Source organism: Triticum urartu, chromosome 3A (genome assembly GCF_056163025.1).
Source record: "Triticum urartu cultivar PI428250 chromosome 3A, HENAU_Tu73, whole genome shotgun sequence".
Classification (NCBI taxonomy): Eukaryota; Viridiplantae; Streptophyta; class Magnoliopsida; order Poales; family Poaceae; genus Triticum; species Triticum urartu.
The window spans coordinates 76,541,351-76,613,439 of NC_141875.1; the positions used below are offsets into that span (position 1 = coordinate 76,541,351).

At 44.1% G+C, this 72,089-nt stretch overlaps 3 protein-coding genes across 3 annotated transcripts; 1 reads left to right on the forward strand and 2 right to left on the reverse strand.

Moving 5' to 3' along the window:
• The first annotated feature begins 13,263 nt into the window (after nt 1-13,263).
• On the forward strand, nt 13,264-14,318 carry LOC125548004 (uncharacterized). The gene has a single exon (XM_048711719.2). It carries the CDS (start codon nt 13,385-13,387, stop codon nt 14,057-14,059), a length of 675 nt encoding a protein of 224 aa, XP_048567676.1. The 5' UTR covers nt 13,264-13,384; the 3' UTR covers nt 14,060-14,318.
• A 6,241-nt stretch (nt 14,319-20,559) lies between these two features.
• Nucleotides 20,560-23,022, reverse strand: LOC125542942 (putative WRKY transcription factor 72). The gene is made up of 4 exons (XM_048706171.2): nt 22,734-23,022; nt 22,476-22,547; nt 21,700-22,281; nt 20,560-21,577 (listed from the first exon to the last, which is right to left on the reverse strand). Exons 1-4 carry the CDS (start codon nt 22,794-22,796, stop codon nt 20,822-20,824), a joined length of 1,473 nt encoding a protein of 490 aa, XP_048562128.2. The 5' UTR covers nt 22,797-23,022; the 3' UTR covers nt 20,560-20,821.
• Nucleotides 23,023-31,374: 8,352 nt separating this feature from the next.
• LOC125542943 (uncharacterized) lies at nt 31,375-38,549 on the reverse strand. The gene is made up of 8 exons (XM_048706172.2): nt 38,239-38,549; nt 36,690-36,876; nt 36,467-36,555; nt 35,009-35,114; nt 32,925-33,133; nt 32,686-32,728; nt 32,269-32,528; nt 31,375-32,172 (listed from the first exon to the last, which is right to left on the reverse strand). Exons 1-8 carry the CDS (start codon nt 38,400-38,402, stop codon nt 31,785-31,787), a joined length of 1,446 nt encoding a protein of 481 aa, XP_048562129.1. The 5' UTR covers nt 38,403-38,549; the 3' UTR covers nt 31,375-31,784.
• Between the last annotated feature and the right edge of the window lie 33,540 nt (nt 38,550-72,089).

Consider the following 72,089-nt stretch of genomic DNA (forward strand, 5'->3'; position numbering starts at 1 on the left):
GGTGGGACCGAATTAAGAAACTTGGTCGGACCGATTTAGCAAACCTAGTAACCGTTAGGATTTTCGGTGGGACTGAGATGCAACTCGGTAGGACCGATATGGTTAGGGTTAGGGCATAACATAATCTTGGTATGACCGATTACACAAACTCGGTGGGACCGATTTTGGTAATAAGCTAACCAGAGAGTTGGTCAGGTAAACTCAGTGGGATCGATCGCTCATTATGGTGGGACCGAAATGTTACAAAAGGGAAACAGAGAGTTTACATTGCAATCTCGGTGGGACCGATCGCTCATCTCGATAGGACCGAAACGTTACTAAGGGAAACAAAGAGATTACAACCCCATCTCGGTGTGACCGAGATCCCTATCGGTGAGATCAATTTGCCTAGGGTTTGTGCAGTGGCTATGAAATCTGAACTCGGTGGCGCCAGATAGAAAGAATCGGTGGGGCCGAGTTTGACTTTTGGTTTAGGTCATATGTGGATGTGGGAAGGTAGTTGAGGGTTTTGGAGCATATCACTAAGCACTATGAAGCAAGAACCTCATCAAGCAACACCTCATCCCTCCTTGATAGTATTGGCTTTTCCTATAGACTCAATGTGATCTTGGATCATTAAAATATAAAAATGTAGAGTCTTGAGCTTTGAGCTTGAGCCAATCTTTTTGTCCTTAATATTTTGAGGGGTCCACTTTCCTCATCCATGCCATGCCATTCATTGAGCTTTTCCTGAAATATTAATCTTGGGATAGCATTAGCTCAATGAGCTATATGTTGTTAGGAATTACCAAAACCACCTAGGGATAGTTGCACTTTCATGTGTGCATTGCCGTCCGGACTATTCATGTCTCCAGAGACAGGTTGATGAGTTTTACCCTCGGGGTCGCCGTGACCGGACAGTGGCTCCGTACTATGTTCGCCGTCCACTGGTTCGCCCTACTCCACCGCTGGGTTCATGTGGTCGTTGTCTCCTTTGGGGTCGACCGGGGTGTTACTCCTTCTTGCACTGTTATCGTTGTTTTTGCCGGGGCGGGATTTGGAGCGGCGCTTACGCCGTCGCTTTGGTTGCTTCTCGAGGGAATTGTCCTTCGTTGCTTCCTCCCGTTCCTCGTCATCATTTTCTTTGGGTGTATCGACCATGTATATATCATGTGATAAAGTGGCAGTCCAGCGCCCTGCGGGCGGTGGTTCCTGTTCGTCTCCTGCATCGTCGTCAATACCGTCGATGTCTTCGGAGCCGAAATCAAGCATGTCGGTTAAGTCGTCGACAGTGGCTAATAAGTGGGTGGTGGGTGGGGAACGAATTTCTTCGTCGTCCGCTTCCCACTCGAGCCGAACATAGTTCGGTCAAGGGCCTCCTGACAAGGAGAGAGACCTTAATGAATTTAGCACATCGCCCAAGGGCGAGTGCTGAAAGATATCCGCGGAGGAAAACTCCGTGATCGGCGCCCAATCAGATTTGATAGGTACGGACGCAGGCGGTTCGGAGACCGTGGCTGGGGACGAATGCAAAGGTCCAACAACACGGGTCCTGTAGGAGGTGAAGTCGGTATTCGGCTCTATCGCCGTTGAGTGTGCGGCCTCCGGGGCGGGGTCCATCCACCCGTCCTCGGACGGCGCGATCTGCTCCAGATCAAGGGTCGGAGTCGCCACAGGTGTGATCTCCCGAACACTCTCCGACGGTAGAGCTAAGTCATGCCCGTCGTGACTGTGCGGCACACCTGACGCGAGCTCGAATCCGTCGAAGATCAAGTCTCCGCGGATGTCGGCAGTATAGTTCAAACTTCCAAACCTGACCTGATGGCCAGGGGCGTAGCTCTCGATCTGCTCCAGATGGCCAAACGAGTTGGCCCGCAGTGAGAAGCCGCCGGATACGAAGATCTGTCCGGGGAGAAAAACCTCACCCTGGATCGCATTGTTGCCGATGATCGAAGGTGCCATCAGGCCTTATGGTGACGACACAGTGGAACTCTCAATGAAAGCACCAATGTCGGTGTCAAAACCGGCGGATCTCGGGTAGGGGGTCCCGAACTGTGCGTATAAGGCGGATGGTAACAGGAGGCGGGGGACACAATGTTTACCCAGGTTCGGGCCCTCTCGATGGAGGTAATACCCTATTTCCTGCTTGATTGATCTTGATGATATGAGTATTACAAGAGTTGATCTACCACGAGATCAGAGAGGCTAAACCCTAGAAGCTAGCCTATGGTATGATTGTTGTTGTCCTACGGACTAAACCCTCCGGTTTATATAGACACCGGAGGGGGCTAGGGTTACACAGATTCGGTTACAAGGGAGGAGATCTACATATCCGAATCGCCAAGCTTGCCTTCCACGCAAAGGAGAGTCCCATCCGGACACGGGACAAAGTCTTCAATCTTGTATCTTCATAGTCCAACAGTCCGGCCAAGAGATATAGTCCGGCTGTCCGAGGGACCCCTAATCCAGGACTCCCTCATACTTCATTCAAACAGCAAGCAAAACAAATAAAATTACATTGCAAGGATAGCACATATCATGTGAAGAAGCAAAAACTTAGGCTCAACCGAGGCTAACCGATAATTGTTGATGAAGAAAAGTGGGATGCCTATCGGGGCATCCCCAAGCTTAGATGCTTGAGACTTCTTGAAATATTAATTAGGGATGCCTTGGGAATCCCCAAGCTTGAGATTTTATGTCTCCTTAATTCCTCTCATATCATAGTTTCCTGGAATCATAAAAACTGCATGCACACAAAACTCAACAAGAACTCGTGAGATAAGTTAGTATAAATCAACGCAAAACCTTATCATTCTCTACTGTAGAAAATCACTAAAATTATAATTTGACATTGCATACTAAATGACTCTGCATATTTAATAGTCCTATCCTCAAATAGAATCATTAAACAAGCAAACATAACAGCAATCTGTCTAAACAGGATAGTCTGTAAAGAATGCAAGAGGAATCATACTTCCCTAACTCCAAAAATTCTAAAACATTACCAAACTTTAGATAATTTGTTGTTACTCATTGTGTAAAAATTTCAATATTTTATCATGTTCTGACTATTCACAAATATTCAAAACATAATAGCAAACTTTCTGTTTTTAAAACAGCAACATATGGACTTGAAAAAATAAGCATGGTAAAGACTATACTTGACCTTTTTATTGAAATAAAAGATGCAAAACATTACTATAAATTACAGCAAGCAAATATTAATAAAATAAAATGACGCTCCAAGCAAAACTCATATCATGTGGTGAGTAAAAATATAGCTCCAAGTAAAGTTACCGATGAACAAAGACGAAAGAGGGGATGCCATCCGGGGCACCCCCAAGCTTAGATGCTTGGTTGTCCTTAAATATTACCTTGGGGTGCCTTGGGAATCCCCAAGCTTAGGATCTTGCCACTCCTTATTCCGTAGTCCATCGAATCTTTACCCAAAACTTGAGAACTTCACAACACAAAACTTAACAGAAAACTCGTAAGCTCCGTTAGTATAAGAAAGCAAATCACCACTTAGGTACTGTCAAGACATGATTCATAATTTTTCTCACATGATGCCTACTGTGCCCTATCATTTTTACAATTTATATTAAGCAATATAAGCCATAGAAACTAGAAAACAAGTAAACTATGCATCGAAAACAGAATCTGTCAAAAACAGGACAGTCTGTAGTAATCTGTAGCTCTCGAATACTTATATAACTCCAAAAGTTATGAGAAATTAGGAAAACATGAGCAATTTATTCATTAATCTTCTGCAAAAAGAATCAGTATTTTATCACGATTCTGTTAAAATGGGAATTGTTTACCTGAGCGCAAAAGTTTTTGTTTTTCAGCAAGATCAAATCAACTATCACCGTAAGCCCTCCCAAATGTCTTCCTTGGCACTTTGTTTAAACAAAAGCTATAAAACATGATTACTATAGTATCTTAATCATATGAACACACAAAAACAGTAGGGGTAAATATTGGGTTGTCTCCCAACAAGCACTTTTCTTTAATGCCTTTTTAGCTAGGCATGACGATTTCAATGATGCTCACATAAAAGATAAGAATCGGAACATAAAGAGAGCATCATGAAGAATATTACTAGCACATTTAAATCTAACCCACTTCCTATGCATAGGGATTTTGTGAGCAAACAATTTATGGGAACAAGAATCAACTAGCATAGGAAAGCAAAACAAGCATAACTTCAAGATTTTAAGCACATAGAGAGGAAACTTGATATTATTGCAATTCCTACGAGCATATATTCCTCCCTCATAATAATTTTCAGTAGCATCATGAATGAATTCAACAATATAACCATCACATAAAGCATTCTTTTCATGATTCATAAGCATAGAAAATTTACTACTCTCCACATAAGCAAAATTCTTCTCATTCATAATAGTTGGAGCAAACTCAACAAAATAACTATCATGTGAGGCATAATCTAATTGAAAGTTAAAATCATGATGACAAGTTTCATGGATATCATTATTCTTTATAGCATACATGTCATCACAATAATCATCATAGATAGGAGGGATGCTTTCATCATGATAAATTTGCTCATCAAAACTTGGGCGACAAAAAATATCATCTTCATCAAACATAGAATCCCCAAGCTTGTGGCTTTGCATATCATTAGCATCATGGATATTCAAAGAATTCATACTAACAACATTGCAATCATGCTCATCATCCAAAGATTTAGTGCCAAACATTTTAATACATTCTTCTTCTAACACTTTGGCACAATTATCGGAATCCTTATTTTCATGAAAGACATTAAAAAGATGAAGCATATGAGGCAACCTTAATTCACTTTTTTGTAGTTTTCTTTTATAGACTAAACTAGTGATAAAACAAAAAATTAAAAGATTCGATTGCAAGATCTAAAGATATACCTTCAAGCGCTAACCTCCCCGGCAACTCCGCCAGAAAAGAGCTTGATCTCTACTACACAACCTTCTTCTTGTAGACGTTGTTGGGCCTCCAAGTGCAGAGGTATGTAGGACAGTAGCAGCTTTCCCTCAAGTGGATGACCTAAAGTTTATCAATCCGTGGTAGGCGTAGGATGAAGATTGTCTCTCTCCAACAACCAAGCAACCAAATAACAAAGAGTCTCTTGTGTCCCCAACACACCTAATACAATGGTAAATTGTATAGGTGCACTACTTCGGCGAAGAGATGGTGATACAAGTGCAATATGGATGGTATATATAGGTTTTTATAATCTGAAATTATAAAAACAGCAAGGTAACTAATGATAAAAGTGAGCGAAAACGGTATTGCTTGCAATGTTTCGAAACAAGGCCTAGGGTTCATACTTTCACTAGTGCAAGTTCTCTCAACAATAATAACATAATTAGATCATATAGCAATCCCTCAACATGCAAGAAAGAGTCCCTCCAAAGTCACTAATAGCGGAGAACAAACGAAGAGATTATTGTAGGGTACGAAACCACCTCAAAGTTATTCTTTCTGATCAATCCATTGGGCTATTCCTATAAGTGTCACAAACAGCCCTAGAGTTCGTAGTAAAATAGCACCTTAAGATACAAATCAACCAAAACCCTAATGTCACCTAGATACTCCAATGTCACCACAAGTATCCGCGGGTATGATTATACGATATGTATCACACAATCTTAGATTCATCTATTCAACCAACACAAAGAACTTCAAAGAGTGCCCCAAAGTTTCTATCGGAGAGTCAAGACGAAAACGTGTGCCAACCCCTATGCATAGATTCCCAAGGTCACGGAACCCACAAGTTGATCACCAAAACATACATCAAGTGGATCAATAGAATACCCCATTGTCACCACGGGTATCCCACGCAAGACATACATCGAGTGTTCTCAAATCCTTAAAGACTCAATCAGATAAGATAACTTCAAAGGGAAAACTCAATCCATTACAATAAGGTAGAGGGGGAGAAACATCATAAGATCCAACTATAGTAGCAAAGCTTGCGGTACATCAAGATCGTGCCAAATCAAGAACACGAGAGAGAGAGAGAGAGAGAGAGAGAGATCAAACACATGGCTACTAGTACATACTCTCAGCCCCGAGGGTGAACTACTCCCTCCTCGTCATGGAGAGCACCGGGATGATGAAGATGGCTACCGGTGATGGATCCCCCCTCCGACATGGTGCCGGGACAGGGTCCCGATTGCTTTTTGGTGGCCACAGAGGCTTGCGGCGGCGAAACTCCCGGTCTAGGTTTCTTTTCGGGGGTTTCTGTATTTATAGGAATTTTTGGCGTCGGTCCCATGTCAGGGGGGTCTCCGAGTCATCCACGAGGCAGGGGGCGCGCCCGGGGGGTAGGGCGCACCCTCCACCCTCGTAGATGGCTCGGGACTCTTCTGGCCCAACTATTTTACTCCAGGGGCTTCTTTTGGTCCATAAACAATTATCAAAAATTGGCACGTCAATTGGACTCCGTTTGGTATTCCTTTTATGTAAAACTCAAAAACAAGGAAAAAAACATAAACTAGCATTGGGCTCTAGGTTAATAGGTTAGTCCCAAAAATCATATAAAATAGCATATAAATGCATATAAAACATCCTAGATGGATAATATAATAGCATGGAACAATCAAAAATTATAGATACGTTGGAGACGTATCAATGACATCCATCGGTGGGACGATGGCTGCTAGGCACTGTCGTGGCATGCATGATGACCATCAGTGGGACGACGGTGGTCGGAAGCGACATGATGGTGTCTTCCCTTTCGGCGATTTCTCCTTTGGCTGCCTAGTTCTATATGAGTAGGTCGGTAGAGTGTTGTAGGGTGACTATAGTGGCACACATCATAGATGTATTCTTTCTAAGGTGAAAACCCATAATCTTGCCTTCTCACTTGATTAGGCAATATCGATGTCCATGTGTCATTACATTGTTGAAGGTGTTGGTTTCAAGATCTACTCCGGGACGATAACCCTTAGTCTAACATCTAGTTGGAGCATCTAACATCGACACACAAGCGGTTGTTTCTTCCTGGAGGCATTGTCTTGGAGCGTTGCACCTTTGTATGCTAATATGTCGCCGTAGATTTGAGGGTGCTATCATGAGGCATGTCCTATGTGGATGGCCTCAAGTTTGTCCTCTTTATAATCTGATTTTCAGAAATTATTGATAATTAATAACATATAGTTGTGTGCATCACGCTATGCTGAGGCCGAACGTCTTTTCCTCTGTTTGAAAAAAAAATCACTCGCAATGGAGCCGGACAAGATTACACACTCTCGTGACAGCCCTCGAGGTGTATGCAACTATTATGTATGCGCAACGTCTTTTCCTCTGTTTAAAAAAAATTCACTCGCAATGGAGCCGGACGAGATTACACACTCTCGTGACAGCCCTCGAGGTGTATGCAACTATTATGTATGCGCACACAGTCGCACACCACACTTGACTTGATTGTGCACACGGCCAACCTCTCACAGGTTCCTGATAGCTATAAATGATGGTCTTCCATCGCCAAACCTAATCGGGTACTGGTAAACATTGAAAACTCGTTTAGGCGAACATCAATAACAATAATATATATCCAACGGTGGGCTGGGTGTGCGTGTTTGTCCCTCTCAAACCACCATTTAGAGTGGCGTATTTCGAAGTTGACTGATTTCAGTTCGTTATCAATCAAATTTTGCACCATACAAACAACAACGACACACAACGCCATCAAGTTGATTGATTTTCAGTTTGGTATCGATCAATTTTTTGCACCATACATACACCAACACACGACATTATAAAATAAAAACCCTTTTTACATGATTTCCAAACCTTAATAGCAGTCTTGCTTGGTACGATTTACATGTTTTAGAATTTGTAGAAACAAATGCAACATGCTTATATTACTTGTGCTAGATAGAGATTTTACACAAAATCACATAAAAGAATTACACCCAAAACTTACTATATATTCTCTTTATAGGAAAATTACACCAAGAAATATATAGCATTTTACAACTATTAATATTTTGCATCATAGCTGCATGGCATTTCGTATACATTTGTCGAGTTATTTTAATGATGCATACTTATATACATAGCTGAGCAAATCGAACAATTAATCCGTCATCTAAGATGCGTTCACAAAGTCAAAATAAAATAAATACAATACATGCATGCCACTAATATATATCTATATCTATATATCTATACAAAAATAAAAAGAGAGAGTTGCGGAGATGCAACAAATCTCACATGTTCAATTGTATCTATCCAGCGTCTATGTCCGTCCGATGTTTTAGCATTAAATATGTTTAGCACTAACACATTTAGCACCTTTCACTAGTTAATATCATGTCCAATATCAACGTTAGTGTTAACCGAGTAATTATATACCCTACTAAATATCTTGACTATATATTAATGTGTAATACAATTAATACCTTGCATAATATCAACATGCATTGCACACACACAATTTACTAGTGGCAACAAAGCATGAAGATCATTCCCGTATGTCAGTGAACCAAGAAAGGCAGTCCAAAAAAACATGCATGTATACCCACTAGTACTAATTATGACTCATAACTAACAACAGTTTATACAATTAATTCCAAATCAAACACATGCCTAAAACAATCAAGTCGGCACGCATGCATGTAATTACCGCCACCCTAATTTTTTTCTTTTACTTCCCTCATTTTTTTCTTTTCTTTGCGAGGGTGTTACTTTTGCCTTACCTCCGGTATACAATGTGAATGCATGCATCTATCCCTATGTCTAGATGAATCTCCAATGAGTAAATCGTGAGACACCACTAGCAAATATCGCGTAGCTGGCTATTTAGTCTTCACCTTCATAATAACTTAACTTGTGTAAGCTTCAAAACATAAGCAAGATTTACTAGTTGTTGGCACAATGCAATAACAAGAGTTTAACAGTTAACCAAACGACAACTCATGCAAAAGTTGTCAATCAGAAGAGCTATAAAACTTTTCATTTGAAACCCTCAATTGCAACCTTGTGGCCCAAGATTTCGATGCAACCCAGCTAACCAAATGGGCCAAAAATGCATCCTAAAGGCCTGGGGGGGGGGGGGGGGGGGGGATGCAACACATCCGAAGTGCATGCAACTTCTATTTATGTGCAGACAATGACACACTACGAGATTGTGCGCGCGCCCAACATTTCACCGGCACCCGTTGGCCTTACCCATAAGTGGCATTTTTCCGTTGACAAACCTAATTGTTTGGTAGGGTATTGGGAAACATTGAAAACTTGTTTAGGTGAACACCAGTCATAATGTACATCCAATAGTGGGATTGGTGTGTGTGGTTGTCCCTCTAAAACCACCATTTGGGGGCTATCTATTTAGAAGTTGATCGATTTCAGTTTGTTATCAATCAATTTTTTGCACCATACAAACAACGACACATGCCACTATCAAGTTGATTGATTTTAAGTTCGGTATCAATCAAAATTTTGCACCATACATACAATGACACATAACATTATAATTAAAAACCCACTTTACATGATTTTGAAACCTCAATTGCAGCCTTTCTTGGTATGATTCGCCCACTTCAAAACTTGTAAAAACAAATGTAATAGGCTTGCTTGCACTAGATAAAGATTTTACACAAAAACACATAAAATTTTACACCAGGAACTTACTATTGTATGCATGGGAAAATTACAGCAAGAACTGTATGCCATTTTACAACTATAAAGATATTGCATCATAGTTGCATAGCATTTCACATACATTTGCAAAGTTATTTTAATGATGCATATTTGTTTATATAAAAAAAGCAAATCAAGCAATTAAGCCACAATCTAAAATGCTTCATGAAGTCAAAATAAAATAGAATACAATATGTGCACGCCACTATTGCCAACAACGAAGGGAGATCATTCTCGTAAGTCACTGAACCAAGAAATGCAGTCCAGAAAAAAGGTGCATGCATACCCACCGGTACTAATTATGACTCGTAACTAACAACAATTGATACAATCAATTTCCAAATCAAACACGTGCCGGAAACGATCAAGTCGGCGCGCACGCATGTAGTTACCATCATCCTAAAAAAAATTATGTCCCGCCTTTTTCTTTTCTTTGGAGGGTGTTACTTCCGCCTTTCTCGACTAATCTTCAATGAGGAAGCGAGACATCGCTGTTAAATATTGCTTGACTGTCTATTCAAGCTTCACCTTTATGATAATAATAATTATTTAAGCTTAAAAAAGAAGCAAGATTTACTATCCGTTAGCGCACCACAACAAGGGTTTACAAGTTAACGGAATGACAACATATGCAGAAGCTGGCAGTGGGAGCGTTATAAAAGCTTTCGGTTCAAAACCTCAATTGCCGCCATGCAGGACAAGATTTTGGTGTAGCCCAGCTAATCAAATGGGCCAAAAAGGTATCCCAAGGTGCAGGTAACGCAACACATCGGAAGTGTATGAAACTGCTATTTACATGCCCATCCTTTCACGTGCTCACAGTGGCCTTAGCTATAAATGACGATCTCCCATCGCCAAGCATAATCGTCTGGTAGGGTATTGGCAAACGTTGAAAACTAGTTTAGGTGAGTACTAGTTACATCCAATGGTGGGTTGGGGTGTCCCTCTAAAACCACCATTTGGGGGTTATCTATTTAGAAGTTGACTAATTTTCAGTTTGTTGTCAATCATTTTATTTTTTTGCACCAGACAAACAACTACACATGCCACTTTAAGTTGATTGATTTTCAATTCGGCATCAATCAAAATTTTGCACCATACATACAACGACAGATGACGTTATTATAACTAAAAGACCCACTTTACGTGATTTCAAAACCTCAATTACAGCCTTGCTTGGTATGATTTACCTGTTTTAGAACTGGTAAAAACAATATAATGTACTACTTCTGCTAGATAAAGATTTTACAGAATAACACATAAGAAATTACACCAGGAACTTACTATTGTCTGTATATATGGGAAAATTATAGTAGGAACCGCAGTAGCATTTTACGACCATAAAGATTTTAGGTGTTGCTAGGTCTCAGTCGGCTAAGATTTAACAAAGTCTCAATCATGTGACATATCTTGAAAAAATAAAAAAGAAAATCTGAAAAGAAAATTTTGCACGGATCTCGAAGTATGATCTAACGAATATAGCGCCGACTGAGACATAACAAAGTCTAAGTCGACTGAGACTTAGCAAGATCGAAAGATTTTGTATCATAGTTGCATAGCATTTCACATGCAATTGCCTAGTTCTTTTAATGACGTTTATTTCTTTATATAAATGAGCAAGTTGAGCAATTAAGCCACCATCCAAAATGCGTTCATGAAGTCAAAAATAAATAAAATAAGTACGTGCATGCCACTAATGACAACAACAAAGGGAGATCATTCCCGTACGTCGAAAAGCTGTCCAGAAAAAGATGCATGCGTACCCACTAGTACTAATTAATACTTTTTTTAAAAAAGTACTAATTAATACTCGTAACTGTAACAACGATTGATACAATTAATATCCAAATCAAACACACGAGGAAAACGGTCAAGTCCGCATGCACGCATGTAACTATTTTTACCCTTTTTTTCTAAATTTTCTTTGGACCTGATAAGTGTAATATGTGTGACACAAACATATGGCAACTTCAAATGTTTTTTATGACAAGTTAGTGACGTGAGGATAGCAAATTTGTTTTTTTTTTTAGAAATGAGGATAGCAAATTTAGTTGTCAAGCATGACAACTTTTTTTCGGATGGCAGTTTCAGTTTCTTTTTGATTTTTTTTTCGATGGCAACTTTAGTTGTAGTAAAAAAGTCAGGGTCGGAGTACTTCGTGCCTCACATGTGATATTTATCAGTTTGGATTTTTTTTACAGTTTTGCTAAAGCACATTTAGATGTGCCATAAGTATTGCAAATCTAAGTCATATGTCATTGATCTTACATTAAAATTCGTGTGAATATTTTCTTTCTCTTTTTTTTCTTTTTTCTCTTTATGATTGATTCACTTACTTAGATGTGCAATAACTAGAGCACATCTAGATGTACCTTAGACACACTCTTTGTTTTACTTCCCCCTTTCTTTTTCTTTGCAAGGGTGTTACTTCCGCCTTACTTCCGGTATACAATACAAATCCATGCATCTATCCGCATGTCCGGATGAATCTTCAATGAGGAAAGCGCGAGACACCACTGTCATATATCGCCGGCTGGCTACACAATCTTCACCTTCATGATAACATGAATTATTTAATAAGCTTCAAAAAGGTAGCAAGATTACTAGCGGTTGGCGAGCCACAAGATTTACAAGAGTTTTGCAGTGAACCAAACGACAACATATGCAAAAACTGCCAGCGGAGAGAGTTATAACACCTTTCATTTCAAAATAGTAATTACTCGGTGCTAAGAACTAGACATATTGGGTGCTGTTTTTATTCTTCTTAAAACCAGCTAAGAATTGAGTCGAGACTATGGCTACTCAATTGCTGGCTAGAGAGTAGGCTAGCTAGGTGGCGCTTGTCTGATAGACTACCCTGGTCAGGTGCACCGCACGTACACAAAATTAAGAGTTAGTGGGATTCGATCGACCGGCCGGCCGGTGCAATGGACTTGACCGCCAACGCTAATTTGGACCCGAAAAGCTCTTCAGCTGGATTTTGGGTGTACTCCACTGTTGCGGATTTGAGCGCCGTTGTCTCGTTGTCATCACATGTACGTAGTATTATTTTCTTCAATTTCGCGTATCTGAGCCCGATGTTTATACGTACGTAGTATTATTTTCTCGCCAGAGCACCGATGTCTCGTTGTCATTACAACAGTGGAGTACTACACCCAAAATCCAGCTGACGAAGATCGTGATGTACCGGCCGATCGATCGGACGGCGAGGAACGTACATAGATGGATACATATACTTATCCTGTACGATCGTGGATGGCCGTGGCTATGCAATGGCGGCGCTGCGCGCCGGCCTGTGGCAACCGCCGGCGTACTGCAGCCAATTAAACGACGCACGCCGGCCGGGGCCATCCATCGGCGGCCACAACGGTCCAGATGAATGATCCAAAGGCCACATTTAAGTCTCCTCTTGACTAGCCAGGCCGGCCGTTGCTTCTCCGGACTGCCCGGCCGCCCGCCCGCCCGGCCGGTCCACGTCGGGGATAATCCGAAAGCGCACGCGCACGTACGCCCCCATCACGGGCGCCACAGCGATCAAATCGCCATGTGACTAGCTGACGCGACGCGACACCATCGGAACCTTCACCGTACGTACCCGCCGCGTGAAGCATCCATGAAGCTCGCCGGCCGTTCGTGGCTAGTATAAATCGCGGGCCATGCCGCGGGGAATTCCGTCAAAGCAGTTAGCTCAGGCCCACCGCCGCCCACCACTAACGTAGCACGCTAGTACGTAGCTCGTCTGTGCACTGCACTCATGGCAGCTTCGCTGGGACTTACCGGCCATGAGACCAGCTACCCGGCCCACCCGGCGGCCTCCTCCTTGTACAACTTCCAAGCCGGTGATCCCTTCGCGGCAGCGGCGGGCGGTGCCGCGGAGCTGAGCTTCCCGGAGCTCGTGGACGCCGCTCGGCCCTCCGACTACTCGCTGCTTCCGGCGTTCGGCGCCGCTGGAGGCGAGGCGATGAACATGTACGAGCGGAGTGTCGTCTTCCCTATGACGACCTCCTACTACTGCGACGGCGCCGGGATGTTCGACGGCGACGCTTCGGCGAGGGCGAGAGGAGGAGGGATCGGTGCTATGGCGGGGCGGCCGTCGGGGAGGATCGGGTTCCGGACTCGGTCGGAGGTGGAGGTGCTAGACGACGGGTTCCGGTGGAGGAAGTACGGCAAGAAGGCGGTGAAGAGCAGCCCCAACCTGCGCAACTACTACCGGTGCTCCGCCGAGGGGTGCGGGGTGAAGAAGCGGGTCGAGCGCGACCGCGACGACCCGCACTACGTCCTCACCACCTACGACGGCGTCCACAACCACGTCACCCCCGGCAGCACGCCGAGGGCGTCCCCGGCGTACTCGGCGCCGGCGGCACCCGCTTGGACCTGGAGCGAGCTGCATGCGGCGGCGGCGGGGGCTCACTCCTCGGAGTCCTACTGAACTGAGCTACTGATCGATCAGTACGAGTACGTAGCTGTGGTTAGTTTTATGATCGATTACGGTTCAGAAATCTCACGGATGCATGTATACGATTTGTTGCCTTGATGGTGGTGTGCCTGCCGTCACCGAATAATTCGGTCGCTTCCACGGCCATTGTGCACGGTGGAAACGCCGATCGACGGCATGCAGTATCTATCTGTAAAAAGAAAATAAATTGGTGCACGAACAGGTTAACAAACGCACATACGTACGGCAATCATTCATTGGCAAGTTGGTAGGCTCCACATACCACAATACTAATCCGTCCATCCTTTCAGATCCTCTTAAAATAATGTAGTTCTACGAGGTTTTGTACTGTAAACGAGTTGAGTTCGAGTGAGCTGAACTAGCTATGCTCGGCACTAATATTCGAGCGACTTCAAACAAATCGAAGCTCAAGGTCGAGCCATAAAAGTGGCCCAGCTTGTAATGATCCCAAGTTGATTTTAAACTAGTTTCGGCTAAATAACTTTTTTTTACTAATTTTAGATAATTTTTCGAACTAGATAGGACACAACACAACATAGGAAACCAATATAAAATATTATTCCAATCAAAATGATGATAATATAATTTTTTTTCAAGGTAGTTTGTTTTATTCTCTCTCAATTGAAGACTGGTACTACTTAATAGCAAAAGATCGTGGATGAGCTAACAAGAGAGAAAACAAAGGTGCATCTGCTCTCAAACCTTGGCAACAAATAACAGGATAGCTAACACATTGGCCATGTATCATCTTGTTGTGGCCTAAATTTTCTCCAGCTTAATTAAGATTCAATGTTTGCTAGTAGATAAAATGAAGAAAATCATACACAAACACAACATATATGATACACCCTCCGTCCCATATTAGTTGTAGATGAAATGGATATATGTATCTAGATGCATTTCAGTGCTAGATACATCAGTTTAAACAACAACTGATATGGAATGGAACGAGTAATGAATTATCTTATTTCCATATAATATATATATCAACCAAAAACTGAGCGAATCAATGTTGGCTCAATATCAGCTCATTTTTCAATCAAGCTACGTAAAATACTCATGCTTAGCTTATTTCTTTTTAAGTCGGTCTTGAGTCGAGCCGAAAGACATATCAATATCAAGTGGCTCACAGTCTCGATGTTTTCTTAGAAGCCTAGTGGACGGCGAACCGCATATATTATGCCATAGCAAGAACATAGTCTAGAAACAGGCCAAATTTCTTTTCTGATACAAATTTTTTGACTAGTCTTTTGTTTCTTGACCAGAAATTTGACTAACTTTGGGGGCACGAAACTCTGAAAAGATGACCAATTACTACTGGAATTCAAAGAGGGTCCTTAGTTAGCTTCGACCTAGGAATTAGCCGTTCTGTTCCTCCAAACAGATTTTCTACTATCTGTTTAGACTAGAAAGTGAGTAATTTTGGAGGCACAAAACTGTGAACTTCTTTTTGTGGGGTAAAAAAAACTGTGAACTGATGTTTGACAATTACTATACACGTGTGTGCATGTTTTTCGGATGCACGTGTTTGCCCTCGCAGTCCAGGGATTAGGCCATACTTACTGTTTTTATAGAAATCACAATGATTGGATCAGGAGTGCCGGAGTGCGATGAGAATTTTTTTTCCCGCTGCAACACATGGGCCATTTTTCTAGTCAAGATTAAAGGCTGGTCTATATTGAGCCTAGATTTTTTTAGCCACATATTGACCCTAGATATGGGAGTCCCTAGTCAGCGCCTTAAGCGCCCTACTAGCCAACTGACCCACAAGTGCTGCTCCCGTGGGCCGGCCCAAGAACTAGCTCGTTTTCCCTGGCTCGCTCGGTTGACTTGCTTGATCTGTTCCCTGCTGTTCATCCATTGACTAGCTAAACAGTTGACTTTTCCAAAAAAAATCATGAAATTAAAAAAAACATGAATTTTAAAAAGTTCATAAATTCAAGAAGTTTGCGAATCTGAAAAAGTTCATCAATTTTAAAAAGTACATGAATTTGAAAAGGTTCACAAAATTTGAAAATAAGTACATAAATTTCATAGAAGTTCTGAAATTGAAAAAGTTCATGAAAATTTTAAAAAGTTCATCAATTTTTCAAAAAAAATCATCAAATTTTTAAATCAGTTTCACAATTTTTCAAAAAAAGTTCATAAATTTTCAAAAAAAAATCACTGATTTTTAGAAAAAGTTCACAAGTTTGAAAAAAGTTCATCGATTTTGAAAGAAAGGTTCATGAATTTTTTTAAAAAGTTCAACCATTTTGACAAAAAAAATCAGTAATTATGTAAAATTCAGAATTTGGAAAAAAAAGTAAAATTGAAAAGAGTTTGTGGATATGAAAATAGTATGAATTGAAAAAAGTATCACACATTTTTAAAAAGAAATAAAAATAAAAAAGAAAGGAAAAACCATATAAGAACCAACCAGCGAATTGGGAAACCCGGTTTGGGATACGAAGAGAAGAAAGGAGAAAAGAGTTGTAATTATTCACAAGAAGGTTTATTCAGACATAATTATTCACAAGAAGTGAGCTGGACTGGTTGGTTATCGCAGCTTCTATCGCACGAGCAGGTCGCTAGTTCGAATCACTTCTGGCTCACGGTTAACATGAAAAAGAAGGGGGGAATGGGTCAACCCAAGAACCTGATCACCTCGGCCCATTAACTGGCCAAGATATATATGGCCTATTAGTTTATTTTTAGGATTACCTTTGGCCTATTAGTGATCCAGAAGCCCTTTTGTTATGCAGGTTTTTTAGGACAGATAGCGGCCTAAGTTAGTCTAGGGCCACTAGCGGGCCAGGTTTGTACGTGCCTTTTAGCGGTCCAAGTACCGCTAATAAATGGTCCAAGTTTGCCTCCATACACATTAGCAACCTATCATACCAATGGAGATGATGCAATGAATTATCTTAAAGATTGCAATTAATTAGTTTTTTGTAATCTGGAAAATAAATAATTTGTGTTATAGCTATGTATTGCTTACATATATACATCTCATAGTTCATACACACACATCACAGAACATGTATACTAACAGAATCACCATTTAAATTCTGTTTTTTAGAATGGATTGCCCTTGGATTTAGATAGCAGAAGCCACAACGTTTGTTTCATCTCCGCGTGCTTTGTTTTGTCTTTGCGTGCTTCTTTCTGACTTATTTCATCTCTTGTTTGACTTTGGTGAGGAGTGCATTTGATTACTCTATTTTTTTCCTCGAGATGTCGACTACATCTCACAATGCACTTAATGCTCTTCTTTCTGCCAATAGTAGACCCTCAAGAACTTAACACATGGTTACTTCAACTGCCCTTATTGTACTTCGACATCATTTGGGAATGTGGACGTGGCACTACTCGCACAAATTGATCTTTGGGTTGACCGTTGTGCCCTAGTTTGAACTACATCATGAAAAATTTCAGGTAGTGGACATGAGTAGGGAAAATGAAAGTTACAGCAATGACCTAGATAATGATTGGATTATTTTTACATGGTAAATTATGCATGAATTATTTTGCATATTGAAACTATACTCGAAAAACATGAAAATCTATATTTCATGACTTGAACTTGCAGTAACTGAAGACTAATTAAAAATCTATTGAAGATGATAGTCAGTGTACCACGAGTATATACAAATATCTCTTTTTCATCATTGTAAGGAGCATGATATGACAAAAAGGACAACCACTTTGTAGGCAACTTCGCAGCACCAATTATTATATTTTGAGAAAACATTTGATATCTCTTGAAAGGAGCACTTTAACATTGTGTGCCTCATACAAACTAACAAGACTGTCCTACAACAGAATTGTAACACTCTTAAGGAGTCTAATGAAGTGTACATGCATTTCTTTATGATGTCCATGAGTTCTGGAACTCCATTACAACAGGTGGAAAATTATATCTTAACTCACACTTTACTTCCCCATTTGGTAATCAACCCCACCTAGAATGACTGGGGGGTGGGGCCACCGCCCATTGAGGCAACCTGGGGTAAATCATCAAAGCCCTAGTATAGTGTGGAAAATAATCTAATTCCCCAGCAACAAGTAGCACTTTATTAATTGGCCAACTCAGTTTGAGACTGAAAACAAGCAATTGAAGCAAATAGTTCAGCTATGGCTCAGAAAAACAAGCAATTGAACTCGTGTACGCGAAAAATCTTTCGCACCTGGATTACACATCGAGAAAACAAGCATACATGGATGCCTCAAGCACACCATTGGCCTAATGATATTTAACCATGTGGTATCTCTGCCTTTTAATGAAATGACCAATTAAACATCGCGTGCCACATATAATAAACTAGTTGGCCGTTTTCTAATGATCCTAAAAATGAAAATGATAGGGAGTCTATGAAGTGCAAAATCATTCATTAGTGCCACATATAACTCTTGGATCCACAATACAACACGCGTGATTGTTGGCCCGTTGGCCAACTTAGTTAGATCTTGACAAACAAGCATTTGAACCAAACAATTTAGTCAAACAAGCAAGTGAATTGTGTGCAATTGTCTACACTGCAGTACTTGCCGAGAACCGTCGACAAGCATGCCGCCATACACACCACATGTCATAGTAATTTAAATGAAGTGAATTACTGTAGCCCCATGTATAGACTCATTGTAGCTCTTTTTGTTGCAACATTCTTTGAAGATGTCCCTGATATCCCATACAAGTAAATATAGTCCTTGTAGTTCATTGTTCCAACTATACATTTGTCACGGTTAATTTTAATCTCATATAATGGCTCGAATGAATTACTGATATATTGTATACAACAGTACAAGAAGGGTGCATGCTTAATGGGCGTGCTTCACTCTCGGATTTTGCTACTTCCAGGTGGCAACTCCAAGAGAAAAATTAGTTTGCTAGTTCTAGTTGCCAGCTCTATAATAAGTAATAACAACCAATTAATCTGGCAACTTAGGAAGATCTAGAACGCACATAAAGTTATATTCAGAGCAGTGTGACAACTTAAAAGGTACTACATGATATACAAAACAATAGTAGTAGGAATGAAGTAATAGCGATCATTTGATGTTGTAAATTATGACAAAACAAAAGAATTGGGCCTAAATGTTCATTGACTTGTAATTCATCATCAAGTACACATAAGTTGCTCACTGTGACAAGTTTTAATCTACTATTGCTAGTAGAAGAACACGATGCAGAATAAAATTGAATGTAGATATGTCCGAATTCTAAGCTACGTTATTACTCCTAAGAGAATCAATGTAGTCATCACTTGTCGAAGAAGAGTACTTGGTTCTCGCTGGCATGTGGGCATCATGAGTGTCCGTGGGAGCCCGTAGTCATGTAAGTTTTGTCGAGGCTGATGGTGTTGCGGTGGTTGTCGGTGTAGGTGAAGCGGCTCCGTTGCTTATGTTCTGGTATCTATTGACACCCAGGAAGCTAATCTGATCTGCTGTAGTGGAAGACGTCGTCACTTAAACGGATCTAGTGTGGTGGACAATAGGCTCGGTGAACAGAAAAGGGTCAACCCTAATCACACACACCACCTACCAAAATTCATGAAATTACATCAAAACCTAATCCTCTTGTGATGAACGATGATGCCAATTGGACATACATTCCATGACCATTCGCCCCAGATAGTGTGTCCCATCTCATCGCGTCGGCTGCGACAAAACATGGGTGCCACCATGGAGTCGTAATCCTACCCGCCGATGCACTTCGTTCCGGTTTCGAATGTATTAATTGCCTTCTCATGCCTACAATTTGTATCATGTTTTAGGGTTTTTCTTGGCATTGTAGATGTAGCAGTTTACTGCGATCGTTTGCCCGTTTTTCTTTGATTTCACCAAGATCCCCGGAATCACGAGATTGGGAACATTCATTAGAGAACGCTCATTTGTGGTAGAAAATATGTGATTGGATGCCATAAAACCTTCCATACGATGAGAAGATGTGTCAGGAAACTGCATTCGGCTCTCCAGAAGAGAGGATGATGTGTGGTACGAGCACAACCACTCGTAGCAGCGGTCGTACCGCACGGCGCCGTCTCCCTTGGGTCGACTACTTCCATCCCATGCAATCGAATCTGACAAACAGAGAGATTCCACCATACGAAGCAATATCAGAACCTCACCACCGGAGGGGGAATCGACATAAGGGTCTTTACCTCACCATTGCTTCAATTACACAGACCACGACGTCGATCTCCATCGTCATCATCCATGCCATCGACAACAACTCTTCCATCCGTTTCATTGTAATCCTAAACCAATTGTGGATTCACAAGTGTCTCACTTTAATCATTCCTACGCTATTGATAAGAACACCTCGATGATGTCTTGTGCCTCTATGTCTGAGTAGATCCCTATTTCTCAGTGAGATCGAGGAACCCTGATATTTTTATGAACTGAATGTCAACAAAACACCAAGTCCGGCACACCATAACGCCACAAACTTTGTGCTTCATCGCGTATGGAACCCTAAGAACAAGTTGGTATACGAGAGCATAAACAAGTTTAATCCCCTAAATCACATGCCTCGCTATGTGCATATACAGCTGGGACGATCTGATCGCTTTCTTTCTCACAGTACATATACAGTTGACTCATCCATGCGATATATGTGCAATTAATTGTACATCAACTAATCCCTAGACTAGATCGATGACCATGTGTCGATCTCCCAAGCCAATTCATACACCAAAACGAAGTAAATTTAACTGCGTGAACAAAAAGATCTACACGGCGCGAGTCGATCGATCACTTGTGCGCCGCCGCCCCGGCGCCGCGCCCCATGTAGGACGTGATCGCCGCCGCCAGCACCGACTGGAAGCTCGGGTCCGACGTGATCGCCTTCGCGATCGTGTCCGTCACCGCCGGCGCGGCCGCGGGCGCGCCATGGACGACGCCGCCGCTGGACGTTCTCTGCAGGTACGAGGACGAATGGGCGGCGCCGTACAGCTGCTCCGCCCTCGTCGTCGCCATGCCCAGGCCGAAATGCTGCCCCATCGCCGGCAAGGAGCTCTTGCCGTAGAACGGAAGGCCCCCGGCGTACGGCGCCAGGTAGCCGCTGCTCCACGCCGCCGGCAGCGCCTTGGACTCGTACCCTGCCGCGTAGGGAGACTGGTACTGCTGCTGCATGAGCGAGTGCGGGGCGGTGAGGTCGAGCGTGACGGTGGGGCAGGACGCGATGGTGGAGATGGTGGTCGGGCCCAGGAGCCCCGCGGACGCGAAAGGGAGGTGGTGCCCGTGGGACGAGGACGAGGAGGAGCCGGCGAGCAGCATGGACGCCGCGGCGGAGGTGGTGGACGCCATGGCCGCGGCGGCCGGCGGCAGCGGGTGGCTGTGCGTGCCCTCGTACGTCGTGATCAGGATGGACATGTCATCGGCGCATCTCTGCACCTGCTTCCGCACCGGGCAGGACGGCGCCACGGTGCACCGGTAGTAGGCGCGCGGGCACGGGTTCCCCTTGGAGATCTTCTGCCCGTACTTCCGCCATTGGCACCCATCGTTCATCTGCTCATCATCAACACACAAACTTGGTTAGCTCATCATGATTTTGAATTCAAAAGTATTTTCATCATGAAAACACGTACAGAATCTTGTACGTATGTATGTTGTACTAAGCGCGAACGTACCGTGGGGGTGTCGCATTTGACACGGACGGAAACCCTAGCCTTCTTGGCCTGCTGCTGGAGCACCTCGTCGTCGGCTCCGTCAACCCCGGCGCCGGGGCTCTTGCGCGCTTTGGTCTCCGGCGGGCACGCGGCGGCCGGCAGCTGGTGACCGGGCGCGGCGTCGTCGTCCGCGCTGCTGTCGGAGCTGAGGTTCATAAGAGGCGTAGCCGACGGGCGGGCGGCCTGCCTGTCGTCGCCGTCCGTGGAGCGGCGGCTGCTCAGCCCGAGCGACAGCTGATCGTCGGGGTCGGTCTCGGTGCCGGACGACGACGAGGACAGCGACCTCTGGTGGGCGCCCTTGGGACGGGCGTAACCGCCGCTGCCGAGGCACAGAGAGACGAGATCGTCGGCGGTAGGCGCCGGCGCGGGAGCGGCAGGGAGCTTGTCGGCGGCCGGTGGTTGGTGCTTGACCTTGACGGCGTCCTGGAAGTGCGTCTGGAGCGACTGGTAGTCCCTGACGATGTGGGAGAGCAGCGTCTTGAGGCGCTCGTTCTCCTCCCTCACCTCGCCCATCTCCGCCTTGGTCGCCTCCAGCTTGTCGTCCTGGACATGATAACCAAGAAAAATCATTAGATGATGCGAACTATATACGTATCATACTAGTGATTCTTCGTAAATAAACACGATATTTAATTTGGTGTGCAATTCATTCTCAACTTGCTGGTGGTGATTCTTACATACTAATTAAACAGCTCTCAATTTGACTTTCAGATCATAGTTCGTACTGTAGTTCGTACCTTGCTGGTGGTGATCGGATTTCTTTGCGTGGACGGGAAACTCTCAAGGACCATCGGAAGGGCGCTTGCGATCTGCAGACCAAACAATTAAAGCTAATTCAGTTTCAGCTCGATCTCAAGAACGAACATGTAGCTATAGGGTACACGCTCATCGATCAGCAACTCAATTATTCATGGTGATGCACAGCACCGCCGAGTTAACATGCATCTACTCTAGTAGACAACTCAAGGGAAGGAGCAGATTATGCGTGTACATACATCCATGGTCTCCGGCTTGTTCTCCTCTTTCACCGGCGTCGGCCTCTCGACGGCAACGTCCATGGACGGATCAGTCACGAGATGGCAAAGGAGAGAGGGAGCTTTGTTTGCTTTGGATGAGCAAGAGACGGCTTGTGGTTGCAGTAGCCCCGCGCCCTCCTTATAAAGAAGGATCGGAATCGGAGCGACGACGACGACTAGGACGTCTAAGCCTACACTTTCTGACTCGCCGGGGATTAAACTAATGGATAACCAGCAGCTGCTGCGTGCCCCGCGTACCAAATCTCAAATCCCAGTGCCTGGCTCCTTATTCCTTAACCTACCATCACGGCGGCTCGGTTGCTGGTTCCCGTCCAGACCACCGATCGAGCGAGCAAACGAGCTTATAAACAATGTCAACGCGTGTACCCGGCTAACCAGCCTCCCTCATGGGCAGCAGGCAAGCAGGCAGGCAGGTCTACCAAGCTAGCTAGCGAGTGAGGTCAGCAGGCTGCCTTGGCTTCCCCGCTCCCCAATATAATACCGCCCTCGCGGCCGGTGGTCACCACCGGTGGCCGTCGTCAGCGTCGTCGCCGCCCACAACGTGTCCTGCAAGTCGCCGCCCCCCGCCGCGTTGGTTCCACGAGCGAGCGAGCTCCCCTCCGAATGCGGATCGCACGCACGTACGTGCGACCTTCATTGTCCAATCATCCTTCCCTTTCGCTCTGAGAGAGAGGCTTTGACTTAGCTAGATGTGTTCTTGGTTAGCGTATGTACGCACGCAGCATGAGCGTGCAGCCAGCGTTGAACTCGTTCTGGGGCCGTTTTACGTGTTGACTTTCGTACGGCTAACCCGGAGAAGCAAGCAACTGGCCATCGGTCGGTCGGTCCAATTTGAGTCTGAACTGTTCGCCTCTCCACGTAAAAATATATACTAGCATAAAATGATGCGAAAATTCTGATATAAACGCCTTGCTCGACGTGAGTGACGCACGCACGTAGTATTGATTCAGGATTTACGTGCATGCAGCAGGTCAAACGTAGTAACCGCGAGAACTCGGGCCGGTCATTGAACTCGGCCGTGAAAAGTAAAAACGTGGAACAACAAGGCGACAGTACAAGTGCAACCCGGTCAGCACATTTACCTGTTCCGTCCCAATCTGTTGTGATGGTAGTAGTACTGTAGTACGTAACCGTACTTGAAGTCGGCTTTGATTCGTTGGTTGCGTATGAGCAGTACATGGTACTAGGGGCTTGTGCGGAGTACTGTAGAGTCGCCGGCGCACATGCACAGTAGTAGTACTCGACCGATCCCAATTTATGCGACGCGACGCGACGCGAGGTCATATCACATGTGCGGGATCATAAAGAAAATGGCGTGCGTACGGCGTGTGACCGGATGCGATGGCGATCCGTTCTCTGCCAAGTCCAAGAAGTCTTCGTCTGCTAAGATTAAGTACTACTCCAGTTGTAGATGTGAGGATACGGTGGATCGGTCGCTCGACCTCCGGTGCCTGCGATGGAGACGTTCTCCACGCCGCGATCCGATCAGAGGCAAGTCGTCTAAGCCAGGCCTCGTGAATGCGATGTGGCCTCCCATCGGATCGGCCATGCAACGGATCAAATTGGATTTTTTTTTTGACACGTTACAGATGCAAATGCTTATAGATACGCATGTACACTCATTCCTATGAGCATACTCACGCACATCATATCTCTATGAGATTTCCGAGAAACTGAGTCGGCACATCATGTTAGGATTAACGAAGTCACCACATGCGCGTCCGTGGTCGACGGAAACGTCTTCCTTCACTGAGCGAACATCATTGAAAAGGGTAAAAAAATTTCAAAAATGCAAACAGCAATGTCAAATTTAGGACTTGGACTCTGATAAACTGGTTCCATCACAAATTTTTTTGGAACCGGGTTCCATCACAAATTAAAAACCATAGCCATCTGAGATAGGCTCAGTTTGCCGCTGGATTAGATTACTCTGCTACCGTTGGCCAACTTGTTGAGGTCCGAGCGGGGCCCCGTTGAAACTAAGCCATGATTGCCACCGCTGCATGCATGCTTTGGTAGTTGGTTTGCGACCGATCCTGCGTGAGCAGGGCACGATCGTTAGGCTAAGAAAGAAATCGGCCTCAAGTAGCTTGCTCGTGCGTCTGTGTTCCTACGAGTTTCAGTTCCAACACGGTACTCGGCATCACGAAGACGCGGTGGGGACAAGGACACCGGCGGCATATGCATCGACGGAAATGAGGAGCGTGTATCACGTGTGCCGCCGTGCAGCTAGCTACTCGTACGGTGCGGCTGGCATGAAAAGGTCACAATAATTCTCGCTACAAAGCAGCACACGGCATGGAACGAAATTCCCAGTTCCGGATTCCATACACACCATATAGGAACAAGAAGGCAAATTCCACGGTGAATAAAAAGAACCCTCATACATGATCGGCGAGGTTAAGAAAAAGGCCCCCTTTACCTGAATTATCAATTGTTTACGCTCGTCTTGACACCCCACCGACGATCGAGCGAACAAAGGTAAGGTTGTGGCGTGTCAAATTGTTTGTTTTTTTTCGAAAAGGAAGGATCGCCCCAGCCTCTGCATCGGAACGATGCATACGGTCAATATTATTAATAAACAAAAGGTCCAACAAAAGTCTCCAAATCTCAAACAAAAAATACAAAAAAAAAGGCTCACGAAGAGCTAAGCAGTAAAAGAAAGGCCACAACCGGCTGGCAAAAGGTAGGAGCGCTACATGCCTATCCTATTACATGACCATCATCTAAACCGGTTGAAAATATCTCATGCTACCATCTCTCATCGGGTAGACCCAGTAACCAAACGCTCCCTGGCTTCCATCGAAGTGAGTAGCGACCACATTGGGTGTCAACTTGTTTGTGCGGTCTGTTTATGATATTTTGAACAATATTTTTAACATTTTACGGTATTTTTAAACTGTATTGGTATTCAATAATGTGTGCCATATTTGATGCATACTAGAGAGCCACATGCACAAATCTAGGCACCATGCCGTTCTGATGAGTGGGGCCCGCTTACCCGGATTGCCTAAATAGCTAAAATTGGGTTAAAATGGGATTCTGGTTGTTAGCTGTGGTCCAAATAATCATAAAAGTTAAAATGTTGATCAATGTGTTATTATGTCATAGACGCTCTTTTTATTTAGAAAGAACGATTTTGACCAGCTTTAAATAATGAAGCCCTCAATAACCAACAGTGCAACACAACACTCAACACATGAACAACAGGATACAAAGGATCTGACAAAGCAGCAACAAAACAACATATTACCAAGCAAACACCAAGTGAAATATGGAGCACAGCTTGTAGTCATGGGAGCAGAAATTTTACAATTCGTAAACTCTTCAGTTGAAGGGTTGTTTTTATTTTTAGGCTAGCTGAATGGCTTGATTAAGATTTTATCATATTATTACTCGAAAGTAAATCAAGGATTTCAGGATCCTTCCTTTATGGAATAAAATATTGGATCCTCGAGTGGTCTCTTTTCTTGTTGCTTCATACGAGCAAATCGAATCAAGAACAAGAAAATTGGAAGAATATGTATTTGTATTTCTATTCACTACCATTACGCATCTTCTCGACTTCCATTACTTTATTTTCTTCTTGAATGCAATAGCTCTGATCCATGATCAAAGAACCGAAAACAAAAGGAAGAGTCTGTCTCAAGAGGGAGTCTAGTCGCCAAGGGAAGACATGTCATCGCCATCAGTTGAGTGCCACGCAAAACAGTGCCTCACTAAAAGGACCCACCTGCCACTCGCCCCGGATTGGAGGGTGCCGCACAGTTGGCCGATGACTATGTTCATCCTAGAGCTTGGAAGGAAATTGATGTCGGGACCCCAAGGGAGACCTCTGAGCACAACCACCATACTGAACCTAGCGAGCTCACCTTGGGAACACCACCGTCAAGGCCACGAAACCATCAATGCAAGGATAAGAAGCTACTGGGTGGGTCGACGAGAGAGAGAGAGGGAGGGAGGGAGGGAGGGAGAGAGAGAGAGAGAGAGAGAGAGAGAGAGAGAATGCAGCGGGGAGGGGGGCAGGGGCAAATGATGAGGATGCGATACCTAATCCATAGGAAAATATGACCATTTGTCCAAGCGAGTAGTGCGGCAAAAAGGTGTCGAGATAAGATTGACCTGTGAAGGGCCATTTGAATTGTAAAGTGTTATTCAAAGTGAAAGTTTGGACATAAAATGTGGTTCAAAGAGTCACAGAAAATTAAAATTTGTTCCGTCTATGACTACATCACAAATACACGATACAAACTTCAAATATAGCCCCTTCCTATATTCCTTGAGGACGTGCAACATCTTCAAAACACGACAAAAATAGTAGTGGATTTTTCTTTCTCTCCGCAAAATATATAGATATACACCATGACTATATACACACCGGGGATGCCTTCCCTTGACTATACCCAGGGATTTTAGTCAGATTAGGAACCACCGAAGACACATGCGCAGAGGTGCGTCATGTATGAAAGAAACAGCACCGTTTCTAACGATAACAGGTTTAAATATACAGGAGCAGAAGAAATGGTGGCCAATAAGATAAGCACATGGCGGTTGGGGTCGACAGGCGCAGCAGCTCAAGCAAATTAGTCAACTGAAGCATCAGGGGAGGCGTCCTTCCTACCTAATTCCTATATGCTTTTTAATCCTTTCCCAAATGAATACAGCTAAGATACAAAGAAAACCGATGAGGTTCCTCGCTGGACGACGCATCCGATCATGTGATCAGCGGCCAAGCCGTTTCAACGATCTGGTCAAAACTTTGGACCCTAGGGCTTGGATCATGCGTGATTGATATTTCCAGCACATTTTTCGTAAGGAAAGACCCATGGCATGACTCCTTTGGCACATTATATTTAAGCAAATTTATATCAAATTGGAAGAAAACAAGGGGGTTCTGGCTCTTGCTTCCTCTAGGTGTTTGATGCTTGGAAGGCAATGCTATCTACTGCATCATCGTCATCATCCTCTTTTTCGCCGGTCTCTGAAAAATTTCCACCCACCCTTATTGTTTTTTGTGGCGTTGCGATTGGGAAATCAAACTCGCGTTACCGACGATTGATTCTCGGTAGCTGTCAAATGCTGCTGGTGCTAGCATTTTTCGTGGGTTACTGGGTCATGCATGAGATGAGAATTTGCAAAGTCAGAAGGGGAGATGATCTATCTTTTGCAAGTCAGAGGTCTGGCACATGGACCGGATCAAGGGCGCGGCCTATGGGAGCGGTTCTAGTGTAGTTTGGACACAAAAGGAATAGTATCTGTTGGGATCTTCTTGCAGTCTGTGCATCAGAATACTCGAGGTCAACAATTTGTCAGAAGTTATCGAAATGTCAGATCATGGATCTGTCTTAGCAAAGACTAGAGTTGAGGAGGACTAATAATGGTACAGCGAGAAGTCAATTGTCACAGCTCATACATCCCAATAAGACTTGATTGTCAGATTTAGAACATTGATTAATGGCGATTTTTCCCGGAATAACTACGTTTACTTGACCAAGATCAAGACTTGAACAACAATTGTTGTTGGAATTCATGTGGAAAGGAAACCTTCAAAAGAGTAGAACTTGTAAATGGCATCAATATATATTATATAAAGTGTTGGTACATATTCCTCTTTCTGCATAGAAACTTAAGAGTTTGGGTATTATTTTAAATTTCAAACGGCTAAAAGAGGTGATTATGATGGGCAATGTTGTCAATGTGTAAATCTTCAGACCCATGTGTTTTTGGCATATGCCATACCACAACTGAGTCCTAGCACTAATCGACATGGTTTGTTGTTATCGGTAACGAAACCAGTCAAGGCCAGTCGGTCATCAATCTTAGTTGTTCTCTGGTAAAATAACTGCAACAGCTGTATAACATTTCCACTTAACAAAATGCAAACGTCGAGATCAAAATCTGAACAGCTGAGCATCAGTGCATCACATTGTTGATTTCTGGAGTGTAATGACAGCACATTATGATCTCCATTTGGGAAACAGCAAGAAACCAGCATAGTCAAGCTTGGATCAATTTGTTTAGCTAATCACCTAACCTAAACAAGTAACATAACAACACTTGGCTTTTCATCTCTAGACTGAAATGGCTGGTATGGTAAAGACAAACATGTAGATTACCTGCTAATACTAGTTCATTTAAATACAACGGTGTGTCGTGGCACATATCATAGAGTGGTCTGGGCAAGTAATTAACTGAGTTGTTAGCAAATTGGTTAAGATGTGATGCTGATAGTAGCTTACTTGCTAATGTTCATTATACAGCATATGAAAGCAGACAATTGTTTGACCTAGCTGTTGATCAATCAAAACGAAGTAAACCTAAACGGGGGACTGCGTGACCCTCACTATTCTTCTGTCAAAGGGTTCAGACAAATAATGCAGCACAATGACTCACAACGAAGATGAAATGTTAACCTCTGTTGACTTTTCTGGATCGGTGCCAGGATTTTCTTGAGGAAAGATCCAGAAGAGCATAATCAACTAGTAAAATTTTGTGAAGATAACATGTAGTGTATGTTAAATGTTAGGTAAAGCATAGAGATGACAGCAGACACATGTTAACATGATGTGTCTGCTCATAATTCTGACTTCTGAATTACTGACCTGAGTTCCTATGCGCTAAATTATATCAAAGTTTGCCGAATTCATCCCGGCATGCCAATTCACATAGATTATTCTGTTATGGCACTGACAACACCCCAATATTTTGGTCTTCTGGCCACGATACGTCGGTGGTTAACTCGATAGGCCTGGTTTAATGCACAAGTAATCATCATTAGCGAGAAAGGCGGAAATGAGCTAAAAGATAAGGCTGTATTAGGTGGTTTCCAGGAAATGGCCCGGTTCAACTTGTCTCTGCAGCACACAAGGATGAGTCCTTTTCACACTTACTTGACACTGACTTCCTAAAGCTTAAGGGGCAGTGACAAAAAGGCATATTCGCAGTGCTCAACTAAAATATTCGAAGTAACTTTCTGTCCCCATGTTGAGCTTCAGGCTGAGCTCAGCCTCCATTCTCAAAAGAGTACCCTCCAAGCAGATACTGCCATTCTATGCACTATTAGCACGAACAAGGAGCAGATACTAAAGCAAAACCATTCTCTAGTGAAATACTGGTAGGAGGCTGCAATTCTCACAATTATTCCTTTTACTTTTACAAGAAAATATATGGAAAAAGTCTTACAGAAAAAAAAACTGATCTGAGACATGCAATATTTCCTGGTAAACGAAGAGGTCGAACAGAGTTCTGCTTTATTCAAGTTAATATGCAAAGCCAAAAAATAGAGATCACTAAACCATGGGAAAGATGGTTTCTTCTCAAGTCTACATGGAAAGCATGAGAAAAATGACAGCTTGTCCACATCTAAGATGATACTTCTTCTTAACAGCCTAGGAAAGTCTCATAGGAAGTAAACCCAAGACATTCTTATGCCAATCAACTTCGAGATTGCACGTTGTACCAGCGCAACTGGTTCAACTGCATAACTAATTAGATTTGTCACATATAAATGATGACAAAGATAAGAAGATTACTAGTTCAAATGTCAACTGCCTACAGTAGGCGCGAGAAAAAGCAAAGACAATTTGGTCACACCAACGATTTTTTCCATGGAGAAGATAGATGATTATAATCATAATAGAGACTCACCTCTGTCCTTAGCAATAGAGCCGCCGGATTTGTAGCGTGTAAACACCTTGCATTGGCAACTTGGACTGTGACATTGCTGACTTCAACATACTGCAGGTTAAACTTAGTTCTCCCTTATCTCCAGTGACCATGTTTGACATTGTAGCTGAATATAATACAGCAGTAACTGTGCTGGAATTCAGATAGTATTCACACTGAAGCATGGCTTCAGCCTAGGTTACCTTCATGTATAAGAACAAACAATCGAGCCAGAAATCAGTACTGGAGCACCATTTTTTTATGGAATTGGATACGAAAAGCCAGACCATTCTCTGAAGGTTACAGGCCAAAGCCCTCGTGTTAGACTCGGACCAAGTTAAAAGTCTTCTGCCTATTTTCTGTCCAATATGGTAAAATGGCGATCTCCAGGTTACCCCATAATTTGACCATTGTACTATTCAATTTACAAATTTGATGTGATTAACGCCGCATAATTTGACTAATAAACTATTTGATTTACATGTTTGATGTGATTAACAGATAGTTTGCACTGCTGCTTTGAGCTTTCCCATCAGCAATAGTTTGCCAAAACAGGAAAATAATAGTCTTCTCAAACTTCACATCATGCACCACAGTTCTTCAGTTTGATTGACTTCTCTCGAAAAACATTTTCCCATCTGTGAAACTAATAAACATTCAGCTTGATCGCAACACCTGAGGCCATCAAACTTCTCAGGAGATCATTTATGCTCCATGTGCAAGAGAATGGATAAGGAATGAACTGCTCCACATCTAATACATTCCTTGAGAACAGGGATAGACTAAATCCCTGATAAACTGCAGCATGTCTTGTATCTGAACTTGTATGTTGCATAAGTGCAAAATAGGTAATAACTTCTGCTTGTGGGGTATGATTCCTGCGCTATGAGAAAATCTAACAATGATCATATGATTGTCAGCAAAGATTGGGAAATAAGAAGGAAAACAACACATGTGCTACTGGACTTCTGCATATATGTTCAGTACAACTATAACTGCCCTTCAGAGGTATACTGCGGGGACTAGGTCTCGCGTTTTTGAGAAACTCAACCTAATCCACTGTAATTCTATGGTGAAGAACAACATGATTATCCTGTCACCACTAGTTACAGAAAGGTTCATGTTATATATGTAGCTTTTTCGAGAAAAACAATATGTATGTAGCTACAGATGAAGCCTTACAAGCAAACTGCGCAGGCATGGTGCAGGCCCATTTGCAAAGAGACAGATGTGCACCAGCTTAGCATAAGGGCTGAGCTCTCAAAATCTCATCTTGTATGCAATGCTACCTTTTTGTTGATAATTTACGCTAGTCTTCTCCGTTTCGAAAAATAATAAGTTACGCTAGTCTTCATCGTCATATTCTTGAGATCCCCAGAACTTGGAAACTTCCTTGCCAGGTAAAGCTACAGGAACTGAGGATCTCAGAAAGTCTTGGTAGTGTAACAGGCTGCCTCTGGTTGAACTACTCCCTGCAGTGACAATCCTACACCCGTCCACAGCCATGGCTGACACTGTGCTTCTCCCTCCTGATTTAACAGGCTCATCGCAACTCAATCTGTTCACCAAGTGGCCCGTCCGGGTTTCCCAGACATGGACCTGACCATCCCATGGCGCGCCCATCACTACCTTGTATGGATCCAAGTGAAGCAACGTCACAGGACCATCTGAATGCAGTTCTGCGACTGTGTGCTTGAGTTCTTGAGGCTTACGAATATCCCACAGAAGAGCCCTGTCCAGCAAATAATGATAGATAGGTAAGGTTTGCAACGCAGTCGAAGCTAGAAGCATGAAGAAAGCACTGATTGTACAGATATTGTGAGCTTACTTGTCTTTTATGCCCGTGCATATTAGCCATTCAGAGGGCAGCATCTCACAAGAAAGTATTCTTTGGTTACGAAGTGCAAGAACAGAAGCCTTCTTCATCGTCCTCAAATCAATTGCTGTCACTTCGGATCCAGCAGCAATGTAACAAAGGGATTCGTAGCATTTGATTGCAATCGGTGGACCACTTGAGTTAAGATGAGCACCCCCAACACATGATGATGAGACACTGGAAGGAGGTGCCATTGTGTCCCACACTTTCACCTGTGATGCAGTATAACAACGTGAAAAGCAACATACAAACAATAGAGCTTACCATGAGCATCAAATGGCTCAGTTGTGGACCACACAGAATATGTTAAACAATATTACTCCTATTAATGAAATATTTCAGATAAAGTTTTCTTCGATGTTCTATTACCTTTGTATCTTTGGAACTGCTGACCAGCAGGGAGGATTTATGCCTGAAGAGCAAAGAAGAAGCTCAATGATCGTGCTGATGGATCATGATTTAAGAAACCTTGGAAAGTATAGGAACCTTGCAACTGTACAAAAGCCATCGAAATGCTTTCCAGTTTGATAAATGGTGCGCTTGCACACACAAAAAATAGCCGACTAATAGTAGAATAAGCTCCATTCAGATGGTTTGACAGTACGTACCAAGCAACAGACAAAAGTGACAGTGTTTTTTCATGCCCATGCAAAGTTGATATTAGAGGGTGTTTTTTTGCTCTTGTATTCATAGACCAAAGGCGAATGGTGCAGTCTTCACCACCAGTTGCGAGTATTTTGCATTCACCGTCATCAAGCAATTTGTCAGCCAGAGCAGTAACAGGTCCTGAATGGCCCTTGTAACAGCGTGATTGGCCCTACATAAAAAGGTTATAAAATCACGCTTAGCACTAGCTTCTCAAGGAGTTAGGTATATAGCCTTTCAAAACCATACCCCACCGCGATGTGTTATTGTGACTGAAGATGTTAGCTAACCATCACATTATTTACAAAGATAATTTAGATGCATGACTGTAAAATTGCCCAGATTTTCTAATGACACTGCAAGGTTTCAACTTCATGAAATGCCACTGCAGAGTTGCCATATTTATAAGCATGTCCTTGACCGAAGAATTTCACTAGTATTGGATAAAAGTGCCTGTGTCTCCTACCTCCTCACCACCTTCCTGCTGCGGCACCTTCTCTCCAGCTCACCTTGCTGTCTCTGCAAGTTGTGTGGAGCACGACGCCATCTCTCCGCCCCCCTGCTCTTTGGGTCGGGGCTAATCTCAACAAATATGTACTCAGCCACATGACGTGTGTGGCAACGATGAGCCCTATGGCCATGTGTAATGCACTGACAGAGGTCAGGCCCCGAGTATGGAGGTTGAGGCGGGACAAGAAAGCCCATGTTGCACAAGGGAAGAGGAACATGAAGAGGATGACTGAGAAGAAGAAAGAGGATCCGCAGGGACATAAATGTCCAATTTGAGGTAAATTTGGACGAATGTCGTATTTCTGTTTACATTACAACTCTACAGAGACACATATCGAAGCAGAAACTGTGTGTTGGCATTTCCAACTGGGCACTTCAAAAGGGCATATATCCAAATATTCCTATTTATATACCTCGTGACCAGGAAGAGGCTGAACTTGGGAAGGAAGGACACGCTAGGATGTACGGCACATCAGCATGTTGGAGGCTCATGTGTAATTTCATGTCGAAAATCCCATACATGCAGTCAGCCAGGCTGGACAAGGAATGAAGGCCACTGCATAAGGGTTCCAGTCCCTAGAATATCAGATTCGCACTATGTATATCCTTCCGTATGAGTTTAAGAAGATTAGATCTACTTTATCTCTTGTTAGTTTACAGCAGGCTAGATCCGGCCTTGTCTCTAGCAGCCAGTATTACATAAGCGGCACCCCTCTTAACCAGAATTTTCTTCTCCATCCTCACCCCACTTAACTAGGTCTCCTGGTTACCATGCTTGAGTACCACTTTCTCACCGGCAACTAGTCCATGGAATCTAACATGTAAGCACACGGAGGGGCAGACAAGGCAGAGCAAGGGGTACTGCCGCATACCTTTGTTAGTAGTTAGTGAGGTTGGCATAAAGTTAAACGGCAGGTCAGGGTATACAGTGGCCGCTTCACAATGTCATGAATAGATACCACAAGCACAAAACAAGGAACGAAAGCAATTGCAGAAGAGAAAAGTTAGCACGTAGCCACGTATTATTATTTTCATATTTGAATTGAGACAAAGAGGAACCGATGTCCATCTAACAGCTAAGATTTCTTTTCAAGAGTTTCTATCATTTTAATAACTATATTTTACAGTCATTCAATGACCATAAGTAATACTCCCTCCGTTCACAATTATAAGACGTTTTGGATATCTCAATATGGACTACATATGGACTGAAATGGGTGAACAGGGACACTAAAATGCATCCATATACATCCGAATCAGAAAAATGTTAGAACACCTTATAATTGTGAATGGAGGGAGTAGCAATTAGTTTGTTTTTTATTATTATTCCTGTTTCAAGTACCTCTGCACTCATGTACAAAGTCAGTGATGTCATCATGAATGGTCATGTTGTATCCTCACAAAAAAAGGACGTACTCCCTCTGTAAAGAAATATAAGAGCATTTAGATCACTGCTTTAGTGATCTAACTCTCTTATGTTTCTTTAGAGGGAGTACATGTTGTATCAACAGGGTAATGTAACGTAGAAATGAGGTACCTTCCAGCAAAGACGGACTGTTCTATCTGTGCTTGAAGTGACTAATGCCATTTCATTTCTATGTGCATCACTTCGATACAATGGGGTGTCGATTAGTGGGAACAATCTGCAAAATGAACATAATAAGACATTCCTATCTCTGCGACTTTCAGCAGGCACAGTAATTTTTATACTGTGCAAAATAGGGGCATTAGTGGAAAGCCAATCACAGATAGAACTGTGAAACAATAAAAGTTTAAATTGTGAAATGAGGATACTGTATCCCAAACATAAACCAGCTAGTAATCATGAAAATGATTTGCAACAATTCCTCTCTGCTAGGAAAGAAGAAAATTAAGTGAAAGAAATGATACTGTAACAAGACGATAATGAAGTAAAAAAATGACATTGTCACCAAGACGTAACACAAACAAATCTACAAAGTCCAAAGATATAACCAAGGTACTGACTGAAGTGAAGTTGCCTATTTGTCTAACAAATGAAAGAAAAAATGAAGAAAAATAATATATAAAAGTCAGATAATGTCATTTGGTTCCAAGTAACATGTCAGTCATAACATCCTACTATACCAAACATAAGATGTTCAGTGAATGGGCATTATATAGTTTCATGCACCAACCATTAGAACCAAAAGTACAAACTGATGGAGAAGGTTGGGCAATCCATATATACTTCAAAATCCCTCTCACATGTGGCATGGGCAGAAAGAAAGCAAAGCAATTTATTTATTTAAATTGCAGAAGTCGAGACTTGAACCCAAGATGAGAATGAAGTAAAAACAAATCTACAAAATCTGAAGATATAACCAATGTACTGAGACTGAATGAAGTTGCCTATTTTTCTAACAAATGGAAGCAAAGATATAAAGCAAGACTAATACAACTAAAGTCAGATGAGGTCATTTTGTTCCAAATAACATGTTAGTCATAACATCCTACTAAATTCAGAAATTTTCTTTATGCGGGGATTCAAGAGTCATGTCCAAGACATAAAGTGGGGATGGATCTTAAATCCTAACATCTGTTACTCCCTCCGTCACAGTTTAGAAGGCACAGTTAAATTTACGTGCATTTCCATAATAGCCAAGGTTTAGGGCGCATTGCATTTATTTTTAGTAGCTAATTATTACTCCGATATACTATTTCTATATGCATGCGTAGTGTGAATGATATTTTTTAGCCCATCTCACAACCAATAGATAACCACCTAGGTCCCAGAGAATTTCTAAGCGCGCCTTCTAAACCGTGACGGAGGTAGTAGCACAGAAATGTACTATCTTTGATATTATTATAGGAATAGAAAAAAAAAAGGATTCAATGTTCACCCCTTGATTCCCCACAGGGTTGAGTACATGAAACTGACCCCCAAAAAAAAAACCTTGAACATCAGATAAGCTGACTAAAAAGTAACAAGATCTACAAATGTCTAAAGAGCAATGGTTATTTGCTTTATGGTTACCTCATACAAGTGATCCTCGCGCTATGGGTCCTGTAGGTTTCCACTAATTCCATGTCCAGACCAAGCCTCAATCTTTTGACTACTGGCCCCTGCACAGAGGAAATTGCACGGCATATGTTGCTTAGCACAAATAAGCTTTTGATACTGTAACAACCTGCATTACTTAAGCAGAAGAGCAAATCTGCTATATTAAAAACACATAATACTGTTGCATTTCACTCACTTGAGAGAACCAAACACCATTCCTATCAAGCATTAGATGGCTTGGTGTCGGCTCCGTGGGATCTAGATAATAAATAGATGATAAGGGATCATCAAATTTCATTTGATGTACTTCAGTGTGCCTCCGAATGTATAGTTCTCTAATCCCCAAAGCTCCACGAGGCACTTGTTGAAACGGCCATTGCCCCCTAAGCGTTCAAATGGTCATGATGCGATAAATAAGTGGGCAGTCAGATACATGTGTAGTTTCCAAAGTCTGAAAATACTATATAGCATAGACTCAAACATTAGATACAGTTATGTGAGTTCAGAAAAGGATTACACGACATTGATCAACTCGTAGAAACTGTAAAACTTGATGCAAAGCATAAAAGCGAACAAACGACCATCAAGCATTTGTAGTGGCATCAACGTAAAAGAAACATTCGCTGCCTGTCACTTTCAAATTGCATGCACCTTATTAGATAAAGTTCATATTGTGTAGACAGTGACAATTCCTCCACCTACATAATAGCTTTATCCAATTAAACTACCAAAAACTACTTTTCCTTAAAAAAGTTAGTCCAACAGAGTCAGAATATAAGTCATTTTGAATTGTATGAGTCCAATATTTCTAGGTTTGACTCTAGAATGAAAAATAACTAGCACCGACAACATCAAATTGATATCTTCAACATGTAATAGATAGACGTTCATAATGTATGATAGTACCTGAAACCCTAAACTTGAGCTCACTCTTAATGTACAAACCGCTCTCTTTTTTTGTGAAACAACATTTTTAAATTCAACATCAAGTTATCCAAAAAACGCCTTGAAAACTGTGTCAATGTCCAAAAAACACTATTGTTACGACGCATAGGGAGTATACCATAAACACCAACACTGTTGCTCCATATTTCAAATATTCTACTTTGCTGGAGAGATACAAATCAGACGATTGATAAGTCTGCAGCTTGCAATCCTAACAACCAAGATAACTAATAAAGTGCCACCAAACTGTGGACCCACGGACCCTCTGACAGTTTTATGATCAAGTTTACCTATCCAATGTCAACCAATCATATACAACAATGAAGATGACACTTGAAAGTCAATCTGAAAAATGACAGGATCTCCTCCCTTTCAGTCCATCCCAATAATTGATGTACCGTTCAATCGAGGCTTCCTCAGCCTAGCTGACACCCAAACCAGATGTTCTCACAAGCTTAACTCTATTTGCTCAAACAAGAAAATCATAGTAGAGGGTTCATAATTTTCCAGTCACAACCGTCGCCGCGGCACCAAATATGGCTGCAAATCAATTTTCCCCAATTTGTTAGCCACACAAAAGCTTCGTATCCCAATCATAACAGGAAACCGATCATTTGTAAACTCCGGGCACAAAGGTCCCAATCAACAGCACACGTCTACACCGTGCAATCACCAAAAGGGGGCAAACCTATTGGGCCTGTACAAATTGCCCTATACAGCTGAGTGTACTGACGCCTAAATCTGAATTCCCGAATCGGACGAGAGCGAGAGGAAAGAGGAAAGTGGGTGAAGGAAGAGACCTGTAAAGGTGGTACCATACGGCGTCGCAGTAGGCGGCGGCGCGCAACGGGCGGCAGGCCATAGCAAGGCTGGCGACGTCGCGGGCGCCGAGGTGGCGCGCGCAGTGGGCCAGCGCGTCGCCGTCGAGGTCGACGAGCGTCCGCCCCGGTAACGGCATCGACATCGCCGGCGAGCTGAACCCTAGAACGTATCACGGTGGCCACCGTCTCAGGCGCGCGGGGAAGGGGGGAGAGACGGCGGCGGCGGTTAAGTTTGCTCTTTACCTCTGGGTCTGTCCCCAACTGTCTACGCTCCCATCCGTGTTCCGCACCGTTCCTTTGACATCGGACATACCAGTATTTTTTTCTCCCCCACTGTGAAAATAAATCTAGAGACAATCTCTATTGCATGTATACCGTGTATAACGCGGCTGGACCCGGCGCCTATGACCGTCTCTAGCATACCCCTAAATCACCCCAACCGCAAAATAACCATCAGTTTATACTTTTAGACGAAAAATGACCCAAACAGAAACCTTAAACGTGTCTGACACTTAAAAAAAATTTAGGGGCGCGGTAAATCCCTCCTCCCCACCCACGAAAACCCAAGTTTCCCCTGCCCCGTTGGTGCCCTGTATCATGCAAAAGCGGTTGGCATGAGGGACATTTCAGCACGCGCGTTCCCCACATCCCCTCTAGTAGCCGCCTGATACGTCTTCATCGTATCTTCTTTTTCAAACACTTTTGTCCTTGTTTTTGGACTCTAACTTGCATGATTTGAATGAAACTAACCCGGACTGACGTTGTTTTCAGCAGAATTGCCATGGTGTTATTTTTGTGCAGAAATAAAAGTTCTTGGAATGACCTGAAAATCAACGGAGATTATTTTTTAAATATATAAAAAATATTGGCGAAAGAATCAAGGCCAGGGGGCCCACACCCTGTCCACAAGGGTGGAGGCGCGCCTACCCCCTGGACGTGCCCCCTGCCTCGTGGGCCCCCTAGTGCTCCTCCGGCCTCAACTCCAACTCTATATATTCGTGTTCGGGGAGAAAAAATAAGAAAGAAGGATTCATCGCGTTTTACGATACGAAGCCGCCGCCAAGCCCTAATCTCTCTTGAGAGGGCTGGTCTGGAGTCCGTTCGGGGCTCCGGAAAGGGGAATCCGTCGCCATCGTCATCATCACCTTCCTCCATCACCATTTTCATGATGCTCACCGCCGTGCGTGAGTAATTTCATCGTAGGCTTGTTGAACGGTGATGGGTTGGATGAGATTTATCATGTAATCGAGTTAGTTTTGTTAGGGTTTGATCCCTAGTATCCACAATGTTCTGAGATTGATATTGCTATGACTTTGCTATGCTTAATGCTTGTCACTATGGCCCGAGTGCCATGATTTCAGATCTGAACCTATTATGTTTTCATAAATATATGTGAGTTCTTGATTCTATTTTGCAAGTCTATAGTCATCTATTATGTGTTATGATCCGTTACCCCCGAGTGACAATAATCGGGATACTTACCGGTGATGACCGTATGTAGGATCGAAAGTATGTCTAGAGGGAGGTGATTAGACTACTTGACCAAATAAAAATCTAGCATTTTCCCAATTTTAAGTCTTGGCAGATTTTAGCAACTTAGCACAAACAATAATCAACCTACACATGCAATTCTAAGAGTATAGCAGCGGAATGTAAAACAATTGCATATGAAGGTAAAGGGAGGAGTTTGGAGGGAGCAAACGCAATGTAGACACGGAGATGTTTGGCGTGGTTCCGATAGGTGGTGCTATCGTACATCCATGTTGATGGAGACTTCAACCCACGAAGGTAACGGTTGCGCGAGTCCACGGAGGGCTCCATCCACGAAGGGTCCACGAAGAAGCAACCTTGTCTATCCCACCATGGCCATCGCCCATGAAGGACTTGCCTCGCTAGGGTAGATCTTCACGAAGTAGGCGATCTCCTTGCCCGTACAAACTCCTTGGTTCAACTCCACAATCTTGACGGAGGCTCCCAAGTGACACCTAACCAATCTAGGAGACACCACTCTCCAAAAGGTAATAGATGGTGTGTTGATGATGAACTCCTTGCTCTTGTGCTTCAAATGATAGTCTCCTCAACACTCAACTCTCTCTCATAGGATTTGATTTGGTAGAAAGATGATTTGAGTGGAAAGCCACTTGAGAAAGGCTAGAGATCAAGATTTATGTGGTTGGATTGGAATATCTTGACCTCAACACAAGTGTAAGTGGTTCTCTCTCAGAAAATGTATGTTGGAAGTGTAGGCATATTCGGATGGCTCTCTCCACGAATGAAGAGTGGGTGAAGGGGTATATATAGCCTCCACACAAAATCTAACCGTTACACATAAATCACCAAACTCGGTGGGACCGAATCATATAACTCGGTCAGACCGATTTAGTTCAAAATGTGAACGTTAGGATTTTCGGTGGGACTGATTCCATTAGGGTTAGGGCATAATGTAATCTCGGTGAGACCGATTACACAAACTCGGTGAGACCGATTATACAAACTCGGTGAGACCGATTACACAAACTCGGTGGGACCGATTTTGGTAATAGACAAACAGAGAGTTGGTCAGGCAAACTCAGTGGGACCGATTCGCTCATCTCGGTTAGACCGAAACGTTACGAAGGGAAAACAGAGAGTTTGCATTGCAATCTTGATGGGACCGATCGCTCATCTCGATTGGAACGAAACGTTACGAAGGGAAACAAAGAGTTTGCAATCCCATCTCGGTGAGACCAAAGTGACTAGGGTTTCTGGCAGTAGCTATGTCAAGTGAACTCGGTGGCGCCGGATAGAAGATTTTGGTGGGGCCGAGTTTGACTTTTGGTTTGGGACATATGTGGATATGAGAAAGTAGTTGAGAGTTTTTGGAGCATATCACTAAGCATTTTGAGCAAGCAACTCATTAAGCAACACCTCACCCCTTTTTAATAGTATTGGCCTTTCCTATGGACTCAATGTGATATTGGATCACTAAAAGTAAAATGTAGAGTCTTGTGCTTTGAGCTTGAGCCAATCTTTTGTCCTTAGCATTTTGAGGTGTCCACTTTCTAATTCATGCCATGTCAATCATTGAGCTTTCCCTGAAATATTTATCTTCAAGTAGCATTAGCTCAATGATCTATATGTTGTTAGGAATTACCAAAACCACCTAGGGATAGTTGCACTTTCACCGTAGTTTGAGGAGTTCATGTATTCACTATGTGTTAATGCTTTGGCCAGGTACTCTATTAAAAGGAGGCCTTAATATCCCTTAGTTTTCAATAGAATCCCGCTGCCATGGGAGGGTAGGACAAAAGATGTCATGCAAGTTCTTTTCCATAAGCACGTATGACTATATTCAGAATACATGCCTACGTTACATTGATGAACTGAAGCTAGTTCTGTGTCACCCTATGTTATAACTATTGCATGAGGAATCGCATCCGACATAATTATCCATCACTGATCCAATGCCTACGAGCTTTTCACATATTGTTCTTCGCTTATTTACTTTTCTGTTGCTATTGTTACAATCACTATAAAACCAAAACTATTACTTTTGCTACCGTCACTGCTACTATCATATTACTTTGCTACTAAATACTTTGCTGCAGATATTAAGTTTCCAGGTGTGGTTGAATTGACAACTCAGCTGCTAATACTTGAGAATATTCTTTGGCTCCCCTTGTGTCGAATAAATAAATTTGGGTTGAATACTCTACCCTCGAAAACTGTTGCGATCCCCTATACTTACGTGTTATCAAGAGTATTTTCGAGTGCTGTTGCCGGGGAGCATAGCTCTATTCTTTGAGTCACCTGGGATTTATATCTGCTGATCACTATGAAGAACTTGAAAGATAAAATAACCAAGATTTTTCCCTCAACTACGAGGGGAGGTAAGGAACTTCCATCTAGCTCTGCACTTGATTCACCTTCTGTTTTGAGTAAACTTGCGACACCTACTCCTGCTATTCATTCTGATATGTCGCATGTTATTGATGATACCACTTCTGCTTTGCATGATACTTATGATGAAACTACTTTTATGCTTGATAATACTGTGCCACTAGGTGAATTTCTTGATGAACAACTTGCTAGGCTTAGAGAGAATGAAATTATTGAAACTGATGATATTGATGAAAGTGATGATGAAGATTCTCCCCCTAGATATGAATTGCTTGTTGTTCCTGAGGGTTATGTAATGGATGAAGAAACTGCTAGGGACTTCTTAGCTTGCAATGTTAGATCTAATCTTAAGAAATTATTAGCTAAGCTTAAAGAAACATATTTGAATGCTAGAATGAAATATGACCCTACTTTTGCTACTTCACCTATCTTTATTAACGATAAGGATTATGATTTCTCTGTCGACCCTGAGTTAATTACTTTGGTTGAATCTGATCCTTTTTATGGCTATGAATCTGATACTGTTGTGGCACATCTTACTAAATTAAGTGATATAGCAATGATACGTCTCCAACATATCTATAATTTTTGATTGCTCCATGCTACATTATCTACTGTTTTGGACATTATTGGGCTTTATTATACACTTTTATATTATTTTTGGGACTAACCTATTAACCAGAGGCCCAGCCTAGAATTGCTATTTTTTTTGCCTATTTTAGGGTTTCGAAGAAAAGGAATATCAAACGGAGTCCAAACGGAATGAAACCTTCGGGAACGTGATTTTCTCACCGAACATGATCAAGGAGACTTGGACCCTACGTCAAGCAACCAACAGGGAGGCCACGAGGTAGGGGGCACGCCTACCCCCCAGGCGCGCCCTCCACCCTCGTGGGCCCCCTATTGCTCCATTGACGTACTTCTTCCTCCTATATATACCTACGTACCCTCAAACGATCAGATACGGAGCCAAAACCCTAATTTCACCGCCGTAACTTTCTGTATCCACGAGATACCATCTTGGGGCCTGTTTCGGAGCTCCGCCAGAGGGGGCATCAATCACAGAGGGCTTCTACATCAACACCATAGCCTCTTCGATGACGTGTGAGTAGCTTACCTCAGATCTTCGGGTCCATAATTATTAGCTAGATGGCTTCTTCTCTCTTTTTGGATCTCAATACAAATTTCTCCCCCTCCCTTGTGGAGATCTATTCGATGTAATCTTCTTTTATGGTGTGTTTGTTGAGACCGATGAATTGTGGGTTTATGATCAAGTTTATCTATGAACAATATTTGAATCTTCTCTGAATTCTTTTATGTATGATTGGTTATCTTTGCAAGTCTCTTCGAATTATCAGTTTGGTTTGGCCTACTAGATTGATCTTTCTTGCAACGGGAGAAGTGATTAGCTTTGGGTTCAATCTTGCGGTGTCCTTTCCAAGTGACGGTAGGGGCAGCAAGGCACGTATTGTATTTTTGCCATCGAGGATAACAAAATGGGGTTTTTATCATATTGCATGAATTTATCCATATACATCATGTCATCTTTCTTAAGGCGTTACTCTGTTCTTATGAACTTAATACTCTAGATGCATGCTGGATAGCGGTCGATGTGTGGAGTAATAGTAGTAGATGCAGGCAGGAGTCGGTCTACTTGTCTTGGACGTGATGCCTATATACATGATCATACCTAGATATTCTCATAACTATGCTCAATTCTATCAATTGCTCAACAGTAATTCGTTCACCCACCGTAAAATACTTATGCTCTTGAGAGAAGCCACTAGTGAAACCTATTGCCCCCGGGTCTATCTTCATCATATTAATCTTCCAATACTTAGTTATTTTCATTGCTTTTATTTTACTTTGCATCTTTATCATAAAAACACCAAAAATATTATCTTATCATATCTATCAGATCTCACTCTCGTAAGTGACCGCGTAGGGATTGACAACCCCTTATCGCGTTGGTTGCGAGGATTTGTTGGTTTTGTGTAGGTACGAGGGACTCGCGCGTAGCCTTCTACTGGATTGATACCTTGGTTCTCAAAAACTGAGGGAAATACTTACGCTACTTTGCTGCACCACCCTTTCCTCTTCAAGGGGAAACCAACGCAAGTGCTCAAGAGGTAGCAAGAAGGATTTCTGGCGCCGTTGCCGGGGAGGTTCGCGCAAGTCAAGATTTGACTCCCGACAACGAGCCATTTTTGGCGCCGTTGTCGGGGAGGTCTATGCAAAAGTCAATATACCAAGTACCCATCACAAACCCTTATCTCCCGCATTACATTATTTGCCATTTGCCTCTCATTTTCCTCTCCCCCACTTCACCCTTGCCGTTTTATTTGCCCTCTCTTTCTCTATCCTCCCTCTCTTTCTCTATTTGTCGTTTTATTTGCCCGTTCCTTGTTTGCTTGTGTGTTGGATTGCTTGCTTGTCATGATGGCTCAAGATAATACTAAATTGTGTGACTTTACCAATACCAACAACAATGATTTTATTAGCACTCCGATTGCTCCTCTTACCGATGTTGAATCTTGTGAAATTAATGCTGCCTTGCTGAATCTTGTCATGAAAGATTCGTTTTCCGGCCTTCCTAGTGAAGATGCCACTACCCATCTAAATAGCTTCATTGATTTGTGTGATATGCACAAGAAGAAAGATGTAGACAATGATATTGTTAAATTGAAGTTATTTCCTTTTTCGCTTAGAGATCGTGCTAAAGCTTGGTTTTCGTCTTTGCCTAAAAACAGTATTGATTCGTGGAATAAGTGCAAAGATGCTTTTATCTCTAAGTATTTTCCTCCCGCTAAGATCATCTCTCTTAGAAACGATATTATGAATTTTAAGCAACTTGATCATGAACATGTTGCACAAGCTTGGGAGAGGATGAAATTAATGATACGTAATTGCCCAACACATGGTTTGAAATTGTGGATGATTATACAAAAAATTTATGCCGGATTGAATTTTGCTTCTAGAAATCTTTTAGATTCGGCCGCGGGAGGCACTTCTATGGAAATCACTTTAGGAGAAGCTACTAAACTCCTAGATAATATTATGGTTAATTATTATCAATGGCACACTGAAAGATCTACTAATAAGAAAGTGCATGCGATAGAATAAATTAATGTTTTGAGTGGAAAGATGGATGAACTTATGAAATTATTTGCTAATAAAAGTGTTTCTTCTGATCCTAATGATATGCCTTTGTCTACTTTGGTTGAGAATAATAATAACCTTTGGATGTGAATTTTGGTGGTAGGAATAATTTTGGTAACAACACGTATAGAGGAAACTTTAATCCTAGGCCTTATCCTAGTAATTCCTCTAATAATTATGGTAATTCCTACAAAAATTCTTATGGAAATTATAATAATATGCCCTCTAATTTTGAATCTAATATTATAGAATTTATTACTTCGCAAAAGAATTTCAATGCTTTGATTGAATAAAAATTGCTTAAGATTGATGAGTTGGCTAGGAACGGTGATAGAATTTCGCTTGATGTTGATTCTTTGAAACTTAGATCTATTCCACCTAAGCATGATATCAACGAGTCTCTCAAAGCCATGAGAATTTCCATTGATGAGTGCAAAGAAAGAACCGCTAGGATGCGTGCTAAGAAAGATTCCTTCATAAGAGTGTGTTCTTCTAGTTTCCATGATAATAAAGATGAAGATCTAAAAGTTATTGATGTGTCCCCTATTAAATCTTTGTTTTGCAATATGAATCTTGATAATGATGGGACTGAATATGGTCCACCTTTACCTAGAAGGCGTCCAAAAATTCGGAGTCTTTAGATCTTGGTGCTAAAATTGTTAAAAGTAGGATTGAAGAGATCAAAACTTTAAATATCGATGAACCCACTATTTTGGATTTCAAGGAATTTAATTATGATAATTGCTCCTTGATAGATTGTATTTCCTTGTTGCAATTCATGCTAAATTCTTCTCATGCTTATAGTTAAAATAAAGCCTTTACCAAACATATCGTTGATGCTTTGATGCAATCTTATGAAGAAAAACTTGAGTTAGAAGTTTCTATCCCTAGAAAACTTTATGATGAGTGGGAACCAACTATTAAAATTAAAATTAAAGATCATGAATGCTATGCTTTGTGTGATTTGGGTGCTAGTGTTTCCACGATTCCAAAGACTTTGTGTGATTTGTTAGGTTTCCGTGATTTTGATGATTGCTCTCTAAACTTGCACCTTGCGGATTCCACTATTAAGAAACCTATGGGAAGAATTAATGATGTTCTTATTTTTGCAAATAGGAATTATGTGCCTGTAGATTTTATCGTTCTTGATATAGATTGCAATCCTTCATGTCCTATTATTCTTGGTAGACCTTTCCTTAGAACGATTGGTGCAATTATTGATATAAAGGAAGGAAATATTAGATTCCAATTTCCGTTAAGGAAAGGCATGGAACACTTTCCTAGAAATAAAATTAAATTACCTTATGAATCTATTATGAGAGACACTTATGGATTGTCTACCAAAAATGGCAATACCTAGATCTATCCTTGCTTTTTATGCCTAGTTAGGGGCGTTAAACGATAGCGCTTGTTGGGAGGCAACCCAATTTTATTTTTTATTCCTTGCTTTTCGCCCCTGTTTAGTAATAAATAATTTATCTAGCCTCTGTTTTGGTTGTGTTTAATTAGTGTTTGTGCCAAGTAGAACCGTTAGAAAGACTTGGGGAAAGTCTTGTTAATCCTGCTGTAAAAAACAGAAACTTTAGCGCTCACGAGAATTGCTGCCATTTTTATTTGGAAAGTGATATTTAATTAATTATTTTTTCAGATGATTAATAGATAAATTCCTCACGTCCAGCAATTTATTTTAGAATTTTTGGGGTTCCAGATCTTGCGCTAGCTACAGATTACTACAGACTGTTCTGTTTTTGACATATTCTGTTTTTCGTGTGTTGTTTGCTTATTTTGATGAATCTATGGCTAGTAAAATAGTTTATAAACCATAGAGAAGTTGGAATACAGTAGGTTTAACACCAATATAAATAAATAATGAGTTCATTACAGTCACTTGAAGTGGTCTTTTGTTTTCTTTCGCTAACGGAGCTCACGAGATTTTCTTCTTTAAGTTTTGTGTTGTGAAGTTTTCAAGTTTTGGGTAAAGATTTGATGGATTATGGAACAAGGCGTGGCAAGAGCCTAAGCTTGGGGATGCCCATGGCACCCCCAAGATAATCTAAGGACACCTAAAAGCCAAAGCTTGGGGATGCCCCGGAAGGCATCCCCTCTTTCTTCTACTTCTATCGGTAACTTTACTTGGAGCTATATTTTTATTCACCACATGATATATGTTTTGTTTGGAGCGTCTTGTATGATTTTAGTATTTATTTTTTAGTTTACCACAATCATCCTTGCTGTACACACCTTTTGAGAGAGACACACATGATTCGGAAATTATTAGAATACTCTATGTGCTTCACTTATATCTTTTGAGTTATATAGTTTTGCTCTAGTGCTTTTCACTTATATCTTTTAGAGCACGGTGGTGGATTTGTTTTATAGAAACTATTGATCTCTCATGCTTCACTTAGATTATTTGAGAGTCTTAAATGCATGGTAATTTGCTTAAATAATCCTTATATGCTAGGTATACAAGATTAATAATAAAATTCTCTTATGAGTGTGTTGAATACTATGAGAAGTTTGATACTTGATAATTGTTTTGAGATATGGAGATGGTGATATTAGAGTCATGCTAGTTGAGTAGTTGTGAATTTGAGAAATGCTTGTGTTGAAGTTTGTGATTCCCGTAGCATGCACGTATGGTGAATCATTTGTTGGGGATCGTAGCAGAAATTTAAAATTTTCTACGCATCACCAAGATCAATCTATGAAGTAATCTAGCAACGAGGGGAAGGAGAGTGCATCTACATACCCTTGTAGATCACTAAGAGGAAGCGTTCAAGTGAACGGGGTTGCTAGAGTCGTACTCGTCGTGATCCAAATCACCGATGATCCTAGCGCCGAACGGACGGCACCTCCGCATTCAACACACGTACAGAACGGAGACGTCTCCCATGCCTTGATCCAGCAAGGAGGAGGGAGAGGTTGAGGAAGAGAGTCCAACAACAGCACAACGGCGTGGTGGTGATGGAGTGGCAGTTCTCCGTCAGGGCTTCGCCAAGCTCACGCGGAGGAGGAGAGGTATTGGAGGGGAGGGGCTGCGCCAGGTTCGAGGGTGTGGCTGCCCTCCCACCCCTCCACTATTTATAGGTGGGGAGAGAGGGGGCCGGCCCCCCTAGATCCCATCTAGGGTTGGGGGGCGGCCAAGGGGGGAGGAGTGCCTCCCAAGTCAAGTGGAGGCCCTCCCCCTTAGGGTTTCCCCTCTCCCATGCGCATGGGCCTTGGGGGGGGGCTGGTGCCCTTGGCCCATTAAGGTTAGGGCGCCCCCTACAGCCCATGCTGCTGTATTGGACGTGGTGGAACATTTTCCGGACCTCCGGACCCCTCTGGAATCCTCCGGAACCTTCCGGAAGCTTCCCGGTACAATACCGGAAAAAACCGAACTTTTCCCGGAACCCGAACAACAACTTTCCATATATAAATCTTTACCTCCGGGCCATTCCGGAACTCCTCGTGACGTCCGGGATCTCATCCGGGACTCCGAACAACATTCGGTAATCACATACAAGTCTTCCTAATAACCCTAGCGTCATCGAACCTTAAGTGTGTAGACCCTACGGGTTCGGGAACCATGCAGACATGACCGACACAACTCTCCAGCCAATAACCAATAGCGGGATCTGGATACCCATGTTGGCTCCCACATGTTCCACGATGATCTCATCGGATGAACCACGATGTCGAGGATTCAATCAATCCCGTATTCAATTCCCTTTGTCTAGCGGTATAGTACTTGCCCGAGATTCGATCATCGGTATCCCGATACCTTGTTCAATCTCGTTACCGGCAAGTCTCTTTACTCGTTCCGTAACACATCATCCCGTGATCAAATCCTTGGTCACATTGTGCACATTATGATGATGTCCTACCGAGTGGGCCCAGAGATACCTCTCCGTCTACACGGAGTGACAAATCCCAGTCTCGATTCGTGCCAACCCAACAGACACTTTTGGAGATACCTGTAGTGTACCTTTATAGCCACCCAGTTACGTTGTGACGTTTGGCACACGTAAAGCACTCCTACGGTATCCGGGAGTTGCACAATCTCATGGTCTAAGGAAATGATACTTGACATTAGAAAAGCTTTAGCAAACGAACTACACGATCTTGTGCCAGGCTTAGGATTGGGTCTTGTCCATCACATCATTCTCCTAATGATGTGATCCCGTTATCAACGACATCCAATGTCCATGGTGAGGAAACCGTAACCATCTATTGATCAACGAGCTAGTCAACTAGAGGCTTACTAGGGACATGGTGTTGTCTATTTATCCACACATGTATCTAAGTTTCCTATCAATACAATTCTAGCATGGATAATAAACAATTATCATGAACAATGAAATATGATATAATAATAACTAATTTATTATTGCCTCTAGGGCATATTTCCAACAGTCTCCCACTTGCACTAGAGTCAATAATCTAGTTCACATCGCCATGTGATTAACACTCACAGGTCACATCGCCATGTGACCAACATCCAAAGAGTTTACTAGACTCAATGATCTAGTTCACATCACTATGTGATAAACACTCAAAGAGTTCTGGGTTTGATCATGTTATGCTTGTGAGAGAGGTTGTAGTCAACGGTTCTTGCCATATTCAGATCCCTATGTATTTTGCAAAACTTTATGTCATATTGTAGATGGCTACCACGTTCCACTTGGAGCTATTCCAAATTGTTGCTCCATTATACGTATCCGGTATCTCTACTCAGAGCTACCCGGATATGTGTTAAGCTTGCATCGACGTAACTCTTTACGTCGAACTCTTTATCATCTCCATAACCGAGAAACATTTCCTTATTCCTCTAAGGATAATTTCGACCGCTATCTGGTGATCCAGTCCTAGATCACCTTTGTACCCTCTTGCCAGACATGTGGCAAGGCACACATCAGGTGCGGTACTCAGCATGGCATACCGTATAGAGCCTATGACAAAAGCATAGGGGACGACCTTCGTCCTTCCTATTTCTTCTGCCGTGGTCAAGCTTTGAGTCTTACTCAACTTCACACCTTACAACTCAGGTAAGAACCCCTTCTTTGACTGATCTATTTTGAACTCCTTCAAAAACATGTCAAGGTGTGCGTTCTTTGAAAGTATCATCAGGCGTCTTGATCTATCTCTATAGATCTTGATGCCCAATTTGTAAGTAGCTTTATCCAGGTCTTCCTTTGAAAAACACTCTTCAAACAACTGTTTATGCTTTCCAGAAATTCTACATTATTTCGGATCTACAATATGTCATCCACATATACTTATCAGAAATGTTGTAGTGCTCCCACTCACTTTCTTGTAAATACAAGTTTCTAGCAAACATTGTATAAACCTAAAAGCTTTGATCACTCCATCAAAACATATATTCCAATTCCGAGATGCTTGCTCTAGTCCATAGAAGGATTGCTGGAGCCAGCATACCTTTTAGCATCCTTAGGATCAACAAAACCTTTTATTGTATCACATACAACTTTTCTTACGAAAACTGGTAAGAAAACTTGTTTTGACATCCATCTGTAAGATTTCATAATCGAAAAATACAGCTAATGCTAACATGATTCCGACGGACTTAAGCATCGCTACGGGTGAGAAATTCTCATCGTAGTCAACTCCTTGAACTTGTGAAAAGACTCTTTCCCACAAGTCGAGCTTCATAGACAGTAACATTACCGCCCACGTCCATCTTCTTCTTAAAGATCCATTTATCTCAATGGCTTGCCGATCATCGGGCAAGTCCACCAAAGTCCATACTTTGTTCTGATATATGGATCCTATCTCGGATTTCATGGCTTCTAACCATTTGTCGGAATACGGGCCCACCATCGCTTCTCCATAGCTCGTAGGTTCATTGTTGTCTAATAACATGATATCTAAGACAGGATTACCGTACCACTCAGGAGTAGTACATATCCTTGTCGACCTACAAGGTTCGATAGCAACTTGATCCGAAGCTTCATGATCACTATCATTAACTTCCTATTCAACAGACGTAGGCGCCACAGAAAACATCTTTCTGTGTTGCATCACTCTCTGGTTGAAGTAAAGGTTCGACAACCTCATCAAGTTCTATCTTCCTCCCACTCAATTCTTTCGAGAGAAACTCCTTCTCGAGAAAGGACCCGTTCTTAGCGACAAACAATTTGCCCTCGAATCTGAGATAGAAGGTATACCCAACTGTCACCTTTGGGTATCCTATGAAGATGTGTTTGTCCGCTTTGGGTTCGAGCTTCTCCGACTGAAGCCTTAAGCATCGTAGCCCCAAACATTAAGAAACGACAACTTTGGTTTCTTGCCAAACCAATGTTCATATGACGTTGTCTCAACAGACTTATATGGTGTCCTATCTAAAGTGAATGCAGCTGTCTCTAATGCATAACCTCAAAATAATAGCGGTAGATCGGTAATAGACATCATAGATCGCACCATATCTCATAAGGTTCGATTATGATGTCCGGACACACCATTACGCTGTGGTGTTCCAGTGGCTTCAACTGCGAAACAATTCCACAATGTCTTAAGTGATTACCAAACTCATAACTCAGAAAATCCCCCTTTGATCCAATCGTAGGAACATGATCTTCTTGTTATGATGATTCCTAACTTCACTCTGAAATCGCTTGAACTTTTCAAACGTTTCAGACTTGTGCTTCATTAAGTAAATATACCTATATCTACCCAAATCGTCAGTGAAGATGAGAAAATAGCGATACCCACCGCACGCTTCAATTCTCATTGGATCACACGCATCAGCATGTATGATTTCCAACAAGTCACTTGCCCGTTTCATTGTACCTGAAAACAAGGTCTTAGTCATCCTGCCCATGAGGCATGGCTCGCATGTGTCAAGCGATTCAAAATCGAGTGACTCCAAACATCCATCGATATGGAGTTTCTTCATGCATCTTACGCCAATATGACCTAAGCGGCAGTGCCACAAGAAAGTGGTACTATCATTATTAACTCTACATCTTTTGGCGTGAACATGTGTATTACCACGACCGAGATTCAATGAACCATTCACATAGGGTGCATGACCATGAAAGGTATTATTGATGTAAACAGAATAACCAGTATTCTCTAACTTAAATGAATAACCGTATTGCAATGAACATGATCTAATCATATTCATGCTCAACGTAGACACCTGATAACATTTATCTAGGTTCAATACTAATCCCGAAGGCAGATGGAGAGTGCGATGGTGATCTCATCAACTTTGGAAACACTTCCAACACACATCGTCACCTCGCCCTTAGCCAGTCTCCGTTTAGTCCGTAGCTTTTGCTTCAAGTCACCAATAATAGCAACTGAACCGGTATCCAATACCCAGGTGCTACCAGGAGTACTAGTGAGGTACACAATAATAACAGGTATATACTTTGTTGAAGTTGCCAGCCTTCTTATCTACCATGTATTTGGGGTAGTTCCGCTACCAGTGACTGTTCCCCTTACAATAGAAGCACTTAGTCTCGGGTTTGGGTTCAACCTTGGGTTCCTTCACTGGAGCGGCAACTGGTTTGCCATCCATGAAGTTTCCCTTCTAGCCCTTGCCCTTCTTGAAACCAGTGGTCTTGTTAAACCATCAACACTTGATGCTCCTTCTTGATTTCTACCTTTTGCGGTCTTAAGCACAGCGAACAGCTCCGGGATCAACTCCATCCCTTGCATGTCATAGTTCATCACGAAGATCTAGTAGCTTAGTGATAGTGTCTAAAGAACTCTATCAATCACTATCTTATCTGGAAGTTTAACTCCCACTTGATTTAAGTGATTGTAGCACCCAGACATTCTGAGCACATGCTCACTAGCTGAGCTATTCTCCTCCATCTTGTTGGCAAAATAACTTGTCAGAGGTCTCACACCTCTCAACACGGGCATGAGCCTGAAATCCCAATTTCAGCTCTTGGAACATCTCATATGTTCTATGGCGTTCAAAACGTCATTGGAATCTCGATTCTAAGCCGTAAAGTATGGCGCACTAAACTATCAAGTAGTCATCAGGATGTGTCTGTCAGGTGTTCACAACATCCACAGACGACGTTGTAGGGGTTTGCACATCGAGCGGTGCATCAAAGACGTAAGCCTTCTGTGTAGCAGTGAGGACACTCCTCGGACTACGGACCTAGTCCGCATCATTGCTTACAATATCTTTTAACTTAATCTTTCTCTAGGAACGTATTGAAACAGGGAGCTACAACGTGAGCTATTTATCTACAACATATTTGCAAAGACAATTTAGACTATGTTCATGATAATTGAGTTCATCTAATCAAATTATTTAATGAACTCCCACTCAGATAGACATCCCTCTAGTCATCTAAGTGAAACATGATCCGAATCGACTAGGCCGTGTCCGATCATCACGTGAGACGGACTAGTCATCAACGGTGAACATCTCATGTTGATCGTATCTTCTATACGACTCATGTTTGACCTTTCGGTCTTCCGTGTTCCGAGGCCATGTCTGTACATGCTAGGATCGTCAAGTCAACCTAAGTGTTTCGCATGTGTCCCGAGGCCATGTCTATACATGCTAGGCTCGTCAACACCCGTTGTATTCGAACGTTAGAATCTATCACACCCGATCATCACGTGGTGCTTCGAAAAAACGAACCTTCGCAACGGTGCACAGTTAGGGGGAACACTTTTCTTGAAATTTTAGTGAGGGATCATCTTATTTAAGCTACCGTCGTTCTAAGCAAATAAGATGTAAAACATGATAAACATCACATGCAATCAAATAGTGACATGATATGGCCAATATCATTTTGCTCCTTTTGATCTCCATCTTCGGGGCTCCATGATCATCGTTGTCACCGGCATGACACCATGATCTCCATCATCGTGTCTTCTTGAAGTTGTCTCGTCATCTATTACTTCTACTACTATGGCTAATGCTTTAGCAATAAAGTAAAGTAATTACATGACGTTTATGTTGACACGCAGGTCATAAATAAATTAAGACAACTCCTACGGCTCCTGCCGGTTGTCATACTCATCGACATGCAAGTCGTGATTCCTATTACAAGAACATGATCAATCTCATACATCACATATATCATTCATCACATCCTTTTGGCCATATCACATCACAAGGCATATGCTGCAAAAACAAGTTAGACGTCCTCTAATTGTTGTTGCAAGTTTTTACGTGGCTGCTATAGGTTTCTAGCAAGAATGTTTCTTACCTATGCGAAAACCACAACATGATATGCCAATTTCTATTTACCCTTCATAAGGACCCTTTTCATCGAATCCGATCCGACTAAAGTGGGAGAGACAGACACCCGCTAGCCACCTTATGCAACTAGTGCATGTCAGTCGGTGGAACCAGTCTCACGTAAGAGTACGTGTAAGGTCGGTCCGGGCCGCTTCATCCCATGATGTCGCCGAATCAAGATAAGACTAGTAACAGCAAGTAAATTGACAATATTGACGCCCACAACTGCTTTGTGTTCTACTCGTGCATAGAAACTACGCATATACCTAGCTCATGATGCCACTGTTGGGGATCGTAGCAGAAATTTAAAATTTTCTACGCATCACCAAGATCAATCTATGGAGTAATCTAGCAACGAGGGAAGGAGAGTGCATCCACATACCCTTGTAGATCGCTAAGCGGAAGCGTTCAAGTGAACGGGGTTGATGGAGTCGTACTCGTCATGATCCAAATCACCGATGATCCTAGCGCCGAACGGACGGCACGTCCGCGTTCAACACACATACGGAACGAAGATGTCTCCCATGCCTTGATCCAGCAAGGAGGGAGAGGTTGAGGAAGAGAGTCCAACAGCAGCACGACGGCGTGGTGGTGATGGAGTGGCAGTTCTCCGGCAGGGCTTCGCCAAGCTCACGCGGAGGAGGAGAGGTATTGGAGGGGAGGGGCTGCGCCAGGTTCGAGGGTGTGGCGGCCCTCCCACCCCTCCACTATTTATAGGTGGGGAGAGAGGGGGCCGGCCCCCCTATATCCCATCTAGGGTTGGGGGCGGCGGGCAAGGGGGGAAGGAGTGCCTCCCAAGTCAAGTGGAGGCCCTCCCCCTTAGGGTTTCCCCTCTCCCATGCGCATGGGCCTTGGGGGGGCTGGTGCCCTTGGCCCATTAAGGTTAGGGCGCCCCCCTACAGCCCATGTTGCTATATTGGACGTGGTGGAACATTTTCCGGACCTCCGGACCCCTTCGGAATCCTCCGGAACCTTCCGGAAGCTTCTCGGTACAATACCGGAAAAAACCGAACTTTTCCCGGAACCCGAACAACAACTTTCCATATATAAATCTTTACCTCCGGGCCATTCCGGAACTCCTCGTGACGTCCGGGATCTCATCCGGGACTCCGAACAACATTCGGTAATCACATACAAGTCTTCCTAATAACCCTAGCGTCATCGAACCTTAAGTGTGTAGACCCTACGGGTTCGGGAACCATGCAGACATGACCGACACAACTCTCCCGCCAATAACCAACAGCGGGATCTGGATACCCATGTTGGCTCCCACATGTTCCATGATGATCTCATCGGATGAACCACGATGTCGAGGATTCAATCAATCCCGTATTCAATTCCCTTTGTCTAGCGGTATAGTACTTGCCCGAGATTCGATCCTCGGTATCCCGATACCTTGTTCAATCTCGTTACCGGCAAGTCTCTTTACTCGTTCCGTAACACATCATCCCGTGATCAAATCCTTGGTCACATTGTGCACATTATGATGATGTCCTACCGAGTGGGCCCAGAGATACCTCTCCGTCTACACGGAGTGACAAATCCCAGTCTCGATTCGTGCCAACCCAACAGACACTTTCGGAGATACCTGTAGTGTACCTTTATAGCCACCCAGTTACGTTGTGACGTTTGGCACACGTAAAGCACTCCTACGGTATCCGGGAGTTGCACAATCTCATGGTCTAAGGAAATGATACTTGACATTAGAAAAGCTTTAGCAAACGAACTACACGATCTTGTGCCAGGCTTAGGATTGGGTCTTGTCCATCACATCATTCTCCTAATGATGTGATCCCGTTATCAACGACATCCAATGTCCATGGTGAGGAAACCGTAACCATCTATTGATCAACGAGCTAGTCAACTAGAGGCTTACTAGGGACATGGTGTTGTCTATTTATCCACTCATGTATCTGAGTTTCCTATCAATACAATTCTAGCATGGATAATAAACGATTATCATGAACAATGAAATATGATATAATAATAACTAATTTATTATTGCCTCTAGGGCATATTTCCAACATCGTTATGTTAAGAAGTCGGAGCATGATGTATTTATTGATTGTCTTCCTTATGAGTGGCGGTCGGGGATGAGCGATGGTCTTTTCCTACCAATCTATCCCCCTAGGAGCATGCGCGTAATACTTTGCTTTGATAACTTGTAGATTTTTGCAATAAGTATATGAGTTCTTTATGACTAATGTTGAGTCCATGGATAATACGCATTCTCACCCTTCCACCATTGCTAACTTCTCTAATACCGCACACCTTTCGCCGGTATCATACACCCACCATATACCTTCCTCAAAACAACCACCATACCTACCTATCATGACATTTCCATAGCCATTCCGAGATATATTGCCATGCAACTTTCCACCGTTCCGTTTACTATGACACGCTTCATCATTGTCATATTGCTTTGCATGATCATGTAGTTGACATCGTATTTGTGGCGAAGCCACCGTTCATAATTCTTTCATACATGTCACTCGTGAGTCATTGCAAAGCCCGGTACACCGCCAGAGGCATTCACATAGAGTCATATCTTGTTCTAAGTATCGAGTTGTAATTCTTGAGTTGTAAGAAAATAAAAGTGTGATGATCATCATTATTAGAGCATTGTCCTAGTGAGGAAAGGATGATGGAGACTATGATTCCCCCACAAGTTGGGATGAGACTCCGGACGAAAAAAAGAGGCCATAAAAAAGGAAGAGAAAAGGCCCAAATAAAAAAATGAGAGAAAAAGAGAGAAGGGGCAATGCTACTATCCTTTTACCACACTTGTGCTTCAAAGTAGCACCATGATCTTCATGATAAAGAGTCTCCTATGTTGTCACTTTCATATACTAGTGGGAATCTTTCATTATAGAACTTGGCTTGTATATTCCAATGATGAGCTTCCTCAAAATGCCCTAGGTCTTCATGAGCAAGCGAGTTGGATGCACACCCACTTAGTTTCTTTTGTTGATCTTTCATATACTTATAACTCTAGTGCACCCGTTGCATGGCAATCCCTACTCACTCACATTGATATCTATTGATGGGTGATGGTGTCCTGGACTAGGGGGTACTTACCACGTCATCTCCCGATCTGTTAGATTGGGCCGAGGACCCCCATGGCCGTATACTCATGGGCTAGTTCGGACAGCTGCCGCATACATGGAAGATTCCACAAGACTTGGTGAGCAAGACAAGGACTCCTCCCCACCAACGTATTCGGCTAGGACTCTTGTTATCCTAGGCCTCTGGTGCATTATATAAACCGAGGCCAGGCTAGTCAATAGAATATATACATACAACCATACCATAGGCTAGCTTCTAGGGTTTAGCCTCTCCGATCTCGTGGTAGATCAACTCTTGTAATACTCATATCATCAAGAATAAATCAAGCAGGACGTAGGGTTTTACCTCCATCAAGAGGGTCCGAACCTGGGTAAAACATCGTGTCCCCTGCCTCCTGTTACCATCCGCCTTAGACACACAGTTCGGGACCTCCTACCCGAGATCCGTCGGTTTTGACACCGACATTGGTGCTTTCATTGAGAGTTCCGCTGTGTGATCGGCAAAAGGATCGGTGGCTCGTCTGCAGGTCAACTGCGATGCCGGCATCTTCGTCGCCGGCTCGACTGGTCACCTTGACTCGACCGAGGACCGTGCTCCATCTCCGATCGTCATGTTCGGACGAGGGCCTTCATGAACATCAACTCCGATCTTTATCAAGATCATGGAGGAATCATCCATGGAGCTCGGGGGCTCAACATCAACATTGCCCTTGGGCGACCGTGCTGTTTTTTCGAACAGCGAACTTGTATTCGCTGTCACCACCTCTTTGAGCATCGCTTTGACGATCCCTTTGGTGAAATTGTGTGGAATTAAGTCTACAACAACCACGCAAAATTTCATCGAGTTCCGATGGAGGAATCTCTGACAATCTACGATATACCAGAGCACTGTCAAATCTGGACGAGAATCTGGACGAGTTTCGGGCGTGGTGTCCTGTTTCTAGCTTGGACGTCCTTTGGAAGATCCAACCGTTGATCTGCTGCGGAATTCCTATATCTACCACCCCTCAAAAGTTCAGCTCAATCCGACCGTCCAAACCCCGGGAACCTCTCGATTAGTGCATCACTTTTCGGATCTGTTTTCTGCGCGAAAACGAATCCGACCCGAGTTCATCTTTTTTATGAACGGGATTTCGAACATCCTTTTTGAAGGAAGTTTTGTATGGGGTGTTGTGTTTTGTTCCCGAACACATCCCACTAATTTTAAAATCTTTTGAACATAATCTTCAACATCATGCTGGTGTTGAACCAGTTTGGCAATATTGCTCCACGACTGCCGACCCGCGCTAGACGCGCCGTCACTTTGTTGAGTCAAGCTCAACTTCTTCGGATCATCATCTTGGCAAGCCGAACAAGAGTTCGGCGTCGCAAAGGATAAATCATCACCAACATCGCCGCCCCATGGATTACACGGAGCGGGCACACCGGCATCGTCGCACGCTCACTTCACCAAGCCGGCATTGACCACGTCACGACCTGCATCGGCAGGGCCGCACTGTTGCTCCTTCAAGCCGGTGTCCATCACGCCGACCTACTTCGACTCATCGGCTGACATCCAGGCTTCGACATCCTGGCTGGACCGGGGGCTTCGCCATCTCTTCATCAACCTATACTCCAGAGACTTCGGCGTCACTAGTTGACCAGCTCCGTCACGTTAGCTGGATCGAGGGCTTTGCCTCGGCGAGCCAACCTTTGCCAGCATCGCCGTGCCGTCGCTTTATCGCCCATCAGGCAATGGGTGCGTGGATCGAGTCCCAATTTTGGGAATCACCTTTTTTCAGATTGCTACAACAAATAAACCAGGTGCTATTAATCCTAGTATTTTTTGCTTGTTTGGGTTCATTTTCCCCAAAGAATTATTACTCTGATTTGTCCATCATATGTATGCAGGTCTATCAAATGGTGGCCGCATTAACGACGATTGCATGGTGGTTCGGTCAGTTTCCGTACATAGTCCGGCGAACGCCGCATCCGGAACTCGGACCGACCTGTGAATTCTGGCTTTGCCACGCCTTTACCGCATCACGCTGACGCCCTGCATCGACATTGACTTCGGCGCCAGGCCATATTTATTTTATTACTCAATTTGCATAAATTATTTATTATGCAACGATTTTTTAATTATTATTATTATTACAATTATCTCCGGTTTGCATTATTTTTTGTGCACAGGAAAATGATCCAGCCGGACTATATCCTTTGGCGTCACCTCGACTGGACGGGGGGCTTCATCAACACTTCATTACCCCATGCCAGGAACTTCGGCATCACTCTGCCGGCCTGCATTGACCGTGCTATGTCACAACTTCGGAGTGCCGAGCTCTTTGCTCTGCCACCTCGGGACCGGCTTGGGGGATGGAACCTTGTCCCGCATCAAGCTCGGACTGCGTCGTCAATACCGAACACATTAACCAGCTAAGTTGCCTTCATGCTCCAAGTTTTAAAATTTTAACTTGTGTTCGGTTCGACCAAGCATTATACCTTTTTGGAAAAAAAGTTGCTTGTAAAAATTTCCTTGTCCAAACTTTGTTTGTGACGCACAAATTCAAATACCCGGTTTATTTGGGGGCTTCCTTTATGAAGCTTTTCCTCTTGCACATGATTATACTTGTACGGCTTCATTCCTTGTTCGTGTATTACGCCACAATATGCACCATATTGACTTAAGCGTTTTGCAAGCTGGGTTGCCTGGCTCCTGTGCTTACCCCTACGTTCCCGATTGTTCGGCTAGGGAGTAAAGGGAGCACCTCTGCGATTGTCACGACCGGGTCCTCCGAGCTCTGACCTCAGACTGGGTGAAGCCGAAAGCTAGCGCTCTTATTGTTTTGAATCATGGTCGGCACACAACAGAACTCATGAGTACAAAAAATCTATTGCACAAGTCTCATAGTAATAATGAGCACCAAAGAAAGGTATCGGTGGGGGTACTATTTTCTTCGAAGATGCTTCTTACACTTCGTCTGTAATATAGCATAAGTTCCCTGAGCGCGCTTTGTCTGTTACAGCCTTATGGCCCGGTTGCCTGGTTATCGGAAACACTATCGATATTCTCGACAGGTGGAGTACATAACACTTTTCGGTCCTTGACTGAAGAGGGAGAAGCCGACGGTCGGTTAAGACGCGTTTAAAGTTTGGGTGAACAAAGATATGATATTAGTACTTTGGTACATACAATCATTATACATAAAATTCTTTTACCCAAGTCACTTGGGGGCTCTTAAATTTATATGAGCCGTTTTATAATAAGTGTTCTTCTTCTTAGTTGTTGCAAAGTTTTTATTACTATTATTATTCATCACTCCTTTTTTCGAACGAGTGTGTGGTCACTAGCCGGGGAGCCTAATTTCTCTCTCAAAGCCGCTAGAGTTTAGTTTGCTAAACTGGCCTAATGAGAAGTACTCCGCCTTCGAGATAGGAGGTTGAAGCCGTAGGCTGACCCGCTTGAAGTCTTGAGATAGGATGTGTCATGTTAAAGCACGACAGAAGCACTCTTTTTTTCTAAGACCAATTTTCGGATTGGCACCGAACACATGATCTTGTTCGGACGTCAAGTTTTTACTGCCGTTTTTTGGTTTCCAAGCTTATGAAACTTTTAAACTATCTGTGTGTTTTCAGCACAGGTCTCGCAGTGCAACGCCGGACACCATTAGAGATTCGGCAAAAACATTCTCGGATATTGCTATATATGCATCGGTTTCGAATTGTGTCTTCGGTCAATAGTTGGGTTGCCCGGTTCCTGCACTTGCTTCCTACGTTCCGCTTTGTTCGGCTAGGCGTGCAAAGGGAGAACCACTTCGATTGTGCTTCCAGCTCACATGGTTAAGCACCTCAGTGGAGAAAGCCGAAAACTGACTGTCACAATGAGCGTAAACTGGTCAGCGATCCGATGACTGCGTTAAATGACGGGCTGTTGGGGATCGTAGTAGAAATTCAAAATTTTCCTACGTGTCACCAAGACCAATCTATGGAGAGACTAGGAACAAGAGAGAGGAGTGCATCTTCATACCCTTGAAGATTGCAATTTGGAAGCGTTACAAGAGCGCGGTTGGTGGAGTCGTACACGCAGTGATTCAGATCGCGGTCGATTCCGATCTAAGCGTCGAACAACGGCGCCTCCGCGTTCAACACACGTACAGCCCGGTGACGTCTCCCATGCCTTGATCCAGCAAGGAGAGAGGGAGAGGTTGGGGAAGACTCCGTCCAGTAGTAGCACAACGGCATGGTGATGGTGGAGGAGCGTGGTACTCCAGCAGGGCTTCGCCAAGCACTACAAGAGACGAGGAGGGAGAGGGGTAGGGCTGCACCAAGAGAGAGATCAAATCACATATGTTGGGTAGCCCCATACCTCAAGTATATATAGTGGAGGGGAGGGGCTGCGCCCTCTCTAGGGTTCCCTCCCCAAAGGGGGGCGACAGCCCTAGATCCCATCTAGGGTGGCGGCTAGAGGGGAGAGGGAGAGAGGGGGGCGCCCTAGGGTGGGCCTTAAGGCCCATCTGGACCTAGGGTTTGCCCCCTCCCACTCTTCCTGCGCCTTGGGCCTTGGTGGGGGGGGGGGTGCACCAGCCTACCTGGGACTGGTCTCCTCCTGCACTTGGCCCACGCAGCCTTCTGGGGCTGGTGGCCCCACCTGGTGGACCCCCGGGACCCTCCCGGTGGCCCCGGTACGTTACCGATAGCACCCAAAACTTTTCCGGTGACCAAAACAGGACTTCCCATATATAAATCTTTACCTCCAGACCATTCCGGAACTCCTCATGATGTCCGGGATCTCATCCGGGACTCCGAACAACATTCGATAACCATGTACATACTTTCCCTATAACCCTAGCGTCATCGAACCTTAAGTGTGTAGACCCTACGGGTTCGGGAACCATGTAGACATGACCGAGACAACTCTCCGGCCAATAACCAACAACGGGATCTGGATACCCATGTTGGCTCCCACATGTTCCATGATGATCTCATCGAATGAACCACGATGTCAAGGATTCAATCAATCTCGTATACAATTCCCTTTATCTATCGGTATGATACTTGCCCGAGATTCGATCGTCGGTATCCCGATACCTCGTTCAATCTCGTTACCGGCAAGTCTCTTTACTTGTTCCGTAACACATCATCCCATGATCAACTCCTTGGTCACATTGTGCACATTATGATGATGTCCTACCGAGTGGGCCCAGAGATACCTCTCCGTTACACGGAGTGACAAATCCCAGTCTCGATTCGTGCCAACCCAATGGACACTTTTGGAGATACCCACAGTGCACCTTTATAGCCACCCAGTTACGTTGAGACGTTTGGTGCACCCAAAGCATTCCTACGGTATCCAGGAGTTGCACAATCTCATGGTCTAAGGAAATGATACTTGACATTTAGAAAAGCTTTAGCATACGAACTACACTATCTTGTGCTAGGCTTAGGATTGGGTCTTGTCCATCACATCATTCTCCTAATGATGTGATCCCATCATCAACGACATCCAATGTCCATGGTCCGGAAACCGCAACCATCTATTGATCAATGAGCTAGTCAACTAGAGGCTTACTAGGGACATGGTGTTGTCTACGTATCCACACATGTATCTGAGTTTCCTATCAATACAATTCTAGCATGGATAATAAACGATTATCATGAACAAGGAAATATAATAATAACTAATTTATTATTGCCTCTAGGGCATATTTCCAACAGTCTCCCACTTGCACTAGAGTCAATAATCTAGTTCACATCACTATGTGATTGTAGAGAATCCAACACCCATGGGGTGTGTTCATATCTTGCTTGTGAGAGAGGTTTATCAGTCAATGGGTCTGAACCTTTCAGATCCATGTGTGCTTTACAAATCTCTATGTCATCTTGTAAATGTAGCTACCACGCGCTACTTGGGGCTATTCCAAATAACTACTCTACTATACAAATCCTATTTACTCCTCAGAGTCATCCGGATTAGTGTCAAAGTTTGCATCGACGTAACCTTTTACGATGAACTCTTTTACCACCTCCATAATCGAGAAAATTCCTTAGTCGACTAGTTACTAAGGATAACCTTGACCGTTGTCCTGTGATCCATTCCTAGATCACACTTGTACCCCTTGACTGACTCATGGCTTGGCACACTTCAGGTGCGGTACACAACATAGCATACTTTAGAGCCTACGTCTAAAGCATAGGGGATGACCTTCGTCCTTTCTCTCTATTCTGCCGTGGTCAGGTCTTGAGTTTTACTCAATACTCATACCTTATAACACAGCCAAGAACTCCTTCTTTGCCGATCTATTTTTGAACTCCTTCAAAATTTTGTCATGGTATGTGTTCGTTTGAAAGTACTATTAAGCGATTTTGATCTATCCTTATAGATCTTGATGCTCAATGTTCAAGTAGCTTAATCCAGGGTTTCTATTAAAAAACACTTTTCAAAATAACCCTGTATGCTTTCCAGAAATTCTACATCATTTCTGATCAACAATATGTTAACAACATATACTCATCAAAAATTCTATAGTGCTCCCACTCACTTCTTTGGAAATACAAGTTTCTCATAAACTTTGTATAAACCCTCTTTTATCATCTCATCAAAGCGTACATTCCAATTCCGAGATGCTTACTCCAGTCCTTAGAAGGATTGTTGGAGCTTTGCATACTTGTTAGCATCTTTCAGGATTGACAAAACCTTCTGGTTGTATCACATACAACCTTTCCTCAAGAAAAAAACGTCGAGGAAACAGTGTTTTGACATCCTATCTGCAAGATTTCATAAATAATGCAGTAACTGCTAACATAATTCCAACAGACTCTTAGCATCGCTACGAGTGAGAAAGTCTCATCGTAGTCAACTCCTTGAACTTGTCGGGAAACATCTTAACGACGAGTCGAGCTTTCTTAATGGTGACACTTATCATCATTGTCCGTCTTCCTTTTAAAATCCATCTGCACCCAACAGCCTTACGACCATCAAGTAGTTCTTTTCAAAGTCTATACTTTGTTTTATACATGGATCCTCTCTCGGATTTTATGGCCTCGAGCCATTCGTCGGAATCCGGGCCCACCATCGCTTCTTCATAGCTTGTAGGTTCATTGTTGTCTAGCAACATGACTTCCAAGACAGGATTACGTACCACTCTAATGTAGTACACATCCTTGTCGACCTATGAGGTTTGGTAGTGACTTGATCCGAAGTTTCATGATCACCATCATAAGCTTCCACTTCAATTGGTGTAGGTGCCACAGGAACAACTTTCTGTGCCCTGCTACACACTAGTTGAAGTGACGGTTCAATAACCTCATCAAGTCTCCACCATCCTCCCACTCAATTCTTTCGAGAGAAACTTTTCCTCGAGAAAGGACCCGTTTCTAGAAACAATCAATTTTGCTTCCGGATCTGAAATAGGAGGTATACCCAACTGTTTTTGGTATTCTATGAAGATGTATTCATCCGCTTTGGATTCGAGCTTATCAGCCTGAAACCTTTTCACATAAGCATCGCAGCCCCAAACTTTTAAGAAACGACAGCTCAGGTTTCTCTAAACCATAGTTCATACGGTGTTGTCTCAACGGAATTGTGTGGTGCCCTATTTAAAGTGAATGCAGTTGTCTCTAATGCCTAACCCATAAACGATAGTGGTAATTCGATAAGAGACATCATGGTATGCACCATATCCAATAGGGTGCAGTTATGATGTTCGGACACACCATCACACTATGGTGTTCCAGGCGGTATTAGTTGTGAAACAATTTCCACAATGTCTTAATTGTGTGCCAAACTCGTAACTCGGATATTCATCTCTATGATCATATCATAGACATTTTATCATCTTGTCACGACGATCTTCAACTTCACTCTGAAATTACTTGAACCTTTCAATAATTTAGACTTGTGTTTCATCAAGTAAATATACTCAACATCTACTCAAATCATCTGTGAAGTAAGAACATAACGATATCCACTGCGTGCCTCAACACTCATTGGACTGCACACATCAAAATGTATTACTTCCAACAAGTTGCTTTCTTGTTCCATCTTACTGAAAACGAGGTCTTTCAGTCATCTTGCCCATGTGGTATGATTTGCATGTCTCAAGTGATTCAAAATCAAGTGAGTCCAAATGATCCATCTGTATGGAGTTTCTTCATGCATATCTACCAATAGACATGGTACGCATGTCTCAATCTTTTCAAAAACGAGTGAGTCCAAAGATCCATAAACGTGGAGCTTCTTCATGCGTTTTACACCAACATGACTCAAATGGCAGTGCCACAAGTACGTGGTACTATTGTTGGGGAACGTTGCAGAAAACAAAAATTTTCCTACGGTTTCACCAAGATCCATCTAGGAGTTCATCTAGCAATGAGTGATTAGATGCATCTATGTACCTTGTAGATCGCGAGCGGAAGCGTTCAAAGAACGGGGATGATGTAGTCGAACACGACGTGATCCAAATCACCGAAGATCTTAGCACCGAACGGACGATGCCTCCGCGTTCAACACACGTACGGAACGGATGACGTCTCCTCCTTTCTTGATCCAGCAAGAGGAAAGGAGAGGTTGATGAAGATCCAGCAACACGACGGCGTGGTGGTGGATGCAGGGCGTCACAGTAGCAGGGCTTCGCCTATACTACGAGAGAGAGATGTAACAGGGGAGAGGGAAGCACCAAAGGCTGAGGTATGAAGTCCTCCCTCTCCTCAACTATATATAGGAGGGCCAAGGGGGGTTGGTGCGCCAGCCTAGGAGATCCAATCTCCTAGGTGCGGCGGCCAGGGGAGGTTTCCCTCCCCCCCAAGGCACTTAGGGGTGCCTTCCACTAGTGGGACTCCTCCCATATGGAAACCCTAGGCGCATGGGCCTATAGGGGCTGGTGCCCTTGGCCCATATAGGCCAAGGCGCACCCCCTATAGCCCATGTGGACCCCCGGGGCAGGTGGCCCCACCCTGTGGGCCCCCGGGACCCCTCCGGTGGTCCCGGCACAATACCGATAACCCCGAAACTTGTCCCGATGGCCGAAACAGCACTTCCTATATATAATTCTTTACCTCCGGACCATTCCGGAACTCCTCGTGACGTCCGGGATCTCATCCGGGACTCCGAACAATATTCGGGTTACTGCATATACATATCTTCATAACCCTAGCGTCACCGAACCTTAAGTGTGTAGACCCTACGGGTTCGGGAGACAAGCAGACATGACCGAGACGACTCTCCGGTCAATAACCAACAGCGGGATCTGGATACCCATGATGGCTCCCACATGCTCCATGATGATCTCATCGGATGAACCACGATGTCGAGGATTTAATCAACCCCATATACAATTCCCTTTGTCAATCGGTATGTTACTTGCCCGAGACTCGATCGTTGGTATCCCAATACCTTGTTCAGTCTCGTTACCGGCAAGTCACTTTACTCGTGCCGTAATGCATGATCCCGTGATCAACCACTTGGTCACCTTGAGCTCATAATGATGATGCATTACCGAGTGGGCCCAGTGATACCTCTCCGTTATATGGAGTGACAAATCCCAGTCTCGATCCGTGTCAACCCAACAGACACTTTTGGAGATACCTGTAGTGCACCTTTATAGTCACCCAGTTACGTTGTGACGTTTGATACACCCAAAGCACTCTTACGGTATCCGGGAGTTACACGATCTCATGGTCAAAGGAAAAGATACTTGACATTGGAAAAGCTCTAGCAAACGAACTACACGATCTTGTGCTATGCTTAGGATTAGGTCTTGTCCATCACATCATTCTCCTAATGATGTGATCCCGTTATCAATGACATCCAATGTCCATAGCTAGGAAACCATGACTATCTGTTGATTAACGAGCTAGTCAACTAGAGGCTTACTAGGGACATATTATGGTCTATGTATTCACACGTGTATTACGATTTCCGGATAATACAGTTATAGCATGAATAAAGACAATTATCATGATCAAAGAAATATAATAATAATACTTTTATTATTGCCTCTAGGGCATATTTCCAACAGTCTCCCACTTGCACTAGAGTCAATAATCTAGTTACTTTGTGATGAATCGAACACCCATGGAATTCTGGTGTTGATCATGTTTTGCCCTAGGGAGAGGTTTAGTCAACGGATCTGCTATATTCAGGTCTGTATGTACTTTACAAATCTCTATGTCTCCATCTTGAACATTTTCACGAATGGAGTTGAAGCGACGCTTGATGTGCCTTGTCTTCTTGTGAAACCTGGGCTCCTTGGCAAGAGCAATAGCTCCAGTGTTGTCACAGAAGAGCTTGATCGGCCCCGACGCATTGGGTATGACTCCTAGGTCGGTGATGAACTCCTTCACCCAAATTGCTTCATGCGCTGCCTCCGAGGCTGCCATGTACTCCGCTTCACATGTAGATCCCGCCACGACGCTCTGTTTGCAGCTGCACCAGCTCACTGCTCCACCATTCAACATATACACGTATCCGGTTTGTGACTTAGAGTCATCCAGATCTGTGTCGAAGCTAGCGTCGACATAACCCTTTACGACGAGCTCTTCGTCACCTCCATAAACGAGAAACATTTCCTTAGTCCTTTTCAGGTACTTCAGGATATTCTTGACCGCTGTCCAGTGTTCCTTGCCGGGATTACTTTGGTACCTTCCTACCAAACTTACGGCAAGGTTTACATCAGGTCTAGTACACAGCATGGCATACATAATAGAACCTATGGTTGATGCATAGGGGATGACGCTCATCTCTTCTATATCTTCTGCCGTGGTCGGACATTGAGCTGAGCTCAATTTCATACCTTGCAAAACAGGCAAGAACCCTTTCTTGGACTGATCCATTTTGAACTTCTTCAAAATCTTATCAAGGTATGTGCTTTGTGAAACACCTATGAGGCGTCTTGATCTATCTCTATAGATCTTGATGCCTAATATATAAGCAGCTTCTCCAAGGTCCTTCATTGAAAAACTCTTATTCAAGTAGGCCTTGTGTCGGTGTACTAGAGTAGGGGTACCCTTGTACCCCGAACTTGTGCACGGGCAGTCGCAGCATCCCGCGGCAAGGCCTGCCAGGTCACCGCCAAGACTCCCCGTGGTCCCTCTGAAGACCATTCAAGAACAAAGTACTCAAGACAAGACCCCGGCAAGAGGAGCTTGCCGGGAAGAAGACGAGACCCCGGCAAGAGGAGCTTGCCGGGAAGGCCATCAGAAGCGTCCCAAGACCCCGGCAAGAGGCGCTTGCCGGGAATGCCGTCCGAGGCATTCCAAGGAACTTGCCGCGGCGCGCTACGCGCCCCGACAAGGCCCGGTGAGCGACAAGCTCCCGGAAGCGACAAGTCGACGGCCGCGGCAAGGCGCTTGCCGCGGCAAGCCCCCACTCCACGCCCACGCTCCAGCACATCCACCCACGTGTCGCTCCGGGGCCCCTCCCGAGCGCACGTGGCAGGAGGCTGCGCAGCTAGGGGCGTGCAGTGGCGCGCAGGCGCTGACAAGACAACCATCGTGGCAAGACGGTGGCTTCCCTAGTGGTCCCTTTCGGTGCCGTCTAGGCGACACAGACGGACATTTAATGCCCTTGTTCCCTGCCGTCAGGGTTAGGTATGATAACACTGTAGCACCTAGCTGTGCCTACCCACGGCACCCTTTCCATTTTTGCCCTTGGCCCCCGTTGCTCTATGTCGGTAACCCCTTGAGTATAAAAGGAGGCCCGTGTGCAACGTAGAGGGGGTCGGCCATCTCGAGAGCTCTCGCGAGGTTCAGCAATTCCACACACTCACGCTCGATCTCGCTCCCGAGCTAGAAATCAATACCAATCCACAAAGCAGGAGTAGGGTTTTACGCATCCGTGCGGCCCGAACCTGGGTAAATCGCTCGCGTGCTTCGCCTCGATCTGCTCTTTGCGCAACCTCCGCCCCCCGCCGAACCAAAAGGGACCCGGCCTGCCGGTCCCATAGGTGCCCGTGGATCAGCAACCCCGGCATCTCTGGCGCGCCAGGTAGGGGGCGTCGAAGTTGTGTGAATCAGATCCGGCGTCCTTGCGAGCTAGATCTTCTTCATCTTCATCAACATCAGATCCGGCATTCTTACGAGCTAGATCTTCATCTTCTTCATCGACATGCCACCGAAGAAGAAGGTTTCGGAGGCAGCTGCTCCGTCCGCGCCGAGCCACCCACCGCCGGAGCAAACGGATGGTGGGGCAGGCGCCGGCGGAAGGGCACGCATCGACGAGGGAACTCACGGTGCTGCCAGGTCCCAGGGCAAGGCTGCGCCGCCCATCGGTGGCGTGGCTGGCTCCCACAACGACCGGGCGCACTCCAAGACCTCGGCGTCCGTGCATGCACCGCGCTCATCTCAGGAGGCGCGGGACCGGCAGCGTCATGGTACTCACGGTACCATGCGCTCGCTGGATCCGGATCGCGCTGGTGGATCTCGGAGCGCTCCGGACCACCATGCACGTCAACCTGCTGGCGTGAGCGAGACACGGTCACCTGGACGGGATACTGCTCCTTCTAACGTGGTTAGGAGTCCGAGCATATCCCGCTCCTCGCACCATTTGCTACCGCCGCCCGCCACCGCAGCAGAAGCTCTGGCGCGAGCTCAGCTGCTCCTAGACTACCCTCCAGTGGCGGACAAGATCGACGACTGGAGGGCCACTATCCAGAGTTTCATCGGCTTCGCCAACGGCGACACTCCTCGGCAGCCGACCACGTCGCAGCCGCAGCGAGTCAGCCAGGCGCGAACCGGTGGAGATAAGACTGGTGGGGGTGCAACCACTGTGCACTCCCCACCCCGAAGGCCAAGATCACCGACTCGCCGGATCCACCTCGACAGCGACTCCACCGCGTCGTCTGATCCCCGAGCTCGTCGCGATCAGCGCCAAGTTCTTCAAGAACGGCAGCGGGAAGACGCTCGTACACACATCGAGCGCCGGAGAGAAGCGCGACGTCAGTCAGACCAGCGCGCTGGGCCCTCTGTTGACATGCATGCGCCAGGGGAACCAGGCGACTTGCCATACCCGGTGGGTTGCCCTGCGTTCACTCGTGAGCTGCGGCAAGTCCAGTGGCCCAGTACGAAGAACTTCAAGCCCGACGTACCAGAGAAGTACGACGGCAAGTTGCATCCGTCGGAGTTCCTCAGCATCTACACCATCGCGGTGCAGGCTGCTGGGGGGTGGGACGACAAGATCCTTGCCAACTACTTCCCGTTGGTACTCAAGCCCAACGTCAGGTCCTGGCTCATGCACTTGCCGGACAACTCCATATCCTCCTGGGCTGAGCTGTGCCATCAGTTTGTTGGCGCCTTCACAGGCGGCCACAAACCTCATGGCCAAGAGAGCGATCTTCATCTGCTCGTCCAGAAGGAAGGAGAGCCCCTGCGCCAGTACATCCAGAGGTTCAGCCGTGTACACCACAACATCCCAAATATCCACCCTGCTGCAGTAATCAGCGCATTCCATCAGAACGTGCGTAACCGCAGGATGCGGGAGGAGTTGGCGATGTGCAAGATTCGGGACGTCAGCGAGCTTTATGCCCTGGCCGACAGGTGTGCACGCGCTGAGGAGGGGAGGAAATTCCCCGGAGAAAGCACTGGAGCAGGAGGATCTGACAGTGAGGATGCCGCCCCGGCAAAGAGAAGCCGACGGCGCAACAACAGGAAGAAGCAGAACAACGAGGTGCTGGTCGTTGAACAGTCCGGCAATGAAGGCGACGCCACGAAAGCTACAGTTGGTAGCTCCGGCAAGGAAGTTGCCGCGTGCACCAACTGTCAGGCTGTGACGGTCGCCGACAAGCGGGACGGCTCCGGCAAGCAATACTGCAAGATTCACCGCACCAAGGGCCATGACCTCCAGAGCTGTAAGAAGGTCGAGCAGCTCGTCCAGCAACAGAGGGCTGAGTACGAGCGGCGCGACAGGGAGAGAGCCCAAGGGGGTGCCGAGAAACCTGGCCAGAAGCGCACCGGCCAGGAAGGACGCCGCGGCAAGGCCAAGCAGCGGCAAGGAGACAGACCTCCCCGCGGTCGCGACAACGACGACGACGACGGCGAGGATGAAGACATGGATGACGTTGAGACCAGTGAGCAGGAGTTTTAGAAAGCCACAGAGGTCTTGTGCGTTGACGGGGGTGCTTCCCTGCATACCTCGCACCGCCAACTCAAACAGTGGGTGCGGGAAGTCAATGCAGCGGAACCACCCATCGAATCGCGCAAGCTTCTGAAGTGGTCCAGCACGCCTATCATCTTTGACATTGAGGACCACCCCGATTGCACAACCGCGGTCGGGTGTCTGCCGATGTTGGTTTCACCAACTATCCGCAACCTCAAGGTCACCAAGATGCTAGTTGACGGCGGGGCCGGCTTAAACCTGATCTCCTCCGCTGTGCTCCGAAAAATCCAGATCCCTGACGGCGAGCTCGAAGAGACCGGCACATTCCAAGGAATCAATCCGGGAAGGAGCAAGCCGAAGGGGAAGGTCACGCTGCCGGTAACATTCGGCAGCGAGTTAAACTTCAGGACTGAGAAGGTCACGTTCGACGTTGCCG

What these genes read in the sequence shown, in the direction of transcription:
- LOC125548004 (XM_048711719.2), top strand. Translation starts at nt 13,385, where the DNA reads ATGGCAGCTTCGCTGGGACTTACCGGCCATGAGACCAGCTACCCGGCC.
- LOC125542942 (XM_048706171.2), bottom strand. Translation starts at nt 22,796, where the DNA reads ATGGACGTTGCCGTCGAGAGGCCGACGCCGGTGAAAGAGGAGAACAAG. An exon ending in ATCCGATCACCACCAGCAAG is followed by an intron (nt 22,282 to 22,475) that starts GTACGAACTACA and finishes TATCATGTCCAG; the next exon opens with GACGACAAGCTGGAGGCGAC. An exon ending in TCAAATGCGACACCCCCACG is followed by an intron (nt 21,578 to 21,699) that starts GTACGTTCGCGC and finishes GATGATGAGCAG; the next exon opens with ATGAACGATGGGTGCCAATG.
- LOC125542943 (XM_048706172.2), bottom strand. Translation starts at nt 38,402, where the DNA reads ATGTCGATGCCGTTACCGGGGCGGACGCTCGTCGACCTCGACGGCGAC. An exon ending in ATGGTGTTTGGTTCTCTCAA is followed by an intron (nt 36,556 to 36,689) that starts GTGAGTGAAATG and finishes TCCTCTGTGCAG; the next exon opens with GGGCCAGTAGTCAAAAGATT. An exon ending in GCGAGGATCACTTGTATGAG is followed by an intron (nt 35,115 to 36,466) that starts GTAACCATAAAG and finishes TTCATTTTGCAG; the next exon opens with ATTGTTCCCACTAATCGACA.